Source organism: Podarcis liolepis (assembly GCF_965112155.1).
Source record: "Podarcis liolepis genome assembly, chromosome: 13".
In the NCBI taxonomy this organism is placed as follows: domain Eukaryota; kingdom Metazoa; phylum Chordata; class Lepidosauria; order Squamata; family Lacertidae; genus Podarcis; species Podarcis liolepis.
In genome coordinates, this window is record NC_139573.1 from 12,335,689 (window position 1) to 12,396,636 (window position 60,948).

Consider the following 60,948-nt stretch of genomic DNA (forward strand, 5'->3'; position numbering starts at 1 on the left):
TATAGCTGAAATGGAAAAAAAGTGAAAGGGCACAAAATTAAGCAGCCAATATATTTGATATCTTCTGTATATAACATCTCGTACCCTTCTGGTTGGAAATCTTGCCCTCTGGACAGCGGAGACAATCATAGCAGCAAAATGGCTTCCCTTCCTTCTTTGACTTACTATAACCTGAGCGACAGTTGTCATTACACTGAGAAAGTGGCTTTGCCTGTCCATGAATGAGAGAGTAGAAAGTTTTACCAGTCAAAAAACAAGCAAACAAACAAACAAAAACACTGCATTGTTTTCAGTTGCTGGTCTATATGTAAACACCAAGTTGGCGATGGCATAGCACAGTAACATTGCTTCTAGATAGCGTTTGATATGGAATGGGCATTTGGAATCTCCACTGCTAATTAACTCCCCACCCACACATTTGAGTAATGTTTTGTGCAAATCTGCCCATGACCTTGAGGTTTCCTTCACTCTTATCCCTGAGAATAAATTAAAGTTGTGCCTTTTCATAACAAAAGGGTTGGACCATCAGAAGTTCTGAAATTGCTTGAGTTTTGCTTCGCATTGTAAAGCAATAAATGCAGATACAGCTCACTTTGTTTCTTTTTAAACTTTGATCCAAAATGAAATCTAGCAAGCTGTATATGACTATTAAACCCATTAATTATGCTTTCTTAGGTAAAGGACTTAGTTCTATCTTAGGGTAAATAAATGGCAGTACATCGCTTATTATATGGAAACTAATGGTGGAGGGAGAACTCCAACAGCTGAGGATTGGGATGCAGTGTATATGGTGAAACAAATATGGAAAGGATCAGAAAGTGTAGGCAACAGAGTAACATTAAAAAAAATAGTATGTTTGGTATATAAAGGGGTAATAAAGCTCACTAAATCACATTACCTTATATATTGTTGGGTTCGCTGTAATGTGTGCATACTCAAATATTTTACTTCATTATACATTTTTTAGTTTGCAACATAAAATTAAAATAAATAATAAGAGGGAGGGGGGATAAAGTGCACACAGGTGAACTAATGTCAAACTAAAGAGGGAAGCTTCCCATTTTCCACCCTCCTGATTAAAAGAAACCCAGTTGAACTCCACCGCAACAAGCAGGAGAGGGGAAAGAAGATATCCTGGCCAAGCCAGGAGACTGGGGAGTGGAGGCCCCAAACCTCTTCACCCTACCCTCCCTGTCCAAAATTCAGCTGAGCACATAGAAGAAGCACCAAGACAGGTGTAAGGAACCTTTTTAGTACTGTGGGTCAGATCTGTCTCTGCTCCCACCCCCCACAATGAAGTGGAAAGAAGTCTCTGGGGCAACACCAACCTTATAAAGCAAACTACCATCCCCATCTTGACTGGCCTCTGCAGGCTTGGGACCTCCTCCTTAAGCAGAGGGTGAAGCAATTCTGTCCCAGTCTTAAGATAGGCATGGCATTCTTGACATAATTGAGACTGCATTGCTAAGTTTTCTAGGTTATATAATAGGCGTGTTGTTGTTTTTCTACCTGATGGTCAAACTCCTTCATGGATAAGCTTCTGGAAGCTACATGCTAATGCTGGGCAGATCCAGAGGCCAAAGTGGGCAGAGCATTAGATGTGTCTGTACACAATATCATGCCCTCCAACATTTCTCTGAGGAAAATAGGGACGTCCATTCCATTATACCCCACAGATCTTACTGGGTTGTCCCAGCCACTCTGGGCAGCTTCCAACATATATAAAAACATATTAAAACATTAAACATTAAAAAGACTTCCCTATACAAGGTTGCCTTCAGATGACTCGGGGGTCGGATAACTCCATACCCACCAATATTTCTCCAATGAAAATAGGGACATCCTAAAGAAAAGTGGGACATTCTGGGATCAAATCAGAAACCAGGATGGCTTCTCTAAATCAGGGACGTCCCTGGAAAATAGGGACACTTGGAGGGTCTGCAATATGCTACATTCTAGCCATGAAAATGTCTGAGGTCTCTAAACACATACACATGTCTGTCCCTCCTCCACCCATACTCACAAGAGTCATGATTACAGTTCAAGGGCACATTCCAGCCAGCAAATATACTCAGGAAGGGCAAGTGAGGGGTGTGGGAAAGTCTTAAGTGGAGGAAAGATAGGAATGCATTCCTCTGTTCCTATGCTGAACTGTGCAGCTGTGGACAAACACTGAAAGTTCAGCTAGGACTGAACGATGTACCCTATGCTGAAACCAAATGTAACATTGTGACTGCTTCTAGTCACAGAGGAAATTTGTAGAAGGTATTCTGTTGCAGAGTGTGTCTGTGTTTGAGGTTCACCACCATAAAACTTTCAGTTTGCCATAAGCTTTTTTTCAAAAAAAATATATTTTTGAACATTGGGGAAGCTATTTGTTTATCGCCAAATGTACCTGGTTAAATCTATTGGGCCATTGGATGGCATCTTCACAAATGAATAATTTGTCCAGGGAAGCCTGTGATGCTCTCTGTCCAACCTTGACTCTAAGAAAGGAGTGATTTGGGAATGTGATCCAGTTGATAATATCAAATCCAGCAATTAAATTCCCCTTTTGGTCAAAGGAAACCTTTTCCCCAGCACTGTTGTTAAATGATAAACTTTTTAGATAATGGTGAAGCTAAATTAGAAGAGAGAGAGAGAGAGAGAGAGAGAGAGAGAGAGAGAGAAGTAGATCAAAAGTATCTATCATAAGTAACAGAGATGCATGAGGATAATGATCCTTTACTACAGAAAGAAGAACTACCAAAGTTCTGATTCTTATAAGGACTGTCCTGATCTGATCTGGAGGGATCAGTGTATACAGTGGTCCCTCGGGTTACATACACTTCAGGTTACAGACTCTGCTAACCCAGAAATATTACCTCGGGTTAAGACCTTTGCTTCAGGATGAGAACAGAAATTGTGCTCCGGCGGCGCGGCAGCAGCGGGAGGCCCCATTAGCTAAAGTGGTGCTTCAGGTTAAGAACGGACCTCCAGAACGAATTAAGTACTTAACCCGAGGTACCACTGTGCTTTGTGTCTCATTTATTGTTATTTTCATAAAATTGATATACCACTTGAATTTAAAAGAAACCCTTAAGGTGGTTTACAAAAAACAACAACCCCAAAACAGATTACTTTGTATCAGAGGTGCACTCCAGATCCTACACATTTCTGGATTCTCATTCACTTGCATGTTCCTAAACAACAGGGTGTGAAGGCTGTCTCTATGTTGTCTTGGTTGTCATAGCCACAGGCCCATGGCTAGATAGCTTGTGGAGCTTCTGCTACCACACTTCTTGACACCAAAGCAAGTCACCCTGGCACTGATGCATCTTGATCACATGTCACCTCTCTCAGGGGAAATTGTGTGTGTGTGTGTGTGTGTCCAACCACTTTGAAAAAGTATGTTAAATATGTAAAAAAAAAAACCCTGTAAGTAATATAATCAAGAACAATTGGTGTTTATGAGTACGGATGCATGAATTATCCCAAACTCATTAGGAATTGATGAGAGACAGAAGTAAGGAAGCTATGTTACTGCCACTGCTAATGGTGAAGTCCGTCATCACCAACTGATGGAGAATTTCTTCCTCTCCTGGAGAAACATGGCTTGGAGGAGAATAGAGTAGGATGGAGAATTTCAAGAGGCCATTTTACCTGAAACATCCTTACAGATGAATATAAAGTTAATACTAATATTACTTTTCTCTAATTATCACTCATGGCCAACTTAACCATCTCTAGTAATAAAATCTATGTATAGATTGTAAGTGATATGCTGAACTGAAACTTGCTGTTAAATGTCAACTATGATTAACCTACTGCTTGGATACCTAAAATCTACATATTGCAGGGACCGCTGTTGCACCCATAGATATAATGAGTTCTCCTGCTTGAGGAATACCTGCCATGGCTGTTGATTAATAAGGTTCCATGTTCTTTCACTGACTTTTTTGAATTTAAATGAATACATAGCATGTAAACCTTCTGCCACTGCATGTACAGCATTGTAGATACTATAGCTGTGACCAGTCATTCTCATTTCAAAAACTGACTGAGGAAGCGTCTCCAGTTTTTCTTCTCCGGTGCAGATTTCACCAGCATCCTCTTCTAAGGTGGAACTATGGAAAGTACAGCTAAAAGCGTTTTCCCAGAAGACCCTAATAAAATCGTCTTTTTCTGCTCTGGTAGGGTTTCTTGTTTGAAGAAATGTGTTGAATCCTGGAAGATCCTTTGAGTGAATTGCCAAGGATATGCTGCCATGGATAAAGTGGATGTCCCAACCTTTTTGAGCACTAAGTGCTGTAAAATCCATCTCGGCTGTCATAATCCAGATCTTTGTTTTTATGGGTATTTCCTCAAATTCTTGAAGATGCAACAGTGTTCTTAAAACAAGAATGGTGTGGATTTCACCATTTACAACAACTGCATTGGCAGTGCTTTTCATAATAACATTGATTGTGTGAATCCCCTCCAGCACCAAATCATAAATTCCAGTAGAAAATACTGCTTGTGGAAATCTTTCGACAAAATCAAAGCAGATGCCTTTCTGGGAGAAAGTGCGAAGCATGCTTGCTTTCAATCTCTCTCCACTGTCATCATTTATGAAAAGCACCCCAATCCATGTCCACTGAAAATGCAGCAGTAGCTGGGCAATAGCCATATACTGTTTGTCTCCATTTGGGAACATCTGGTGCAAAGAAACTCCATGGGTTTCATCATTTATCACTGGAGCAGAGCCATACGTAAGCTAAAGAAAATAACAGTGAAAGTTAGAGAGACAATAAGGATAGCTCTAAATTAAAATGTGTTGCTGCAATTCCTAAATTGTAAGGCTTGTCCTCCAAAACTGTCCAATCCAGCATTCAGTGTGCATTAGGAGCCAATGAGATTCATTTAAAGTACAGCTTTTTATTTCAATCACAATCTCCAAGACTCCTGGCAAAACTATATATAACAGGCAAATATAAATCTCTAAGGTACATTATACCTGAAGGATCTTATAAATGCACAGGATGGTTGCAATGTAGAGACATATATCAGAATTGGGTCCCCCAATGACCGCAACTGGACTATTCTGAATGTCACACTTGTAGTTTGGGATAAACCCGCCCGGTGTAGACAGAAGTTCCATTGAGGCAAGGTAGGTCCATCTTGCATGGAAATTGCTGTTGTAGATGTGGAAACCCATGGTGACATTGGGTAATATCTGGGGGTTTTCATTTATCTCTTTCACAGCAAATTGCAAGGCCAGGATTTGCTGGTAGCTCTGAGTTAGTACCCTACAATGAGAAATAAATGATGCACCATTGGATTTCACCATTAGAAGTGATGAGTGTGAAAAAAATTAATATGAGGGGGAGGTGGATAACATATGGAGAATTAGTAACAAGAGAGGGGGGGAATGGAAAATGAAAACTTATGAAGAGGTGAAAGAATTTGTTTACGACTGGTTACACTACTTTCAGATTAATGAAATGTTTAAAAAAGATTGTAAAATGTGTGGTATGAAGGTAAAGAATCAAAATTCCAAGTGGAGGTATTGAATAAAGAGTATAAAAACCTGTCTAAAATGTATAAAGTGTTGCTGGAGTGGCATACAAAAGATGAAGAGGTAAAAGTAGTAATGATACATTGGGCAAGAGACTTTGGTTACAATATACAGTATGATGATTGGATGAAATTATGGAATGAAAGGCTAAAATTTACGGCATGTACTGCGTTGAAAGAAAATGTAATGAAAATGTTTTACAGATGGTATATAACGCCAGTTAAACTGGCCAAAATGTATAAAGCATGCAATAAGTGTTGGAAATGTAAAGAAAAAGAAGGTACTTTCTATCATATGTGGTGGGAGTGTAAAAAGGCGAAAGACTTCTGGGAAATGATATACAATGAATTGAAAAAGATGTTGAAATATACGTTCGTTAAAAAACCAGAAGCCTTTCTATTAGGAATGGTAGGAAACGAAATCAATAAGAGAGACTGTAAACTGTTTCAATATGCAGTGACTGCCGCAAGGATACTTCTGGCCCAAAGATGGAAACAGGAAGAAATTCCAACAGTGGAAGAATGGAGAAGGAAATTGACCGAATATGCAGAATTGGACAAATTGACTGGGAAGATTCGATACTAGAAAGACCAAAAGTTTATCGAGGACTGGGGGAAATTTACAGAATATCTGAAAAATATATGATGTACAGACAATGCTTGTTGGTTTTGAAGAGACTCTGTGAAATAGTAAGAAATACTGCAAAAAAGAGAGTAAGAGGAAAAGGAGTGGGGAAAGGCAATATCATGTTTAGAAATGCGTCAATAAATAGAAATTTTTCGAAAGATTGACAGAGAAACTGAGGGAAGTGAAAAATTGAAGCATGCGTGTAAAACAATTTGTTGATTGTATAAAACTTGTTTGGAAAATGAATAAAAATTTTTTTTTAAAAAAAAAGAGAAATAAATGATTCACTATAGTTTATTTTCTTTAAAATTTGGTATTTGCTACATTTCAGTCCTATCTATACACTAAAAACTTTGCTCTAAGATAGATCATTTGGACATATTCTAGGAAGTGGGGGAAAACTTTTCAGCACATAGCCAGATGGCAAATAAAAGCTTGGATCCTAACCACTCCCATCCCCCAAATATGTCACTCTAAAGGATTAGGTTAAGATCCAAAGCAGGATGAGAAGTGGCATTAGGAAGATGCTGCAGGAAGAAATGGATTTACTAATAACATTCTGCTTTCTGCCAGGAGTTTTAGACTCCACTCACAATCTGGTATCATCTTACATTAAGTGAAAACTATTATTCTAGGTAAAGAGGTGCCAGAACTCACCATGAACATGTTGTACCCCACTCAGTATTGGTTGTAAGATTTCTTATAAATATTCCAATGCAAAAAAATGTATAGTCTTCTTGAAAGTAAATCTCACTGAAATCAGCAGGCCTTCCATTGTAGTGTGATTTGGATTACAGCTTGAGAGCTAAACAGCCTGAGAGCTATTCATGCAGTTAGTAATGGTTTCTCACCTTGTTTGACGTTTTGGTAGTTTACCTGGTCTATTATTATTCCTATTCAGTACAATGAAGAAAGTTGCCACTCTATAGCAGAATTCCCAACCCTGCGTGAAACAGATGCTTTGAACTAGAACACCCATAGCTCCCGCCATTGGCTGTGATGGTGTATAATGATGGAAGTTATAGGCCAAAAGGCTAGTTAGGTGGAGTAGAAGGATAGGGAAGGCTGCTCTTGAAAAAATCCTTAAATATATTATACAGGAAGAGGATTAGGAGATGGACTCTCTCCCTGAATTTGCACGGCTGAAAATCACCGTCTACATAGAAACAGGGCAGGGTAGTATGATACAAATCTATACAATGATGTAGAGACAATAAACCATTTGTAATGCACTGAAAATAAAGTTGATTGCATTGGCTTGCCTGAGAATGTACATTTTGCAAAACAGCAGAACAGAACGAAAACAACACAACAATAATATGATTCCTTACATAATATTGTCAAATGCTTCATGAGAAGGATGTTCTTCAAATTTGATTGGATTAGGCAGTATGTATATCTGAGAAATAATGCCAGCAATGATGAAATCTCCTACATGATAGCACTTGTGATGAGTAAGAATAGGGCGAGTGATGGTGTGTTTAACCACTGGAGAAATAGACATCATTTGGGTTAGCAACACTAACACCAGTATCACAAATATCACCATCTTGCATGAAAACTCTGCCTTTTACATATCAGCTCATTGGCTTCTACGTATATTGCCATCTGAGTGTCTTTGACTTGGACAACTTGACTTGAGTTTGCATGCAGTTGAAGCCAAAAACAACAACAACACACACAACGGAAGGTATCAGAAAACAGACATGAAACCATCTCTATTCACAGCTCTGTGTGACAGATGGGATTTTAACAGCATCCTTAGTCTCGGTTCACAATTGTGGGAATGGTCATTGAATTGTCTGGGGACTAGCAGAATAACTAGATGTAATAATGGCTCATTGAAAATCACAAGGGAATTGCTGGATCTGTGGGACATAGCAGCAGAAAACATGTTTATCACAACTTGAGAGAAGTCCCCCCCCCGCCCCTGTCCTGTTCAGTGGAACCAGCTCAGTTTGGTTCTGTGAGATATTGCAGAAGAAAAATTATTTAACACAACTGGAGAGGAGTCTCCTTTGGACATGCTCAGTGGGACCCAGCTGGTTTGTAATGACCCATAGTAAGGAATAACCAACTTGAAGTAATGTATTCAAAAATGAATACTAACAGAAAAGTAGTTTGCAAGGTCTGCCTTTTCAAAAGCGGCATGAAGTCTTGCATAAGTTATGAACTTCTGCTATCAAAACTCAGTTGTGACGGCCAATAGGACTGTAATGAAAACAGGGCCACTGATAAACAAGAGAGAGGTACAGTGGCGTAGCGTGGGTTGTCAGCACCCGGGGCAAGGCAAGTAATTTGCGCCCCCTAACCCATGGATTTGCGCCCCCTAACCCATGGATTTGCGCCCCCTAACCCGTGGATTTGCGCACCCTAACCCTAACCCCCAGATGTTGCGCCCGGTGCTGCCGGCACCCCCTGCACCCCCCACGCTACGCCACTGGAGAGGTATCATGCTCAAAGCCACCCCAGGGTTTGTAAAAGTATGCAATCAATGTTTTAAATATTTGGCCTAAAGAGGCCAAAGCCCCTCCTCAAAAACATACAAAGCATACCTTGAATTTTTTTTCAGTTACTGACAGAGATTAATACCCAAATAATATTTGCAATACAGAAGACAATTGACTCTGTTGTTAGTGTTGATTTATAGTTATTGTTGTTGTAAGTTATTGTCAGAGCTGCTTGAAGATCCTAGCTCACAGAGGATCACGCTAGCCAGCGGTCATTAAGTAAAAGTCTTTATTGAATTACAGTTTCCATTCTCACGCTGCTGCGCGCAACTCTACGCCTAGTAGCTAGGTCGGCGAAGCTCCGTCTGAGTCTCCGCCCTGTGTGCACCAACTTAATATCCTAGCCTTGCTCCACCTTTTCCTCCTGACTGTCCTCCTCTGGGTCCCTCTACCCCCTGGGGCTTCTTCCTTCCGGGATTCTTCTGACGCTGACCCAGACCCTCCTGCCTCCTTGCGCCGGGCTTTAGGACCTGGCTCTCTTTCGGGGCTGCTTACTGCGCCGCCTTCCTCTGCATTTGAACTTGGCGCGCGCGCCCAACCTTCCACTTTCCTCTCAACCGTTTCTTCGCTCCCCGATGGAGGTGTGGCCATCCCCGACTCATGTCCTCCCTCCTGTGGAGGTGTGGCCACTCCTGACTCATGTCCTCCCTCCTGTGGTGAGCTGCCAGCGCTTCCCCCCTGGCTCCCTTCCTCTTCCCTGCTTCCTGGCGGTGACGCTGGTCCCGATTTCCAGCTGCTCCCCCCTGAGTCCTCTCTGGCTCTGTCTTCCTGGGGTGCCCCCCTAGACTCCCCCCTTGCCCTCGCCACTGGTGCTCCTTTCTGTGAATCCTCTGATTCACTGGAAAGACTAGGAGATCTCGGGTCGTCGTCGTCACTCATCTTTTCTTCTGCCTCCTCCCCTTCGCTCTCTGTTTCCTCCCTTGCCCGTGCTTCTGCTCCTAAACCCCTGACATCCATCCCCCCCTCGAAGCCCCCCATTCCCCCCTCCCCTCCTTCCGGTGCTGGAGCTGGGGGCTGCTGTTGCAAAGGGACGAACGTCGGGTATCGGTCGCTTCCCGTGGCAGGCCTCCATCTGAAGTCTCCCGGGTCTTCCTCCCCGCTCTCGTCGACGACAGTCACCTCCGCTTCCATCTCTGTGCCGCCGTGCTCGAAACCAGGGTCGTCCCCGAAAACGTCCATGTCCGTCTCTCCCTCACTTCCTCCTGTCGGTGTTGCTCGTCCTGGGCCTTCCAGCCACCGTCTGCGCCACTGCTCCTCTGGCCTATCGTCCCACCAATACGAGGGTTCTGATGCAGATCCCGAGGGTGACCCCTCCGGGGAACGGACGTCTTGTGTCGGGTCCTCGTCCGAGTCGAACCCCCGGAAAGTGCTGGCCGAAAGTGTGGGCGTGAAAAGCCAGTCGTCAAAATATTCTGCTGGCATAGGTCTATGGGGAAAGAGGGCATGAAACTCGTCTTTGAGGAGAGGTTCGTCCAAGGCGTAGCCCGGCACCCAGCTGTTCGCACTGGCCGGGGTGCCCTCCTTGGCGAGAAAGTATTCTACCCCCTCTTCCCCCCATCTGGAGTCCAAAATCTCAGTGACTTCGTTGATGCGCTCCTTCAGTGCCACTTCCGCGTGCCCTGTTCTGTCTCTGACCGGACTCGGCGCTGTTCCGGGTTCCTGGAACCTGTGCGGTGCCTTGTAGGGAGTGAGCACCGATCTGTGGAATACCGGATGCATTCTGGAACCCTCCGGAAGTGCCAGTCTGAAAGCTACCGGGTTGACCTGCTCTTCGACTTGGTAGGGCCCCAGTTGCTTATGCCCTAGTTTCTTCTTGGCCAACGACCTGGCCGGCACTGCGTGGGCTGCTAACCAAACCCAGTCTCCCACGTGGAGCTCTTCTCCAACCCTTCTGTGCTTGTCTGCTTGTACCTTGTATGCATGCTTGGCCAGCTCCAGGTGGCGCCTCAGCTGATCGTGGACCTCCTGCAGCTCCGACGCGAACGCATCTGCTGTCTGCGGCTCCCCCTCCCCCATTCTTTCCAGTCCCGGGAAGGTTCTGGGGTGCCTCCCGTTGTTGGCGAAGAACGGCGTGACCCCCGTGGACACGTGCTTCGTGTTGTTGTAGGCGAACTCGGCAAGCGGTAGGTAATCCACCCACGTCGCAGGCTGTTGATTTGCATAACATCTCAGGTACTGCTGCATGATGGCATTGACCCGCTCCGCTTGCCCGTTGGTCTGCGGGTGTCTCGCCGACGCCAGGTTGATCTTGACGTTCAGGAAGCCCATCAGCTTCTGCCAGAAATTCGAGATGAACTGCCGCCCCCGGTCGGACAGAATAGACCGTGGCAGACCGTGAACCTTGAACACGTGGTCTATGAACAGTTTGGCGGTTTGCTCCGCCGTGGCCACCTTCGCACACGGAATGAAATGCGCCATCTTGGAAAACAGGTCCACCACCACCAGCACTGCCGTCTTGCCCCTTGAGCTGGGCAGATCCGTGACAAAGTCCAGGGCCACTCTCTCCCATGGTTCGAACGGTGTTTGCAGCGGTTCCAACAGTCCGGCCGGCGGTTTGTGCACTGGTTTGGCCCTCTGGCAGGTGTCGCACCTCGCCACGTAGTCTGCGACCTCCCCTCTCATTCCAGGCCACCAGAAATCCCTGGCTACTAATTCCACCGTCTTCTCCTTGCCAAAATGCCCGGCCGTGGGCGCGTCGTGCAGCTGCTGCAGCACCTTGGCTCGAAGTTCGTCTCCCGGCACGTAGATGGCCCCTTTTCGGATGAGCAATCCATCTCGTAGCCGGAAACCGTCGGCCGCTGCCTTGCCCCTTTGCACCTCTGCCATCTTTGCTTGTGCGAAGGAGTCCTCCTGCAACGCACGTCGCACCGCCTCTAGGTCCACGGTCGCCGCGGCGCACGCCCACACTGCTGGTGCGAAGATGTGCATGGCGGCCGCTGGTGTTGCGTCCTCCAGATACTGTGGCTTACGGGAGAGAGCGTCTGCCATGATGTTGGTGTCCCCCGGGACATACTCTATTCGGAAGTCGAAGTTTGCAAAGAACTCAGCCCAACGTATCTGCCTCTGGTTCAGGAACTGTGCCGTGCGCCAGTGCTCTAGATTCTTGTGGTCCGTGCAAACCTGCACCGTGTGCTTGGCGCCGATCAGAAAGTGCCTCCACGCCTTGAACGCTGCGTGAATGGCCAGCAACTCCCTGTCCCAGATGGTGTAGTTCTGTTCGGACTTGCTGAGCTTCCTGGAGTAAAACGCTCCCGGTCGCCACACCCCCTGCGGGTCTTTCTGCAACAGGACCGCCCCCACGGCTCTGTCCGAGGCGTCTGTCTCCACCCTCATCGGCTTGCTGGGGTTGACATGAAGCAGCTGCTCTTCCGACGCGAAGAGACGCTTGAGTGCCTGAAAGGACTGCTCCGCCTGCGCTGTCCAAACGAACTTCTTCTTCTTGGAGCTAAGCGTGTCAGTGATGGCCGCTGTCTGCATCGCGAAGCCCTTGATAAACTTGCGATAGAAGTTCGCAAAGCCGACAAACCGTTGGACCTCCTTCCGGTTGCGCGGACTCTTCCAATCCAACACCGCTCGAACCTTGGCGCTGTCCATGGCGAGCCCCTTGTCAGACAGCTTGTAGCCCAGAAAATCCACCTCCGGCACGTCAAATTGGCACTTCTCCAGCTTGGCGTAGAGCCTATGTTGCTTTAGCCTGCTCAGCACTTCCTTGACGTGTCCGTCATGCTCCTGCTGCGACTCCGAAAAGATCAGGATGTCATCTAAGAAACAGACGCACGTCTTGTAGAGAAGTCCCGCCAACACGTGATGCATAAACGCTTGAAAAACGTGGGAGCCATTTTGCAATCCAAAAGGCATAACTCTATATTCGTAGGTCCCCAGTGGCGTGAACATGGCTGTCTTCCACTCATCTCCCTCCCGCATGCGAATGAGGTTGTACGCCCCCCGCAGGTCTAACTTGGTGAACACTTTTCCCTTCCGTACCTTTGCGAGAAGGTCGTCAATACGGGGCATGGGGAAGTCCGATGGCCTAGTCAGACTGTTCAAAATCCTGTAATCCACTACCAGTCTTTTCTGGGGCGTGTCCCGCTTCTTAACAAAGAATACGGGACTGCCCCCCACTGCCCTGGACTCCCGGATGAAGCCGCGTTGCAAATTATGGTCAATGAACTCTTTGAGTTCCTGCAGTTCGTCTTCTGACATGGAATACAGTTTCCCTTTAGGCAGCGCCGCCCCCGGCAGCAGGTCAATTTTGCAGTCATATGGTCTGTGAGGGGGTAGCCTGTCTGCCTCCTTCTCGCAGAAAACTTCCAAAAATTCAGCGTACTTGTGTGGAATCGCTTGCAGCGTGCCTAGCAGCAGCTGTGACTCCTCTTCCTCTCCTTCCTGCCTGGGCACGATGCAGTGTTCAGCACAAAAGGAAGAGCCGAAGGTCAGCTGCCTCTGGTACCAAGCCATCGCTGGGCTGTGCTTGTCCAGCCAACTCATGCCCAATACAATGGGCGTGTCAGATAGTCGAGTGACGTTGAAGCTGATGATTTCTCTGTGATTCCCAAGTCGCATCACCATTGGTGGCGTCTGCTTCACCACTTGCCCCCCGAGCAGCTCCCTGCCATCCACCGTGACAACCTGCAGGGGCAGTGTGGCCGGCAGCAACTGCACAGCGTGCCTGTCGACAAAGTCCTGCCCTATAAAGTCCGCATTGCTGCCTGAGTCAATGGTGATTGGCACGTCCATGGTGATTCCATTGGGCAGTTGGAGAGACGCTGTGAGCCTCACTACTGGTTTGGGCGGGAGGGGGTTCACGGGCTGTAAAATCGCTGGGGACTGCGTCACTAACACGTCTGGCTGGGCCCCAGTGCCTCTTCCTCCAGCCAGACAGCCTCGTTTCCCTGCTGTGGTCCTCCTTGCTGTGTTGCTGCAGTCACCATTGCTGAGGCTGCAGTGAGCTTGTGGGGCCTCTGGGGACACTCTTTCGCCATATGCCCTGGCTCCTCACAGACGTAACACTTCCTGTTCCCTCTAGGAGGCTTCGCTTTCACTGCTGCTGGTGCTAGGGCTCTGGTTGCTGACTGAGCCCTTGCACCTCCCACCTCCATAGGTTCGGCTCCTCCTCCTGGCGGAGGCGTGGATTGCGCCCGCGCTGCTTCCCTGGGAAAGAAGGAGGGGCCCCCGGCTGGTTCGCGCCCTCCACGCCCTTCGTCCCTGTTCCACGGACGTCCTTCCAGCCTCACCCCCACTGCCAGTGCCCTCTGAACGACCTCCTGGGTGGTTCGGGGTCTCTCCCCCCTGGCGATCTCATCTTTAATCGAGTTATGCAGCCCCTCCCAAAAGAGGTCTCTTACAGGAGCCGAATCTCTGTCCCATTCCAGGGCACTGACCAAGGCGAAAAAGCGGGCATGGTACTGCCTGACGCTGGCCCTCCCTTGTCTCAGCCCATGCACCTCCTTCCGTGCAAGATCCACGTCAATACTTGATAAAAAACACCCATCCATCGCTTTAATAAAGGCATCTGCATTCTGTAGCGCCGGATCCTTATCTCTCCATAAATTGCGTAGCCATGCTCTCGCATCCCCATGCAGATGGGACATGATGAACCCCACTCTCTCTTGTTCATCTCTAAAGTCTTTATGCAGCAGTTGCAGTGCGCACAGTACGTCGGCTCTAAAGTTGGGATACTGTTGCAGGTTCCCATCGAAGTGAGAGACCAGCCCGCCTGTCCGTCTCGCCAACCCAATGCCCTCCTGCCGGGGTGTCTGCTTTGTCAGCACGTCTAACCTGACCTGGAGATCCCTGCAGGCTGCGGCTGCTTCCTCCTCCCTCTTCCTGGATGCTAGAGCCTCGGCGTTCAGTTGTGCCACCGCGTTTCTGAGTTCCTCTATCTGCTGCTCAGCCGTCATGTCGTCTGCCGTTCGTGAGCTTGCTAGTAGGCACCTGTGTCTCTCCCCTCCTCGAGGCTGTAGATGCCCACAAGTGGAGACGGAGCTTACTGTCAGAGCTGCTTGAAGATCCTAGCTCACAGAGGATCACGCTAGCCAGCGGTCATTAAGTAAAAGTCTTTATTGAATTACAGTTTCCATTCTCACGCTGCTGCGCGCAACTCTACGCCTAGTAGCTAGGTCGGCGAAGCTCCGTCTGAGTCTCCGCCCTGTGTGCACCAACTTAATATCCTAGCCTTGCTCCACCTTTTCCTCCTGACTGTCCTCCTCTGGGTCCCTCTACCCCCCGGGGCTTCTTCCTTCCGGGATTCTTCTGACGCTGACCCAGACCCTCCTGCCTCCTTGCGCCGGGCTTTAGGACCTGGCTCTCTTTCGGGGCTGCTTACTGCGCCGCCTTCCTCTGCATTTGAACTTGGCGCGCGCGCCCAACCTTCCACTTTCCTCTCAACCGTTTCTTCGCTCCCCGATGGAGGTGTGGCCATCCCCGACTCATGTCCTCCCTCCTGTGGAGGTGTGGCCACTCCTGACTCATGTCCTCCCTCCTGTGGTGAGCTGCCAGCGCTTCCCCCCTGGCTCCCTTCCTCTTCCCTGCTTCCTGGCGGTGACGCTGGTCCCGATTTCCAGCTGCTCCCCCCTGAGTCCTCTCTGGCTCTGTCTTCCTGGGGTGCCCCCCTAGACTCCCCCCTTGCCCTCGCCACTGGTGCTCCTTTCTGTGAATCCTCTGATTCACTGGAAAGACTAGGAGATCTCGGGTCGTCGTCGTCACTCATCTTTTCTTCTGCCTCCTCCCCTTCGCTCTCTGTTTCCTCCCTTGCCCGTGCTTCTGCTCCTAAACCCCTGACAGTTATATTTGAGCAGTGCACCAATTTACATGTATTACTGTATGATTTCATGCCTAAGTAATAAAGAGCTGAGTAATGGAATGGATAGGTTTGCTTTGGGAAATGGCCACAGAAGCCTTGTTCCATAGGTTTTATTTTGGTGAGAAGACATGAATGTAACTCTGCTGTGTTAAGTTGGGTTCTCTCCTAGCATCAGTGTGTTGTTTCATGGCATTTGAAAATATAAACCCACACCGTAAAGCAAGCTTCTGTTAGGCACAAGTGAGGCATGGCTCAATTCACTTAAAACCATGGAACAAGTTATGCTTAATAACGAACTCCCAACATTTACAATGGGATCTCCCACTCTATCTCTGTAGAGTCTAGTTTTCTCCTGGGGTTTATTGTGCTCTCTCTCTCTCTCTCTCTCACACACACACACACACCAGCAAAATGAAGACATGAGACAATGAATGGGTTGAACTATGAGTCATAATATTTATTTATTTATTTATTTACATCTGTAACATGCTTAACTAGCTGAAGTCAATCACCCAAACTCATGATAATATCTCCTGCTACTAATGTGTTGGTGACCTCACCTGTGACTTCATGCATCAGATCGGTGACATCAGTGGTGCTGGTAGACCCCCACTCAGCCAAATAAGCAGAACAGCCTTCAGATACAGTTGGTATTTCAAATGGGTAAAGTAGTATACAGTAGATTAACATCTAAAGGGGTGGGTGTGTTTAAGTTCAATACATAAAGTGCCTAAAATTAACTATGTGCACCATGTTTGCTCTCATGAACAGTGTATAGAGGGGCCCTATCAGTTCCATAAACTCTTCAGCTGTTAAATTTAACAGCCATTGAGACTGTTAAGGCTAAAGGAGTGGGAGACTCTCTGTTCTGCTTCAGAATGTGTGAACAATCTCCCTTCCAGTGGCAAATTTAGGAATGACAACAACAACAACCCTATTTGCACAGCTAGGGGAAAAATGGATGGGCAGAGTTTTGCAATCTTGAAATGCCAGATTAAGAGGAGGTGTGGCTGCATCATACCAATTCTCTACCAAGACATGTAACTAATATAAACATTACCAAATGCCCCATTATTTATAGGGGTTAGGGGACCCCCTTGCCAACAATATGGGGAACAACATAGTCACAGATAACTTTATCTAGATGAGGATCACGGACCTTTATGTTCCTTAATGCTTTATTCTAATGAGCTGTGCCTTGCTGTTCAGATCAGGCCTCACAACTATGATGTAGCATTTGGGGGAAAAGATGCAACCTAGTAATCCAGCACTAGAGGCCAATATGGAGAAGATCTCCACAGCCACCATGTATTTTCCTTTTGTGCTCAAGTAAGTTGGAACAAAGGACAACCAAACACTGCAGAAGACCAACATGCTGAAGGTGATAAATTTGGCTTCATTAAAACTGTCGGGTAACTTCTTGGCCAGGAAAGCCACTGTGAAGCTGACGAAGGCAAGTAAACCCATAAAACCAAGAACATAGTAAAACATGGTGGCTGAGCCTTCATTACATTCCAGTATAATTTCTTTAGCCATTGAGTGCATGTCTGAATCTGGAAATGGAGGAGAAGTTGCCAGCCACACAGTGCAGATAGTGGCTTGAATCATGAAGCAGCACAGAACAATGGAGATGGCCAATCCTTTCCCCACCCATTTCCTCATACTGGATCCCGGCTTTGTGGCCATGAAAGCCAGCACCACAATAATAGTTTTGGCCAAAATACAAGAAACAGCCATGGAGAAGATTATGCCAAAAGCAGGTTGTCGAAGAAGACAGGTCAGCTTCTCTGGCTGGCCAATGAATAGGAATACACAAAGGAAGGAGAACAGGAGAGAGATGAGGAGGGTGTAGGTGAGGTCTATGTTGTTGGCTTTGACTATAGGAGTGTCTTTGTGCTTTATGAAAATTCCAAGCACCGAGACTGTGATGGAAGAAAAGATAAGAGCAAAAATGGAGATGCTCATCCCTAATGGTTCTTCGTAAGACAAGAAGCTTATATCTTTTGGAAGGCATAAATCCCGGTCATTATTTGGGTATTGTCCACCATGGCACAGTATGCAGTCATCCATATCTGAAAAAACATTTCTCTACAGCCTTGTATATTGTACAATTCTTAAACAAGCATAATCAAGGATTCTTATTTGAAAGCCCTGAATTACTGTTCCCCCGGTTAAAATCTGAAATATGTTATTGAGTCATTCACATTCAGTTGTATTTCAAAGAAGCCATATTAATGGCCCAGGAGAAAACTGACATTTTAGACCACAGTGACTATAGGACACAGAATCCCATAACTGAAGAAATATGTTTTCCGCTCACTATCACTAACTGGGAATTCTAACGGGGCCATCTGGTTGGAATGTGTAGTTCCTGTTCCCCATCTTGTTGATTAGGTACGGGTGTGCAGGTAGCTGTGCATCTAGCCTGACAAAGAACAGGAAATTACGAGGGCAATATGAGTTGAGGCGTGTCCTGTTTGCCATCTGTTCGACCCCCTGGGAACCCTGCCAGTCTAAACTTGCTGTACTTTGAAAGAGGGTGTGTGCAGAGAAGCTGAATGGGATTCAGATGTGGATTCAGATGTGGGCATTCTGAGGGAGCTCCATCAACCCTGTTGCCTGTCACTGTGAACTCTGGGGATTATATCTGAATTTGTTTGGGCCCTGAGTGAAAGCCAGGTTCAATGGGAGGAGTCCTGGGTGAGAGCTGGGAGACTGAGAGGTGACCGAAGGAAGTTGTAGTACAAAATATATTGAGGACACCAGCTTGGGGAAAGTTGCAGTACAGCATGATGTGCAATACGCACATGTAGGATCACTGCCAACAAAGTTCAAAAGCTTTATACATGACTAATCTTACCCTTCTTGTTTGAGATCTTCCCTTCAGCGCATGGAATACAATCATAGCAGCAAAATTGTTTCCCTTCCTTCTTTTTTCTTCTGTAACCTGAACGACAATTGTCATTACACAAAGAAAGCGGCCACGTCTGTCCATAAAAGAGGAGAGAGTAATTTATAATCCAATACTTCTGTGGGGTTTGCATTGCAATATCTAAACCACTCCTCAAGAAATCATCGAAATCATCTTTGGATTCAGAAAATATAAGTACCGTATTTGCCCAAATATAAGCCGCACCCACCAATAAGCCGCACCTTTAAAATTTGGTGGCTTGGGGGAGGCTTGGGAGCCCTGGACGGGATGGGTGCTGTTGTCCCATGCTCCAGGGCTGTTTTCTGGGGGGAGCAGCACCACTTTGCCAGTGGCGTAAGGTTGCGAATATAAGCTACACTTTAACATTTCACAATCGGAATTTGGAAAAAAAAAGAGGGCGGCTTATATTCGGGCCAATATGGTAACTACAGGTCAGTTGCCGATCTCCCCTTCTTGGGCAGGGTTCTTGAGCAGGTGTTTGCAGACCAAAATCAGGCACTAGGAGGAAACTAATTTTCTACATCCATTTCAATCAGGGTTGTTTAAGGGTATTCCGTTAAAGGAATCTGGGGGTGTGGATCTCGTCAAGTCCGGGGAGGGGCTAGGGCCATGCCACAACCCCAGCAGGAACCCAGGGGAGCTCGAGTCGATCTGCATCGGCGGAGCTCCCCCTATTGGTATTTTGCCCTTACCAGACTTCCTGCAAGGCGGACAGGAGTCAGATATAGTCTGTTGATGCCAATGCCTAAGCCAATACCACTCACATTCTGTAACCAATAAAGTTGTGGCCTAAATTTTGCCCATTAGCATTTAACCTAAAATTATGTGTCCTTGTGTCTTTATTCTCCTGTGGTGGCTGGGGACCTTGACACACAAAGTGCTTTGACCATATTACACTGATCCTGACCTGACTGTATTGACTGCCAATTAGTTTCCAGGCCCCATTCATGCTGGTTTTGACCTATAAAGTCTTAAACATCTTAGGACTACAATACGTCTCCCCATATAAACCAACCTGGACCCTGCAATCATCACCTAAGGCCCTTATTTGTGTGTCTCTTCCACAAGAGGTCCAGAGAATAGCAACAGAGGAACAGGGCTTTTCTACAGTGGCCCCCCATTTGTGGAATGCTCTCACCAGGGATGCTCGCCTGGTGCCTTCATTACATATCTTTAGACACCAGTTGAGAACGTTCCTCTTTAACCAGGCCTTTGGCTGATTATCATTCAATGGACTTTTAAATGTTAGTGGTTAGTGGGGTTAATGGCTTATTTTGCTTGTGCTTTGTTTTATTATGTATTTTGACTTTTCGTTTTGTATTTTTCATGTTGTGAACCTCCCAATGATCTTTGGATGAAGTTCACAAAATTAATTGATTAATTGACTGATTGATTAAAAATAGGTGGGCGCTATGGATTGGGAACCTATCAGTGTCCAGATATTTCTGAATTTCAGCTACCAACAGCCCCAGGAAGTTGGAGGTTTATAGGTTCCTAATTCCTGTAATGGTATAATGCTTGAAAGCATTTAGCAGGCAATAGGCAGTTGAGCTCTATTACTGAAAACGTATTTTCAAGTTGAAATATGCACAGTCATTACCTGATTAAAGCTACTGGGCCATACAATGTCATCATCTTGAAGAAAGAGGACTTTGGCAGGGGGAGCCTTCGGGTCTATTATACCCACTTTCACTCTAAGGAAAGACCCATTTATGAAAGTGATCCAGTTTATAACATCAAATCCCACTACTAATTCCCCTTTTTGGTTGAAGGACACCGTTTCCCCTGCACTGTTGTTAAATGAGACACCTTTCAGAAAGCTGTGGAGCTAAAAAAGAAAAAGAGTATTACACAGTTCTCAATTTCATGACGTTCTATGATAAAAAATACATAAATACATAAAATACATTTCACTATACGATTGTGCTATTGCACCACATATTTTAGTCCTATCTGCTCCTTAGATAACATGTCAAATAAGTACTTATGATCACCTGATAGCCTACCAATTGGTAGTGGATAAACTTCAGTTCTGTTCAAATCTACTTAACCTGGAATTGACTCATCAGCTGGGACAGAGCTTCTACCTGCTTCCTGGCAGGTGAAGACACTTGCTCAGCAGGAGGTGGGGAGAGAAGGCAGCAGAGAGGTCATTATGGTACAAACTGTTCCTGCTGATGTGTTTGAACCACACCAACCTCCTCACCCTCTCACATGGTAAGCAGCAGTGACCTATTTGCTGGGAATCTAGAGTAGCAGCTCCACCCCACCTGACAAGCCACTTCTGTCCCTGGCACTGGTGATATAACAATATTTTGAAAATGTAATTCTGGAAATACTTAAGGAAAGTTTCCATAAGTTCTAATTTAGATAGTAGCTCACACTTTTTAAAATGAATCTACAGTATGTGTGTATATTGCCAGAAACCTTCCAACACATATCTTTTTGAATAATAAATGGAAGAGTTGAAGTTAGCAACAGCTCCTTTTCAGCTACTATTGTTACTGAAAATAAATGACTGAATATATTCCAATGGTATAATAGAGGCAGCCAAGGTGCTTTCCAGATATTGATGAGTACTACTCCCATTATTCATGAACACCATCATACTGACAGGGGCCGACGGAAGTTGAAGTTCAACAGTATCTGCAGGGCTTGACACTGGCTACCCTTAGCATAGCAGAATGAATGAGGGGAAATAGCTTTTCCAACTAAGCTCACTTCTTAAAGAACAGAAGTAGAAAAGGCAGAATACCGAACGGGTTTCTTGAAAGGAGAAGCCTGTGTGTGTGTGTGTGTGTGTGTGTGTGTGTGTGTAAACCATTGCCATAACAAGAAAATGCTCAGGCTTACACTCTTAGGTTTGCTTATGCAATATATTAGGTTTTTAAAAAGGTGCTTAACTCAATTCAGCAACTTTTCTCAACCAACCTTTTTTGGACTAGCACACATGTCTAATTTTGAGGAAGTACGATGAGTGCCAGTCACAAAATGGCTGCCATGGGAGCAGGACACAAAATTAGAGAGAATACATTTATTTCTGATCTCTTTAAAAGTTGTATGTAGGCTACTACTAGTAGTAATAGTTACATATTCAGCTCCAGTATACAACAATGGCATAACATACACACCTGCACACTCTTTAGCACACTAGAAGAACAATTTGATCTTTGAAGTAGTGGGGTTCCATTTTTGAATTAAAGGGCAACCATAGCATAAAAAAGGGCTTCCAAGGATAAAACATGGCACAGCTATTCTAAAAAAGCTGGCTTCTATACTTAAACACACGGAGAGAGTTCTTTTTTTAAAAAAATCAATAAATCCAGAGTCATAGTAAAGAGGCACAGAATTCTTTCATCAAAAAGAGGCAATATAGAAATGAATGGAGGCTCAGGAGCTGAGCATATAAGAACACAGGAAGCTGCCTGTGTCAGAGCATTGCTCCATCTAGTTCAGCATTTTTTACACTGACTGGCAATGGCTTTCAAAAGTTTCAGATTTGGGGGTCTCCCAACCCTACCTGGAGATGCTGGGCATTGAATCTTAAATCTTCATCAGCAGATGTTCTACCATTGAGACCATTCTTAGTGAGTTGTAAGAACAGTGTGATTCCCTTCATGCAATTCATATTCATTAACTAATCACATAATGTTATATCTCATACCAATATATAATGGGTGGGATTCAACTAATGAGTTCCATCATCAGAAGCTGACACAAGGACTTTTGCTTGCGTAACAGGGCTTTCCTCCTCCACGTCCCCAAATTAGCTCTAGAGGGGAGGAGAACCCTCAGAGCAGTGCAAGGGGAGACGAGATGGATGATAGTCCCATTTGGCAAGCCAAAGTGATTGCCCGGACAGAACAATCAACATAGAACAATGTTGAAATCTTCCCAAAATTGTGAGTTTTATAATATTGGCATATACTGATTAGGGATGTTAACCAAAACAACCATGATCATCACTGTCGTCTTACTGTGAAGAGGAATATCAATAAACTGATGAGAAAGGGATCTCATGACAAAAGTATATTTTCGTAGACAACATTGCAAGACAAAGGTAGCCAATGTTGTGTTGGACTCTAAAAAACATCTCTGGCTACTGGACATGCTGGCTGGGGCTGATGGAAGCTAGAGTTCCACTACACCTTCAGGGCACTACTTTGGCTTTGACTGTCCATGAACCCACAAACATTATGAGCTCTTTTGCATTCATCTGTCCATGATGTTACCTGCCACAGCTGTTGATTCAGAAGCTTTTGCTTTCCTTGTCTTCTATGTTTGAATTCGGATAACTGCATGGCATGAAAAGCATGAGCCAGAGCATAGGCAGCATTGTAGATACCATAGCTGTGGACAGTCATGCCTATTTCAAAAACAGATGCAGGAAGAGTTTCCAGCTGCTCCTCCCCAGTGCAATTTTCCTCAAACTGCTTATCTTCCATTGAGTCGGGGAACAAACATCTAAATGTCTGCTCCCAGAAGATTTGGATAAATCCATCTTGCTTTCTTGAGGTAGGGCTCTGGTTTTGAATAAATTTCTGGAAGCCCAACACCTCATTTGAGTGAACTGCAAAGGACATAGCACCATGGAGGAAGTCTATATTCCACAGTCTTTGTATGCTGACTGATGTGAAATCCATTGGGGCTGTCATGATCCAGACTTTGGTCTTTGTTGGCAGCCCTTCATATTCTGAAAACTGGAGCAACATCCTCAAAGTCATCATGCCCTGGATTTCACTATGTAAGACCAATACATTGGCTGTTGCTCCCATGATGACCTTAAGTGTTCCAACTGTTTCATTTACCAATTGATTAAAATCACAGTAAAAAGGTATTGCTGGGAATCTTTCTATAAAGTCAAAGCATATACCACTCTGAGAAAACACAGGAAGCACATTCTGTACAAACTTATTTCCATTGTCATCATCCTGAAAAAGCACTCCAACCCATGTCCATTGGAAATGCTGCAGTAACTGGAGAATGCCCCGATATTGATAGGACCCATCTGGAAACATCCAGTGAAAGAAAGCTCCTTGATTCTGGTCATTTATCGCAGGAGCAGAACCATATGTGAACTATAGAAAATAACAGAGGGTGGGAAAGATGACAAGCTTATTTCCATACTGAAGTTTCTCTGTGAATGCATACTAACCAATAAAATTGTCAAACAGTGTTTGTCCCCACACGCCAGCAAAGCTCCAATCCACATTTCAATGAACACAGAAGAGAAAAAATATAAGGTACAAGCACACACGTTGTGCCTTTTAAAATGGGATTATAACAAAATCCATGAACAACTATAGTTAAGAAGTGCATACTATTTTGATTCAGCACTCATACTGCCTTCAGTAATTGTTCCCTTGTTTTGATGGCCACAGCAAGGAACGTGGCTATATTTTCTTTGGGTTAATAACAACTTATGCAATAAGGAGAATTCAAACATTTCTTCATCTCTCTTGTTGTGATGAGATCCCAAAACTACACTTTTGGCAAATATGTCCTTTACTCCATAGAACAGTCACCCGCAAATCAGTGATCACCAGGTTTTGATTGACTATTTTATTTATCTTAAAACATTTCTGTACTGCCTTTCATAAAGTCTCCGTGTGGTTCTTACAAGTTTACAGTAGGAGATTCTGAGAATACTTGCATTCAGGGTCTGCTTGATGAGATGGTACAGACCCAAGGGGATTGAATCCTATATCATCATGGAACTTCTTCAGCCAGATTTCCACAGACACAAAGTCAAAATAATTTCCTAACACCACTGAGGGCTCATCCATACTGTCATTTGTTGTGGATAGCAAACTTCCTGTACGTCCAATAAACCTCTGCTGTCCATATGACTTTCTCATCACAACACATTCCCCTCCTTTAGTCCATATTTTCTCACACAAGGGATACTCCAAAAGGAGATGGCATGAGAAAATATGAATGTAGAGAAGGGAAACTGTAGGAAGTCAGTGATTTGGAGGAGAATGTGATATGGACAACAGGGAATTAATGAAGGTACAGAAAGCTTACTATCCACGTTAAATGACAGTATAGATAAAACCAGAGCTGCTTGCTTGGAATTAATTTACAACTCAGTGCCCAATAATGTAACACAGTCTACACTGTCTACACATTGTCTACACTGACTGACAGCAGCTCTCCAGGGTTTCAGGCATAAGTCCTTTTCCATCCCTACCTGAATATGGCTGAAACCTTCTGCCTGAAAACAGATACTAAGCTGGCATCCTTTCCCTAAGATTCAGTTGGCTTCTAATGAGATTGAACATGTAACATCACACTCTAACCAGCAAAGCTAACCAGCTCAGTGTTACAGAGCCATAACTAAAAGGAAAGAGAAGAGTCAATGGCTTGTTCAGCTCCCACATTTCATGTACACATCTTACCTGGGGGATCTTGTAGTTGCTCAGGATGGTTGCCATGTGGAAACCTATCTCAGCCTCAGGTCCACCAATGACTGCTATTGTATTGTCCTGACCATCACATTTATAGTTTGGGACTGACCTGTCTTGTGTGGAGAGCAGCTCCAGTGAGGCAAGATAGGTCCAGCTTGGACTGAAATGGCTATTGAAGATGTTCAAGCCTAATGTGACATTTGGTAAAATCAAGGGATTTTCATTGATCTCGTTTATAGCAAATAACAAGGCCAAGATGTGCTGGTAGTTCTGTGTCAAGATCCTAGAATGAAGAGTTGCAGGCTGCATCACTTTTAGAATATGCTACTTGCTGCATTTCAGTTCAATATATAAATAAATATTACTATCCAAGGCTAAGTGTGTGTGTGTGTGTGTGTGTGTTCGGCATGTTTTGGTGTGATAGTTAGAACTCAGTATATATCATTTATTATAGGAAACCTCATACCTGCACTGAGCAAGAAAACTGCCATGGAATGTAACTATGGACTGCAGGGTTTCAAGGGAATCAATGAGGTAAATTGATCTATGATTGCAGGATGCTAGCTAAATCTACTACTACTACCACTTCTACTGGTAGCACTAGTACTCCTGCAACTAGCAGCAATTGTAATAATAACAGTGATATAGCTTCAGGGTGGGTGGAATAGGTTAATAGCCAACATTAGTCATCATCAGAGTAGACTTCACTCTATTGGTTTCAGATGCTCTGATCTATGACTTAGTTGGCTATAATGCACTGTTTTTTTCTGGCAAGAGGGGACAATGAGCTGTAACATTCCATTTAAAGTGATTTTGCATCACATTGAAAGTAAAGCCAGTATTCACTTGCTAGATAATAGTATCTGGAAGGATGACATGGTGAAAGAATCAAAATAAGTGCTTACACAGTCTGATCAAGCAGTTCCTCAGAGGGATGCTTAGTGAAGCTTATTGGATTGGAGAAAATGTAGAACTGAGAAAGGATGCCGGCAATGAGGAACTCTCCTGGCAGATAATACTTGTGAAGTATAGGAAGGCTGCTGATGGTACAGTTAGCAAGACGGATATTGCATGATACCTGAGGCATCAGCACTAACGCAACCATCACAAGCCCCACCATCTTGCATGAAAATCTTGCCTCTAGGCATCAGTTCATTACTTATAGTTTGCTAGTTGCTAGTGGAATTATCTAAGGAGAAGATTAGGCACAATCCTAGTTGATTGAATAATTACAGGGAGGATAATCATCTCTTGACTATAGCATACTCTATGAGCCATTGCAGACAACACAGAACTCTCATATCTCAACAGGATGCTGATCTCGTCCCTGTGGTGGCAGGGTGTGGTTGGGTTGGAAGGTTCCTTGGCAAACAGCCCTCTGGCAGGGCCTACCGTTGGCCACCCTCCTACATTGTTACAACCCATCTCATGGGACACCATTTTAACCTACAAGGCCTCAGAGAAACACTGCGTAAGAGGACTGTAGGAAATGAAAAGGACAGCTAGACCCACCCAGTTGTCCAGACGTTGCCAAAGAAAACATGTTTTTCATAGTTCATTAAAATTCTCCTCTGATCTCCACCTAGAGGAACAGAAACAGTATGCAGAGAGACCAAAATAGAAAACAGTGTGCAAGAGCTATGTTTCTGGGGGTGGAGTAAAACATTTATTTATTAATTTACGAAATTTCTTGGCTGCCCTTGACCTTAAGTTCACAGGGCAGGTCACAACTATATAATCACGTAACATAAAAATCTAATAAAACTAGCAAATGAATGTACATTTTAAAAAACAACAACCCAGCAGTGGTCCCACATTCCAGATTGTCATTCAGCTTTTCAAATCTAGAATACTTCTGCATTCAGTCATCAATTTTACCATAATTGTCATGGGATATCTGGGGTAGCTCAGATGGTACAGCATCTCAGGGTTGTGGGTTCAAGCTCCAGGTTGGAAAAAGCTCCAGGTTGGGAAAAGATTCCATTACAGGTTGGAACAGATGGTCCTCCTTATCCCTTCCAACTCTAAAATTTGATGATTCTATGTCATACTGAAAGTTTTTCATACTGTACAGCCATTTCACTGCACAGTACTGCACAGTATTAAACTCTGTTACAGTAGTAGCAGTAGTAATAGTAGTAGTAGTAGTAGTACAACAACAGCAACAATTATCACCATCATCCTGGAAGAATCACTACTGGCCCCAAAATAGGAAAGCTCTGAAAATCAGTATATGGTGGGAAGGCGTCAATAGAATAGTAGAGATACAAGCTTTGTTAACCAAAACTGAAATACATATCTGGCCAGACTCTGGAGCACAATAAATAGTATATGCTTAAATCTGCATATCTATGGCATACTCTATTTTGATGACCTAGGTAAAAACCATCTTAGCTCTTATATGCTGCAAAGTTTAATAATAACAAATAAAGAAATACAGAATTAACTAGGATATATTTTCCCTACTTCTTAATTTATGATGGCAGCTTTCACCCAACTGCTAATAATAATAATAATAATAATAATAATAATAATAATAATAATAATAATAATAATTCCTCCCTCATCTGACTGGGTTTCCCCAGCCACTCTGGGCGGCTTCCAAAAGAATATTCAAAACACAATAAAGTATCAAACATTAAAAACTTCCCTAAACAGGGCTGCCTTCAGATGTCTTCTAAAAGTCAGATAGTTGTTTATTTCCTTGACATCTGATGGGAGGGCGTTCCACAGGGCAGGCGACACTACCAAGAAGGCCCTCTGCCTGGTTCCCTGTAACCTCACTTCTCACAGTGAGGGAACCACCAGAAGACCCTCGGAGCTGGACCTCAGTGTCAGGGTGGAGATGCTCTTTCAGATTGAGGCCATTTAGGGCTTTAAAGGCCAGCACCAACACTTTGAACTGTGCTCGGAAACATACTGGGAGCCGGTGTAGGTCTCAGGACCAGTGTTATATTAGGCTTGACCTAATCCCCAGATTTCCTAGGCACTTTATCCAAAACTGCAGGCAGAATCCCCATCCCCTGTGCTTTTTTAAAGGGTGCACACTGCCCAAGCCCAACACAGATACCCCACCCTGGGACCCAAATGCATGCTTAGTTTGCCTTTCTGGTTAACCATCCCTGCACAAGCTAATATAACAGACAGAGAAGCAAGCTTTCAAACACATCAAACTATCTTATTTTATTTTAATAAAGCCAGTGTGGTGTACAGTTGGATTCAGGCTATGAATGTCTAGATGACCTGTTCTGGCATTTTTTAAATAAAAAAAAACACACAAGAAAAAACATGTCAGGGATGTTCCCATTCTGACAAACAGTGAGGGCTCTGAAGAGGAGGAAGGGCAAGCTGAGGGGAGTAGAAACTTGAGCCTTTCACACAGCAAGAGCGAAATAAGCCTCTCTCGCTCTGAAATGTTGCTTGTCAGTTCTCAAAGCAACAGAGAGCTGACGAAGATAACAGAACTGGCTGGAGGAGAACAGGTGGGGGTAGACTCCACTCCAGGACTGGCCATCCTAAGACCAGGAGGAGGACAGACTGGAAGAAGGTGGAGTAGAAAGTGGAAAGTACCCTGCCTTGGCAGGAAACAATAGTTGAGTCAACTGACTCTGACAGTGATGGATGAGTTAAGGAAGGTCTGACTGCTGAATCCTGTAACTGCTGAATAAATCTGAAAGTAATAAAGCTGCCAATGTGCTGTGTCTTGTGTGAGAGAGACGTACTAAACCTGACAAAACACTATTAGGCAGAGGCAATGTGGCAGTCTCATAAATGGATCCACGGGGCTCTGATTTCTGAACTGGACTCAGGATCCAATTGAATCAGATGAATCCACTGTAGAATCCACCTTCTGTGGAATCCTCTTCCACCCCTTGACTTCTGGGAAACTTACAAAGAAACTGGGCAGGTTTTTATATCATAGGCAAAGTCAACTACTAGAATTTGTTTAGTGTGTGCTACTTTCTTCTTATTAACATATCTTTGTTGTTCAGCTCAGGCCTCAGAATAATGATATAACATTTGGGGGAAAAGATGCAACCCAGTAAGCCAGCACTGGAGGTCAAGATGGAGAAGATCTCAACTGCCACCATGTATTTTCCCTTTGTGCTCAAGTAGGTTGGAATGAAGGACAGCCAAACACTGCAGAAGACCAACATGCTGAAGGTGATGAACTTGGCTTCATTGAAACTGTCTGGCAATTTCCTGGCTAGGAAAGCCACAGTGAAGCTGACAAAGGCAAGTACACCCATGAAACCCAGGACGGAGTAAAACATGGTGACAGACCCTTCATTGCATTCCACTATAATTTCTTCAGGCATGGAGTTCATGTCAGATTCTGGGAATGGAGGAGAGGTTGCAAGCCATACACTGCACATTGTGGCTTGATTAAGAGTGCAGGAAAGAACAATGGAAAAAGCCAGTCTATTGCCCACCCACTTCCTCATCGTGGACCCAGGCTTGGTGGCCATGAAAGCCAGAAACACTGTGATGGTTTTGGCCAAAACAGAAGAGACAGCAACTGAGAAGATGACACCAAACATGGTTTGTCAAAGGAGACACATCACTGTCTGAGGTTGCCCAATGAAAAACAGAGGGCAAAGGAAACAGAGCAGGAGGGAGATGAGGAGAGTGTAGGTGAGGTCCCGGTTGTTGGCTTTGACTATGGGAGTGTCCTTATGCTGAATGAAGACCCAAAGCACCAAAGCTGTGATGGAAGAAAAGGAAAGCGCCAGAACGGCCAAACTGGTCCCCAAAGGTTCTTCATAAGACAAGAAGTTAATTCTTTTGGGAATGCAGGAATCTTTGTTGATATTTGGATATTGTCCTTCTGGACATAGAAAGCAGTCCGCCATGTCTGAAAAAGATAGAAATCTTTATTGTACATAGAATCCCACATTGTAGGTTACTGTACTAATCAACCTGGTTCGTCAAAATCTGTAAGAGACATGTACCATCTCAATAGGACTCTACAAGCAAGTATGTTCCAAAAGCAACCAATGGTGTAGATCTCCTTTAATCAAAGGAAATTCATCCAAGCACTGAAGCTGCCTCTCTTATTGGAGAGCAAATGCACTATAGATGTGTTAGACTAGAGGTGTTTAGAACTGTGTCTATCCTAAAAGAAATGTCCTATCAGCCTTGAAGCTCACTGAGTTATCTTACACCAACAACTATGTCTCAGACTAACCTTCTAGCAGTTCCCTCACTGCAAGAAGCAAAGTTACAGGGAACCAGGCAGAGGGCCTTCTCGGTAGTGGCGCCCGCCCTGTGGAACACCCTCCCTTCAAATGTCAAGGAAATAAACAACTATCTGATGTGTAGAAGCCATCTGAAGGCAGCCCTGTTTAGGGAAGTTTTTAATGACTGATGTTTTAATGTATTTTTAATCTCTTGTTGGAATCCGCCCAGAGTTTCTGGGGAAACCCAGCCAGATGGGTGGGGTATAAATAATAAATTATTATTATAATATTATTATTATTATTCAACCCAACCATCTCTCATTAATATGTTTCTGGTGTTTATACTGTTATTAATGTGTTGTATGTCGCACACTGATTTGTTATATTTTCTTTGAAAGTGTAGTTATAAATATGCAAATAAAATAAATAAAATTAACACGCAGAATCTATGCATAGTTGTTCATTACTTTGAAACCAGGTGTCAGATAATTTCATATAGGGATTTGAAGAGATAAATTTCCACTTAGTTTGGTTAGAGTATGATATTTTTCATTATTTCCTCCAAGCTGTTGAACTGGCCACTATTTGTTAAGCATGAACATATCACTAGCTGTATCCTACTCTAACCTTATGTCAGCACACACTACCCCTTTAGGATTCTGGACAACCTTTTTGATAGAAGGCAGGTGACTATAAGCTGATAAGTTTTGGGAAAGGCTTCTCTTACCCTTTTCATTGGAGATCTTTCCTTCTGGACATGGGAGGCAATCATAGCAGCAAACTTGTTCACCTTCTTTCTTGGTCTTACGATAGCCCAAATGGCAATTGTCATTACATGTGGAAAGGGGCACTGCCTGTTCATAGATGAAAGAGATAAATGTTTAAGGATTCAGAAAGTATGTATCTGCCTCTCTGTTTTGAAAATGCAACTACAAGAACAACAACAAGCAGATCCTATTGAATATTTAAATAATGGTCCAATGCACCCCCAAAGAAACATAGACCCTACCTGGTTGAAACTTTTAGACCACACAATAGAATCCTCACAAATGTTGAACACTTTATCGGGAGCAGCCTGTGGGTCTATCCTTCCAATTTTGACGTTACGAAAGGACTGGTTGGGGAATACAATCCAGTTTCTAATATCAAATCCAGCTCCTATTTCCCCATTTTGGTCAAAATAAACTTTTTCATTCACACTGTTATTAAATGAGACTCTCCTGAGATACTGGTGGACCTTAAAAAAACACATGCATAATTATGATCCAAGTGGTTTGAGTTTACCTTGACCACTAACTGTGTTGTCTTTTTATATTTTTATTATTATTTGTAATCAACCTTTATTGAGGATCTCGGACAACAGAAACAGTAGTAATATTTATTTTAAAAAAGATAGAGATACTTCCCCCCTTCCTCATTCATATTATTAAAAGCCCGAGTCAGCTAATAAAGTTGAATGCTGTGATATTCAGGACAGATAAGCACAAGTATTTCCTCTGCAAATACAAAAGAATTCATAATCATAATTTTTGGTTATTGACACCACTGGAAAAGCTTTAAAAGGGAACACGACAAATTTGCGGTGATTAAGGTTTCAAATAAGTCTTCTCATAATGGCTATATACTACTTTGGGGTTCAGAGTCACAGTGCCTCAGAATATCATGGGCAGCAGTAGCAGTGTACTGCTGATCTACTGGCAGGCTTTCAGTAGGTATCTGATTGGCTATTGTAGGATATTGGATGCTGAACTACATAACCAGCAAAGTTCATTTTATGCATTTAGAAGACAAGAAATACTTAGGAACAAATTTAGCATTAAGCCCACTCCACATGCTGCAACTCCCAACCTGATCCCAAGGTTTTGATAACTTGCTTAAAACAAACAAACAAACAAACAAATAAACACTAATTGTAAATGTTATCATGTGTTTGTAATAACATGCAATTTTGCCATTAAGTTATACCCTTCCAGAATGACCAGCTAATCAAATCCACAATGATACTAGCTGTAAAATGGGTGATAAATCAAAGGTAACAGTTTTCAGCCATCACATGCAGATTTAACAGAGATGAAGAGTGATATATATAAGACAGACATACTGAGGTCTATCAATATAATAGTGAGTGCTCTTGTTTTCACCTGTTCAAACAGTTACCTGCCATGGATGGTGATTCAGAAGCTTCCAGTTACTTCCACCCACCATTGGTCTGTGTTTAACTTGGGATGGATGCATGTCATGCAAAGCATGGGCCAAAGCATAGACAGCATTGTAGATGCTATAGCTGTTGCCACTTATGTTTGGGTCAAAAAGAGGCTCAGAAAGAGTCTCTGGCTTCTCATATCCAGTGCATAATTGCATATCTTCACCATCTGTCTCAGAGTTGGGGAAAAGGCATTTGAATGCATATTGCCAGATATCCCTGATAAAGCCATCTCCTGAATCTACAACTGGATTTCTCATCTGAAGGAATTTCTGGAATCCTAACAACTCTTGAGAATGAATTGCAAAGGATAAAGAGCCATCAATGAAGTTTGCTTTCCATCTACTTTGATGCCCAACTGATGAGAAGTCCATCTGGGCTAGCATAATCCAGACTTGACCACTTAACTTCACTGGTATATTCAATTCAAACATGTAAAGCAGTGTTGTCAACATGATAATATTCTTAACATCACCATGCAAGATAAACACGTTGGCAGTGCTTTCCATTATAACTTGATTACCCTTGTTCACCTCTTTTGACATATTTATAATGCCACTGGAAAAGGATAGGTTGGGGAATCTTACTATGAAGTCAAAGCAGATCCCATTCAAGGAAAAGAGGGGAAGTATGACATTTACAAATCTTTCTCCAGTCTCATCATCCTGAGAGCAAATCACTCCAATCCACGTCCAGCTAAAAAACAGCAGCAATTGGAGGATTCCCCTATATTGATGGTTTACATTTGGAAACATCCGGTGGAAGAAAACAGCTTCAGTTACATCATTTATTTCTGGAGTAGCACCATAGGTAAGCTAAGTAAAAGAAAAAGTGTGGCTGAGAAGGAGAGCATGTGCATTTATTTCCACATTAAATTATACAGATGTGGTTTCTTGATAACAGTGAAAGCAGGAAAAAATTATGGTTGGCTGCACATGTCCCATATTAATAATGATTCCATATCATACACTGTGTAAAAAGTCACCCGTATGTTTTTACCTTAATGAAATAGATTCTACAACAAAGGTTCTACTATGGAGAACATGAAGATAGACCATTGCAGAACATGTAGCCACCAAGAGGGGTTCCTCCAAATAAGTCAGTGAATGGGGAAGTTGTAGACAGAACTGTTTGACCATTGTTAAACAGTAGCATATGTATACAGGATATTTTTTAAATAAAAAATCATATGAATCAATAAACATTTCATGATTAACTGCAGCATGCAAGTTATGCCTTTCTGCAGAGCTTTCCAAACTGTGTGTCACAATAGGTTAGTGAGTTGGCTGCACTGCATAGGTGTCTTGTGTGATATATGTCCATATCTCTTATAAGGGGTTGGTTTTACCTCCGGTTTCCTCATAAAACTGAATTATTTTGTTGCAAAATGATGAACTTTCCAATGTGGAAAATTTGGAAAGCTCTGCCTTTATGTTTGTATAATACAATTTTATATCCAAAAAGAGATGTATTAATAAACTCCCATGAGCACATCTTACCTGGGGAATCTTGTAAATGCACAGATTAGCTGCCATGTGAACACCAACATCAAAACTGGGTCCCCCAATGACTGCTACGGGATTGTACTGGGTGTCACATTTGAAGTTAGGGATGCATTTTCCATGTGCAGAAAGAAGTTGCATTGAGGCATGATAAGTCCAGCTTGCACTGAAATAGCTATTGTAGATGTGGAATCCCAGGGTTATATTAGATAAGAGCTGTGGATTGTCATTAATCTCTTTTACAGCAAATACCAAGGCTACAATGTGCTGGTAGCTCTGAGGCAACATCCTGGAAAGAAAGGCAAAGTGTGTGTCATAGCTCATCTCCTCCAGAATAAGGCATTCAAAAGTATGTATCATATCTCTTTATTGTTACAAAAGCTGGGTGTCTCCCTCTTTCTCTGCCAAGCGGTAGGAAGATTAACGGGGGTTCCATGCCCTCACCCAGGGTCTGTGTTCCTTTGGAGAACTGAAATATGGAGGAGAATGCCATAGCTTTCATAAATATAGTTTATCCCCCCCCCTATTTAAACCTTCAGTGTGCATTGAGGGAGTCCAGATCTTACAGCATGGTCATTTGCAGAGGGGATAGTCCCCCACAACACTGCAGCCCTGGAGTCCAAGGCATCTTTCCCAGCCGGCCTTCAGCCAGCCTCCCCAAGATGGACTCCAGTCCTTTTTTCTGCCTTCTTCTTCACAGCACACCTTGCTAAAAGCTCTCTTTTCCTGTCACCTCACACCCAGTTACCTGGACAACCTTCCAACACACACACCCTGTCTTTGTTCACACCTCAGGGTGGGGGGATGGGGAAACAGTTCTCTTGTATTGCCAATGACCCTCAATGACCCTGTATTGTTCCTTAATGACCCTAACTTGGCCAGGTCATTTTGCATAGGCTGGTTTAGGAATTCCTCTGCAGCTTGTATTTCTTGCTTCACATCCCAAATAATAAAAATCCTACTATTTAATAATTTTGGGGTTTAGTGGGGGTCCCCCCTAAATCTATAACAATACATTTAATTAGTGTTCTGTACAAAAATATTATATGGCCACCGTTCAGAGGTGAAGAAACACTTATAAGGAAGGGGAATGAGTTCAATACTGTTCTTATTTATATGCCTAATCTGCAGTTTCCAAAACAGTATATGGACTGAAAACTTGACATAATTTGAATTTTGATAATACCCAAATTTTACAGTGTACTTCTGCATCCGAGTAATGTGCATAAAAATGCATATACTAGCATAAATATTTTTATAGTTTTAGGATGTTTTAAATATATCAATGCACACTGTTTTTATATTTTTATGAGTTGGCAGTTTATAAGTATTCTTACAAATATATAAATACAATTAAAATGCTTTTGTTGCTTTGCAAAGTATCAAAATTGGATGCTCCTGTTTGATTTTAATAGGAGGGGGTACAGTGACCATTCATAAGGGAGAATACAGAGCTGATATACTGGGAACATAGATTGCATCCGTGGAAAGTGGAATTGTAAAAAAATAAAAAAAATCCTTCCAGTAGCACCTTAAAGACCAACTAAGTTAGTTCTTGGTATGACCTTTCGTGTACTGGAAGGAATTTTTTTATTTTGACTATGGCAGACCAACACGGCTACCTATCTGTAACTGTAAAAAAATAATTATTTTTACAGTTGTATATCTTTTTTTTTAAGTTACAGATAGGTAGCCGTGTTGGTCTGCCATAGTCAAAATAAAAAAAATTCCTTCCAGTAGCACCTTAAAGACCAACTAACTTAGTTGGTCTTTAAGGTGCTACTGGAAGGAATTTTTTTATTTTGGTTTTTTTAAAAAGAAGAAGAAATGAAATTCTTACAAATAATCATTAAAGCGTTCATCAGAAGGATGTCGTTCAAAGGTTATTTCATCCGAAAAAATGTAGAACTGAGAAACGATGCCTGTAATGATGAGGTCTCCTGACTGATAATACTTGTGACGAACAGAGAGAGGGTTGTTGATGCTGCATTTATTAACAGGAGTATTGCATGACAACAGAGGCAGTAAAACTGATAGCCACACAAAGAAGAGTATCTTCACCCATGAAAATGTCTTAATGAGTGTCATTTTCTCTATTTCCATATCAACATTCACATGTCCTTGAGCAGCACAGTCTGATTTGAATGGAGATCCATTGGACTTATTGCAGTGAAGGCTTATTCAGTGAAAAGTATCAGGGATAGTCTGTCTTATAAACTGCTGATTCTCACTAGCCCTGGTTCATGGAAAAGTCTACATTAATGATTGTGTTATGTCCTGCTAGTTGTTTTCCTGTGGTTATCAGAGGTCCTCTGAGATTTGAAAATAAAGTGGAAAAAATTGTGGTTAACTTGATCATTACAGAGGAGATAACATCTTACTCAGAATTGCAGGTTCTCTGAGACATGGCAGAGGAAAACACGCTTATCACATCCCAGTGGACATTGCTTCCCGTTCTCCTCGTTGGGGCAGCAAGTGATACAGGAACTTGCACTGCTAACTTCTTTTTACCCAGACTGCATCAGAACCAGAATATTGTTTGCAATGCATTTTTGGAAAGTGGAGATTTTGGAGGCAAAAAACCCATTCAGCAAATAGGACTAGAGAAGGACACTCGGGCAATCGTCTCCTTCCTGCCACTGTATGTATCACAAGCAGCATAGACCCAGCATCCCATGTGATTGTTCCAGGCCCAGCAATTCCATATGTAGAACATAGCTATCAAAATGTTGAATGTGATCATCTGAATGTGGCTGTCTGTAGGCAATAAAAGAGCTTGAGAAAGAGAACTGTCGTTGTCTAGGAGAGGTTGTAAATCTCTGATGTTGTAAATCTCTGGTGTTAACTTGGGAGCTTTATATGATTACTAGTGGTGTTCTGTTATTTTTTCCTTTTGAGTCTGTCTTAACTTGCTGTAAGACAGACCCAAAAGAGAAAAAGCTCTGGGAAGAAGACCTGTCATTGCCTACAGTCAGCCACCCAATCTTAAACAACTCCTCACCCACAATATTACAGCAATCAGGCTTAACATGGACACTGGCCTGCAGTAAACCCAGATGCCAACTTTGCTACCACATACACCCATCACTGGACCATAAACATCACTGGACCCAAAAACATACCATCTCAGGCTTATTTAAACGCTCATCTTCTAACATTGTGTATGCCATCAAATGCCAGCAGTGCCCTCTATATTGGACAAACAGGCCAAACCCTACACCCAAGGATAAATGGACATAAATCTGACATCAGAAATCACAAGACAGAGAAGCCAGTAGGAGAAAACTTCAGTCTCCCAGGACATTCAATACAGGATCTCAAAGCAGCTGTCTTGTTACAAAAGAATTTCAGAAATAGACTTGGAAGAGAAGTTGCTGAATTACAACTTATTACTAAACTGAAAACTATGGAGAGACCTGGTCTGAATAGAGATATTAGATTCTTGTCTCATTACATATGCTAAAACTAATTTTGGTTCTCTGCATACTATCTCATGCTTTTTCCTGTAGGACTAATTACAGTCGTTAACAGTCGTCAACAGGTTTACCATACCCATTGAGTCAATCACCCATCTCCTACTACCCTTCTGAGAAACACCCCACCCCACCCTCCCACTATAGGCTATATAAGGGTCTGGTGACTTCTGTTTCAGTGTACCTGAAGAAGTGTGCATGCATATGAAAGCTTATACCCAGAACAAGCTTAGTTGGTCTCTAAGGTGCTACTGGACTTACTTTATTTATTTATTTATTTATTTCGACTGCATTGGACCAACACGGCTATCTACCTGAATCTAGAAACTTGCAACGTAAAACACGATTTTCCTGGTTTTAAAAAAGGTTGTGTGTGTGTTGCACCTACACCTCAGTGTCCTTGGCTGGAGTCCTCAAGGGTAGAGATAGTAGCCACTGAACACTCAGCCAATAGACTGTAAGCTTGCTCCAACTAGGAAAGAAAAAAAGGCTGCAGGAACAAAGCATGGGGGAGGATGTGTTGATGGATCCTGCATGCAAAGGTTGCTTCAGAACAGAAATCACAGAAACTTGCAATGTAAAACTCACATGATTTTCCTGGTTTTAAAAAAGTTTGTTTGTTTTCTGGGAGCAAATAGCACAGAACTTGTGCTTTATTCTGCTAGGTTTTGGGAAGTGGTTTTTACATTACACTGACTGTATTGCCTATGCCTGTTCCACAAGTTCTCCATTCATGTTCTAAGCATAAAACAATATATAATAATTATCAATAACACAAGTTGAACCAGCAACACTTAAAAGCCACTTGGCTTGCTGGGGGGGGGGGGAGAAAAGAGAGATCTCAGCAGGAATCTAAAGCAGCATAGTGAGTATACCTGCCTTATGTTACAAATGAAATTGATAGAATTTCATAATATATTAACTAACCCATTGTGGCAGATAACATCTGGTAGGGAGGGGACTGCCAGCTGAGCTCTGATGGTTCAGGACATCAGAAATTGGGAGTGAGGCTGCTGCTTTAAAAATCCTCCATGGACCCAGAAGTCTTGAAAACCTATAGGCCAGTTGCAAATGTCCATTTTTTGAGCGATGTTCTCCAGCAGATGATTGCTAATGAGCTAGAGGCAATAAAATTCAGGGCGCAGGCCTGATTTTGTCCTAAGACTATCTTGGCCACCCAGTATGGGGAAGGAGACAGTGGGAACATGTTCCTGTTTATTCTGCTTGACCTTTCAGTGACTTTTAATACCATCAATCATGGCATCCTTCTGGGGAGACTATCTGTGCTAGTAGTAGAGTGCATTGTTTCACAATGGTTCTACTCCTACTTGAATTTTCAACTCCAGAAAGTGGTGCCTGTGGGTTTTTACTTGGCCCAACTGAGACTCCAGTGTGGAGTTACTCAGAGTTTGATTTCATCTCCCCTGCTGTTAGCATCAAAATGAAACCACCAAGTGGGGGCCTCTGGAATTCTGGAGTGTGTTTCATCAGTATGCTGATGACCAGAGCCCATGAGGCAGACTGAAGCACTTGCCTTACCTCAGAGGGCAGAAGTACAAGAGTTGTCACTTTGCCCACCCCACCAAGGTGGAAAAAAAAATCAGATTGCTCCCACACATGCATAGAAGTCTGGACTACTGTGCACTAACTGTTTCAAGCTATGAGTGTTGGATTGACAAGTTCTAGCATTTTTCTAAAAGGCAAGAAAAGAAGAACTACCAGGCAAAGGCAATGTGGCAGTCCACAGATATCTCATAAATAGATCCACAGGGCTCTGATTTCTGAACTGGACTCAGGATCCAATTGAATCAGATGAATCCACTGTAGAATCCACCTTCTGTGGAATCCTCTTCCACCCCTCGGCTTCTGGGAAACTTACAAAGAAATTGGGCAGGTTTTTATATCATAGGCAAAGTCAACTACTAGAATTTGTTTAGTGTGTGCTACTTTCTTCTTATTAACATATCTTTGTTGTTCAGCTCAGGCCTCAGAAGAATGATATAACATTTGGGGGAAAAGATGCAGGCCAGTAAGCCAGCACTGGAGGTCAAGATGGAGAAGATCTCAACTGCCACCATGTATTTTCCCTTTGTGCTCAAGTAGGTTGGAATGAAGGACAGCCAAACACTGCAGAAGACCAACATGCTGAAGGTGATGAACTTGGCTTCATTGAAACTGTCTGGCAATTTCCTGGCTAGGAAAGCCACAGTGAAGCTGACAAAGGCAAGTACACCCATGAAACCCAGGACGGAGTAAAACATGGTGACAGACCCTTCATTGCATTCCACTATAATTTCTTCAGGCATGGAGTTCATGTCAGATTCTGGGAATGGAGGAGAGGTTGCAAGCCATACACTGCACATTGTGGCTTGATTAAGAGTGCAGGAAAGAACAATGGAAAAAGCCAGTCTATTGCCCACCCACTTCCTCATCGTGGACCCAGGCTTGGTGGCCATGAAAGCCAGAAACACTGTGATGGTTTTGGCCAAAACAGAAGAGACAGCAACTGAGAAGATGACACCAAACATGGTTTGTCGAAGGAGACACATCACCGTCTGAGGTTGCCCAATGAAAAACAGAGGGCAAAGGAAACAGAGCAGGAGGGAGATGAGGAGAGTGTAGGTGAGGTCCCGGTTGTTGGCTTTGACTATGGGAGTGTCCTTATGCTGAATGAAGACCCAAAGCACCAAAGTTGTAATGGAAGAGAAGGAAAGTGCCAGAATGGCCAAACTGGTCCCCAAAGGTTCTTCATAAGACAAGAAGCTAATACTTTTGGGAATGCAGGAATCTTTGTTGATATTTGGATATTGTCCTTCTGGACATAGAAAGCAGTCTGCCATGTCTGAAAAAGAAAGAAATCTTTATTGTACATAGAACAATAGGTAAAAAACAATGCTATCCAGGGTTGTAAATACTGCAGAGAGAATAATTGGGTGCACTCTTCCCACCTTAGATCAAATCTATGCTGCCAGGTGCCATAAGAAAGGGGCAGAGATAGCACAGGATAGTACGCACCCCGGAAATGATCTCTTTCAGCTTTTGCCTTCTGGAAGAAGGTATAGGGTTATAAAGGCCAGGACTAGCCACCTGAGAAACAGTTTCTACACAATGCAATTCTGGTTCTAAACGCAGCATAAGGGGTCTCTATAGTATAGTGTATTTTAAAATGGGGTTTCAGAGTTTTTAGGGGTTTTTGAATGTTTTATGTAGTTTTGTAGTAGTTTTATGTAGTTTTGTAGTAGTTTTTATGTAGTTTTTCAATTTCATTGTTCTGCATGGGACAATGACAATAAAGATATCTATCTATCAAAACCCCAAATTGTAGCTTACTATAATAATCAACCTGGTTGAACAAAATCTGCAAGAGACATGTGCCATCTCAATAGGGCTCTACAAGCGTGTTCCAAAAGCAACCAATGGTCTAGATCTCCTTTAATCAAAGGAAATTCAACCAAGCACTGAAGCTGCCTCTCTTAGTGGAGAGCAAATGTACTGTAGTTGTGCTAGACTAGAGGTGTTGAGACTAGAACTGTGGCTATCTTAAAAGAAATGTCCTATCAGCCTTGAAGCTCACTGAGTTATATTACACGCACAACTATGTTTCAGACTAAACTACCTCAAACACTGTAAAGATGTTGGACTTGAAGTGCGAGACTAGAACATCTGGTGCAGGTTCTTGGGTGGATCCAGTGCCTCTGAGGTTTGATCATCCTTTCCCTGGCACTGCCCCTTGAGTGTGACAGTCTCTGCCCCATAGATATCCTTGCCATCAGAAGCTTCGTAGGAATCATCCTTACTTTCTTTCAGATGTCTTTTAAAACTGTATTGTTCAGACAGACCTTTGGAATGTGATTTTTTAAACCCAACCAATTCTCATTTATATGCTTCTGGTGTTTATACTGCTATCAATGTAGTGTGTTTTATTAAGAATGTATTTATGCATTATGTTGCATACTGACTTCTTATATTTTCTTTGAAAGTGCAGTTATACATAAGCAAAAAAAATGAAATAAAATTAACCCCCCAAATCTATGCATTGTTGTACATCAGTTTGAAATCTGGGCTCAGATCATTTCATATAGGCATTTGAAGAGATAAATTTCCACTTAGTTTGGTTAGAGCATAATCAGGCATATTTTTTCAGGCAGAACTCTGGAACTGAATTCCAGCACCTCTCTGGTGGGCATCATTGCCATTCTAAGAGAACAAGGGAGGTATTCATGGTGAGTTCCGGCACATTTTTCTGGAAAAATATTACTGAGTATAATATTTTTCATTATTTCCATCAAGCTGTTGAATTGACCACTAATAGTTAAACATGAACATATCACTAGGGACTCATCTACACTGGTCAGTTAAAATGTTAAAAATGTATTATAAAAATGTGACACCAGAGGGTGCTGTAGAGCACCGATCCATCCTCAGTGGAAAATTGCATTCAGAGATATTACGGTGCTTTGCTTTTTTAAGCTTTTTTACAAATCAGTGTAGATCCAGCCTAGGTGTATCAAACTATAACCTTATATCAGTAAACAATACCCCTTTAGGATTCTAAACCACTTTTATGACAAAAGTTAAATGAATATAAGCTGATAATCTTAGTAAAGGCATCCCTTACCCTTTTCATTGGAGATCTTTCCTTCTGGACATGGGAGGCAATCATAGCAGCAAAATTGTTCACCTTCTTTCTTGGTCTTACGATAGCCCAAATGGCAATTGTCATTACATGTAGAAAGAGGTACTGCCTGGCCATAGAGGAAAGAGATAAATATGTAAGGATTCAGAAAATATATATTAGGAATTGGCATCTAACAGTCATTTCAAAAATGTTTGATCCTCGCATGAAATAACAGTGCTGCTATTGTCAAGGGTACCTGTAGGTATGCAATGGGCTATTGGCCCTCCCCTGTTGGTGAACTTTGTTGAGAATGTGACAAATGTCTTGCATACTTTCTGATGGATTAGCCCACTGTATTATGCACTGGATCTCAGCAAAATTGAGTTTGGCATAATCTTTATTGATAGTTGCTCTTTCACTAATTTTTGCTTATTTTTGGATAGTGTTATTGTGTTTTGCAACTCCTATACATGAAAACTAGAAAGTATGTTCTCCTGATAGCTATGTGACTCAGTTTTAGGTGATTGTACACAGAAGTGTAGCCTTAGCTTATTATGCCAAGTACAGTAATACCTCAGGTTACAGACGCTTCAGGTTACAGACTCTGCTAACCCAGAAATAGTACCTTGGGTTAAGAACTTTGCTTCAGGATGAGAACAGAAATTGTGCAGCGAAATCGTGCAGCGGCGGGAGGCCCCATTAGCTAAAGTAGTACTCCAGGTTAAGAAAAGTTTCAGGTTAAGAACGGACCTCCAGAACAAATTACGTTCTTAACCCGAGGTACCACTGTAAACGGATTCAATGTTTTGAGAGATGTAGATTTGAGTTGAAAACATTGTTTTGAATGGGCTGGACCTAGCCAACAGAATACAGATTCCCTATTCAGGTATCAAAGCTCCTCTTCCGGATGAATGAATAAACAGATATTAGGTCATGGTAGGTTCTGCCTCCAGTTGTGTTTGAAGAGAAACACCAAATTGCAACATGCTTCTGTGAATAGAAACATGCATATCGAAGACAGGAAACTTCTTTCTCAGGGTTCATGATTGTGTGGTACCCTAACAATATGTGGGTATTTATACAGATGAATTGGATGCTGCAGACATGCATTTCAATGTGTTGACAATAGGACAGAGAAGTCTGCCACTGCTCACCATCTTCAAGTTTGCTCTATGCATAGAGAGGAAAGTCAGTGCCTGACTAAGTCTTGACAAGTCTTAACATTCTTGGGTCTCAAGAATGTCTTGATGTATCTGAGTTGCAATCAACTCATAAATTTAACAGCCTCATTTGTTACCACCACTACCCTTCTAGTGATGCTCCATGTGTTGGGCAGAGTGTCTCTGATTGTATCAGTTGGTGGAAGGACATGTGTAGTAGCATTTTATCAGCCAGTGCAATGACACATCTTCCCTCTCCATGCTGTACTTCAGTCTTAAAAGAGGGAAAACACACAGCCTCTTTTTTGGTTGAAGCAATTTGGCAAATCACAACCATTTCCAGAAAAAAAGTAGGCTTGATCAAGTTTGCAGAATGACATAGCTTTCTATTGCATAGCCACAGGGTAATAAACAAGCTAGGACTGAAGGCAGAATAAATGTCTGTAGCTGGAAACAACCACGTGTTTCTCCTTTTCTCTGGGTGTATTATACAGGGAAAGAGAATTTTACATAATCTATTTACCCAATTTTGCAATGATTACTTTTGTGGGCGATATTTGGTAGCAGAGACATATTTTTTTGAATATTCAATGGTTCAATGCACCCCAAAAGACACATAGACCCTACCTGGTTGAAACTCTTAGACCACACAATAGAATCTTCACAAATGTTGAACACTTTATCAGGAGAAGCCTGTGGATCTATCCTTCCAATTTTGACTTTAAGAAAGGACTGGTTGGGGAATACAATCCAGTTTATAATATCAAATCCAGCTCCTATTTCCCCATTTTGGTCAAAATAAACTTCTTCATTCACACTGTTGTTAAATGAAATTCTCCTGAGATACTGGTGGACCTTTAAAAAAATTAAAAGAAAAAAAAACCCATGCGTAATTATGTACCAAGTGGTGTGAGTACACTTTGACTAGTCACAGTGCTGTCATTTTTTTTGTAATCAACTTCCTTGAGAATCTTGGACAACAGAAAAAGTAGTAATAAAATTTTAAAATTACACAGATGTGAAAACAATTAGAGATACCTTTTTCCTTTCCTCTCTAATATCATTAAAACCCTGGGTCAACTAATGATGTTGAATGTTGTTGTATTCAGGATAGATAAGCAGAAGTATTTCCTCCGTGAATACAAAAGAATTCATAATCATATGTTTTGGGAATTGACACAACTGAAAAAGCTTGAAAAGGGGACAAGACTACTTTGGGGTCCAGAGTCACAGTGACTCAGAATATCATAGGCAGCAATAGGAGTGAACTTCTGATCTACTTGTGGATTTTTAGTAGGCATCTGATTGGCTACTGTGGGATCTGGGATGCTGATTTCCATGTGCCTCTGTTCTGATGCAGCCCGGATCTTTTTATGCACAAGAAGGCAGGGAATACTTAGGAACAAATTTAGGATTAAGCCCACTCCACACGCTGCAAATCCCAACCTGATCCCAATCTTTTGATAATTTGCCAAAGCAAGATAGCTAATTGTAAATGTTTGAAATGACATACAACTTCGCCATTAGTTATGCCCTTCCGGAATGACAAGCTAATTAAATCCACAATGATACTAGCTGGAGAAAAGCTAAACTTGTAAAATGGATGATAAACCAAAGGCAACAGTTTTCCAACATAATATGCAAATTTCACAGAGAGAAACAATAATATAAGACAGACACAGTTATACCAATTGATAAAGTGAGTGCTCTTGTTTTCACCAGTTCAAATGGTTACCTGCCATGGGTGGTGATTCGGAAGCTTCCAGTTACCTTCACCCACCATTGGTCTGTGTTTAACCTGGGATGAATGCATGGCATGCAAAGCATGGGCCAAAGCATAGACAGCATTGTAGATGCTATAGCTGTTGCCACTCACATTTGGGTCAATAAGAGGCTCAGAAAGAGTCTCCTGCTTCTCGTTTCCAGTGCATGCTTCCATATCTTGATCACCTATATCAGAGTCGGGGAGAATGCATTTGAATGCATATTGCCAGATATCCCTGATAAAGCCATCTTCTGAGTCTACAAATGGATTTCTCATCTGAAGGAATTTCTGGAATCCTAGCAACTCTCGGGAATGAACCGCAAAGGATAAAGAGCCATCAATGAAGTTTACGTTCCATCTACTTTGATGTCCAACTGATGAGAAGTCCATCTGGGCTACCATAATAAAGACTTGACCACTTAACTTCACTGGTATATTCAATTCAAATATGTGAAGTAGTGTTGTCAACATGATAATATTCTTAACATCACCATGCAAGACAAACACATTGGCAGTGCTTTCTATTATGACTTTCTTAGCCTCGTTCATCTTATCCTTCATTTTTGGAATGCCACTGGAAAAGGATAGGTTGGGGAATCTTACTATGAAGTCAAAGCAGATCCCATTCAGGGAAAAGAGGGGAAGTATGCTGTTTACAAATCTTTCTCCAGTCTCATCATCCTGAGAGCAAATCACTCCAATCCACGCCCACCTAAAAAACAGCAGCAGTTGGAGGATTCCCCTATATTGATGGTTTACATTTGGAAACATCCGGTGGAAGAAAACAGCTTCAGTTACATCATTTATTTCTGGGGTTGAACCATAGGTAAGCTAAATAAAAGAAAAACGTGTTGGGGGGGACGGAGAGTATGTGCATTTATTTCCACATTAAATTATACAAATATGTTTGCTTGATATCAGGTGAAAGCAGACAAAATTGGCTGCATTTGTACCAGAATAACCATTACAATGATACCAGCTCATGCACTGAATAAAAAGTCACGCATATGATTTTACTTTAATGAAATAGATTCCACAACAAAAGTTCTACTATGGAGAACACAAAGATGGACCACTGCAGGACATGTAACCACCAGGAGTGGCTCCTCCAAATAGATTAGTGAATGGGAAAGTTCATATGACAGTAAGATGACCCAAGGTTGTAGAAAGAACCGTTTGACCATTGTTAAACAGTAACATATGTATGCAGGATATTTTTAAAATAAAAATATCATATGAATCAATAAACCTTTCCCCCATTTCATGATTAACTGCAGCATGCAAGTTATGCCTTTCTGCAGAGCTTTCCAAACTGTGTGTCACAACAGGTTAGTGAGTTGGCTGCACTGCGTAGGTGTGTTGCATGATATGTGTCCATACCTCCTTAAAGGGGTTAGCTTTACCTCCAGTTCGCTAGTAAAACTGAATTACTGTGTCACAAAATGATGACCTTTCCAATGTGGAAAGTGTGGAAAGCTCTGCCTTTCTGTTTCGATAATGCAATTTTATATCCACAAACCACAGAAAGGAGATGTATGATTCATGGGCATATCTTACCTGGGGAATCTTGTAAATGCACAGATTTGCTGCCATGTCAACACCAACATCAGAGCTAGGGCCCCCAATGACTGCTACTGGATTGTACTGGGTGTCACACTTGAAGTTAGGGGTGCATTTTCCATGTGCAGAAAGAAGTTGCATTGAGGCATGGTAAGTCCAGCTTGAACTGAAATAGCTATTGTAGATGTGGAATCCCAGGGTTATATTAGATAAGAGCTGTGGATTGTCATTAATCTCTGTTATTGCAAATACCAAGGCTACAATGTTCTGGTAGCTCTGAGGCAACATCCTGGAAAGAATTTACAGGGTGCATCATAGCTCATCTACTTCAAAAAAAGGTATACAAAAGTATAATACTAATAATTTTTTACTTATACCCCACCCATCTGGCTGGGTTTCCCCAGCCACTCTGGGCAGCTTCCAACAAAATATTAAAATACAATAGTAGGTCAAACATTAAAAGCTTCCCTAAACAGGGTTGCCTTCAGATGTCTTCTAAAAGTCTGGTAGTTGTTTATTTCCTTGACATTTGGCGTTCCACAGGGTGGGTGACACTACCGAGAAGGCCTTCTGCCTGGTTCCCTGTAACCTGGCTTCTCGCAGCGAGGGAACTTCCAGAAGTAGGTTTCATATGTATTTAATTTAAATAATGTACTGCACAAAATTATACTACCACATTTCAGAGAAGTGTGAAAACACAGTTATAAGGGTGGGGAATGATTTCTTATATATAGGCCTGATCTTCCATGTCCAAAACAGTATATTGACTGAAACAGATAATTTGAATTTTGAATTTTCCAGAATTTTACAACATACTCCTCCAGGCAATAATGTGCATAAAAATGCATAAATGATGTGCATAAAAATGCCCCTACCAGCATAAACTGTGCATACTAGTGCATTAAAATTGGGGGAGTATCCTCTGAATCTAATATACTAATGTTTAATTGAGAGCATAATGCACTACTAAATGAAAGATAATTTATAAAGATATATATCTTGTTTTTCAAAAATGAAAGAAAGAAAATGCAGTTCTTACAAATAATTATTAAAGAGTTCATCAAAAGGATGTTGTTCAAAGGTTATTTCAAAAGAAAACATGTAGAACTGAGAAATGATGCCTGTAATGATGAGGTCTCCTGACTGATAATACTTGTGACGAACAGAGAGAGGGTAGTTGATGTTGCACTTCTCAACAGGAGTATTGCATGAAATCAGAGGCAGCAAAACTGATAGCCACACAAAGAACAGTATCTTCACCCATGAAAATGTCTTAATGAATGTCATCTTCTCTATTTCTATTTCTATTTCTAGATCAACATTCAAATGTACTTGAGCAGCACAGTCTGATTTGAACGGAGATCCATTTTGACTTATTGCAGTGAAGGCTTATTCAGTGAAAATTATCAGGGATAGTCAGTCTTGCCAAATGCTGATTCTCACTAGCCCCGGTTCTTCATGGAAAAGTTATGTCCTGCTGGTTGTTTTCCTGTGGTTATCAGAGGTCCTCTGCGATTTGAAGATGAAGTAGAAATAATTGTGACCAATTTGATAATTACAGAGCAGATAATTATCGGAGATTTGCAGGTTCTCTGAGACATTGCAGAGGAAAACACCCAGGTGCAGGTTGCCTCAAGTTCTGCTCACTGGGGCATACACAACCTTGTGTGGCTAACTCCCTCCCCCCCCCCCCCCGATTGCACCAGAACCCGAACATTGTTTGCAATGTGTTTTGGGAAAGTTGAAGTTTTGGAGGCAAAAATCCCATTCAGAAGGAGGCTGAGGCAATGGTCTCCCTCTCCCCACTGCATGCATCTCAGGTAACACACGCTCAGAATTCCATGTGATTGTGCCAGGCCTACTGTTTGCATATGTAGAATACAGCTATCAAAATGTTGAATGCAATCATCCCATTCCTGTAACTTCCATCAGTGCCCATGCATACATAGCAGTGGCATAGCGTGGGGGGTGCAGGGGGGGCCGGCCGCACCGGGCGCAACATCTGGGGGTTAGGGTTAGGGGGCGCAAATCCATGGGTTAGGGGGCACAAATTACTTGCCTTGCCCCGGGCGCTGACAACCCACGCTACGCCACTGATACATAGGGTGGATTCACACATGAGGCTTGTTGCATTAGCTTACTAACTAATGACAGTACTGATTTATAACATCCCTTTAACAATGCACTACCTGGGTTTTGACTATTATAGCTCCATTTCCCCCCCCCCATGTCATTCACACAACAGACACCACATTTCTGGGTATTTGTTTTCTCTCTTTTCCTCGGTTTGACATTCTGACATTCAGGTTTTTCTTCTCCTCCCTGGAATTGCCTTCTCTTTAATGTTTCTAACTGCCCTTTTGCTGTGGCAGCACAGATTGGAAGTCCCTCATTGTCCCTTTTGCTCTAAACCCTTGATCTGCCCTCCAAACAGTCTCCCCACATCGTGTTTTCTACTGCTTGGATGTTCCCTCTCACTCACACCTATTTTCCACGCTGTCTCACTTGCTTCTCTTCTTTTTTCTTTTTTAAAAAGCTGTTTCACCTCTCCTGCTTATCTTGCCTTTCCCCTCTTGCTTTTTCAATGTCTTCTTAGCCACCCAGGTCCACTGGGCTGTGTTATTGGTTGTATGTGTTGCACCTACACCTCAGTGGCCTTGACTGGAATCCTCAAGGGTAGGGATGGTAGCCACTGAACACTTAGCCAATAGACTGTAAGCTTGCTCCAACTAGGAAAGAAGAAAAAAGGCTGCAGGAACAAAGCATGGGGGGAGGATGTGTTGATGGATCCTGCATCCAAAGGTTGCTTCAGAACAGAAATCACATAAACTTGCAGTGTAAAACTCACACGATTTCCCCAGTTTAAAAGAAGTTAGTTTGTATTCTGGGAGCAAATAGCACAGAAATGGGCACCAAACTTGTCCTTTATTCTGCTAGGTTTTGGGAAGTGGTTTTTACATTACACTGACCGTGTTGCCTATGGCTGTTCCACAAGTGCTCCATTCACATTCTAAGCATAAAACAATATATAATAATTATCAATAACACAAGTGGAACCAGCAACAATTAAAAGCCACTTGGCTTGCTGGGCGGGGGAAAGAAATGAGAGATCTCAGCAGGAATCTAACACAGCATAGTGAGTATCCTTGCCTTATGTTACTAATGAAATTGATAGAATTTCATAGTATATTAACTAACCCATTGTGGCAGATAACATCTGGCAGGGAGGGGACTGCCAGCTGAGTTCTGATGGTTCAGGACATCTGAAAGTGGCAGTGAGGATGTTGCTTTAAAAATCCACCATGGTGAACCTATAAGCCAGCTGCAAATGTTTGCTCCAACTAGGAAAGAAACAAAAGCCTGCATGAAAAAACTATGGGGAAAGGACCTGTGCAAATGTTGCTTCAGAGCAGCCATAACAGAAATTTGCAATTCAAAACACATGATTTTCTAGTATGGAAATATATATATATATTATTTTTTTCTGGAAGCAAATACCAAAGAATTGGGCACCAGAAATGGGCACTTGTGCTGTGTTAGATTTTTTGGAACGGGTTTTCACGTTATGTGAAAGCTCAAATATAACACAGAAATGAACAGTAAGGGAATCATTGGGGGGGAAAGTTCACTTTAGTTTTTTTATATTGCAGGATCCATGAACTCCTTGCTACAAAAGCTCACAGCTTTGGCTGCCATCTATTCCCTTTTAAAACTTACTTTAAAGCTTCCTAACAGTTCGCCATAATAGCTGTAGACACCAATATTGGGACAGAATGAACTAATAACTAAGATTCTTAAAGGGATATATTATACGTTAAGGGAATACTAATATTTCCTACATTCAGTGTTGTACATCTGATTTTTGAAATGTTGTTTTAAATAATAATAATAATAATAATAATAATAATAATAGTAATAATAATAATAATTTTTATTTATACCCCGCCCTCCCCAGCCAAGGCCGGGCTCAGGGCGGCTAACAAGCAAAAATAAAAATAAGTTGAATGACTGCAACTTAAAAACAAAATTAAAATACAACATTAAAATATTAAAATGTAGCCTCATCGCAGAAGGAGAAAGAAAAAGAAAAAATAAAGAGGGGGAGGGAATCAAATTGGCTCCAAGCCAAAGGCCAGGCACAACAACTCTGTCTTACAGGCCCTGCAGAAAGAAATCAGATCCTGCAGGGCCCTGGTCTCATGAGGCAGAGCGTTCCACCAGACTGGAGCCAGAGTTGAAAAGGCCCTGGCTCTGGTTGAAGCCAATCTAACTTCCTTAGGGCCCGGGACCACTAGGGTGTTGCTATTTATGGACCTTGAGGCTCTCCATGGGGCATACTGGGAGAGGCGGTCCCATAGGTACGAGGGTCCTAGGCCGCGAAGGGCTTTAAAGGTCAAAAGCAGCACCTTAAATCTGACCCTGTACTCCACTGGGAGCCAGTGCAGCTGCAAAAGCACTGGTTGAATATGCTCCCATGGCAGAGACCCCGTGAGGAGCCTGCACCCGCTGGAGTTTCTGGGACAGCTTCAAGGGCAGCCCCACAGAGAGCGAATTACAGTAGTCAAGTCTGGAGGTGACCGTCACATGGATCACTGTGGCCAGGTCAGGGCAGGAAAGGTAAGGGACCAACTCCTGTTTCCAAGAGCTGTGATGCTATTAATGTCATCTTGCTATATTTCTTACACTAAACCTTAAGGTCCAATGTGAAGCCAGACTCATCTTAAGTGAACTTGGAAGTTTCTGCAATACAGTTCTGGGCAGGGAAAGAATAGTCTCTGGCAGATATTATAAGATGGGCATCTATCCACGGACAACTTCCCACAGGCAACATCTGGCATGGGAAGAGGGGTGGGTCAGCTGGGATGACGAGATGCTCCTTGCTCTCTGGGTATCTCATTACAAATGAACAGAAGTCCAACAGAGAAGATGCAGGAGAAAAAAGTTAATAAAGGACCCACAACGGGGAGGAGAGAGGTTCATGGGGATTTATGGAATACCTCCCCCCTCTTTTGTTGTTTGAGGATTGTTTGTTAATTTAAATATTCTAAACATAAATAAATTTATTTTTTAAAAAACCCCACAACAACAAAAAATGAACACAAGTCAGGACTGTAGATAATACATACTTAGGGCTGGTTTTCAACAACATTTAACTCCCTCCACGCACATCATTTTTTCAAGGGGATTTCTGACATCATCCTATTAATCTGTCACTTTGTGAATACCAGTGAGACCTGCACAGAGCAAGCTGAGTAACTTCACTTTCAAGTGTAATGCACCTAGTATGGTATTTGCTCAAAGGTCCCTGCTTGTACAAAGTCGAGAATATGAATATCATCTGCTCCTAAGTACTATAGTTACATCCACCTAGTTTCCTGCTACAAATTGCACTATCTGGGACCATTAATTCCCATAACTCCATTAGACGACCACATGAGCTGGATGAATGCAGCAGTCACATCTAAGCGCCTGTAAATCTCAATGATATTATTATCCTCTCTGTAATTATGAAATTAAGCATGGGAGCTTCGTTTCCACATATCAAGGGATTTACAAATATGAGTTGCATTATTATCAATGAAGATAGGAGGGTGCTGTGAATATTGCCAGTACAATTCCAAGGTGTAACAAGAGATAGTCAGAGCTTGGTAGGGCTGATAACAGATGATTTACACTGCACAATCTGACTCACAAATCAATGTAGTGTGGACTTACGTTAAGCTGCCCAACACAGCAAAGGACTTACTGAGAGATAATGTGGGGACAGGCGAATTTAGGTAGAAGAGGAATTATTTCCTGCAAGATAGTTGGATTTGTATTATTGCCATCAGTGCTTCTACTTCAGGTGATGTGCAAGATTCCTAACACTAAGTGCAGCATCTGCAGTCCGCTTCCTTTTCTTCACAAGTATTACCAACCAGGAGACCTCATCGTTGCTGGTATTATGTCTCAGATCTCCATATTATTCAACTCAATAGACTTTGATAAATGTCCTTCTACTGACCTCTTTGACGATATTGTGTAAGATTCGTTTTGTAAAAACCTCTGGTACCATATATTTGTTATATCAATTTTCCCTAGGAGTGCCAGGCCCATAGATCAGTGCTAGATCCAGTGAATGAGAGAAGAAGGACAGCTTTCTCTGTCTTTGCCAAATAGTTGCATCATCCCCATATTAATCATCATCTGTTATCTTTTTAGTTGTGGCAGCCATGAATCTAATATCAGCAGCTTAAGGAACATTTCAAGCCCAGAATCTGCCAGAATGTGCAGAGTTTGGAACAGACAGGTCTTGAGCTAAGCCACATTATTATTTGTACCTCGTAACTCCGATTGGTGGGGTACAAATCACTCAAGTAAGCCTTAAATGCCATTGCACTGCAATACTTAAAAAACTGCCATGCCCCATATGAACTAACTGAGACCATGCAATCATCGTCTGAGGCCTTTCTTTGTGTGTCACCTTCACAAGAGTTTCAGGGCCTTTTTCTGCAGTGGCCCCTCTTTGTAGAATACTCTGCAAAGGGAGGCTCACCTCGTGTCTTTGTTACATTTCTTTAGCTGCCTTATGGATTTTTGTGTTTTTATGTTTTAAACAGGCCTATGATCCTTCGATGAACACCTGTGTAGAAATTTATTTTAAAATAACTAGAATTAAACACCATGGTTTAGAGCTGGAATCTGTGCATGTTAATATTCCTCCTGATTTACCTGAATTCAGATTGATCAGTAAGATAGTATTGGTGCAGCTGAGGTGTAGAAATTGTCCTATCCAGAAGGAAACGCACTGTGTTATAGCATGTAAGTCTCATTTCAGGGTTATGACACAGCTCTACCAACATATCCTGGCACTAGTATTTTCTGTAAAAGAGATCAATGCAAACCTCCAAATCTTACCCAACCTCACCCTGGGCTTCCACATCTATAACAGCCATTTCAGTGCCAGCTGGACCTATCGTTCCTCCTTGGAACTCCTCTCTACGTACAGCAGATTCATCCCCAACTACAAATGTGACACCCAGAATGAACTAGCAGCAGTCATTGGAGGTCCGAACTCTGATTTTTGTCTTCATATGGCAAGTATACTGAGCAACTACAAGATTCCACAGGTAACATTCTCTCAGAGCACCTCTCCTGTTAGAAAACTACCTTGACAATTAGATCTTCTTTTCAGCCAAAATGATGGTAGTTTGCAAGCACCAATGATTAGTTGCACCTTCGTAACTGTTAATGTGTTGATCCTTTGTCAGTTCTTTTTCATTTGCTTTTTCTCCTTGTTGCTTAATATAGAATGTTATTAACTGACTTGGAAATAAATGAGGAGGAGCTGGATAGATATCGTCATATAACTAATTGAAATAAGCTGCCTTAGGGACTACAGTAAGGTGTCCAGCAGATGTTATTGAAATCCAACTTTCACCAGCCCCAGGAAGCAAGGGCAACCTACTCATAGATGATGGGAGTTCTCATCCTACAATGGAATATGTTGGAAGTCCTGTTTCACCAGTGTAATGTAAGACATGGCACTACCATGAAAGGTAACTGAGCATTATTGCTTGAGCAGATTGCCACAACTCTCGACCAGCATATACTTTGTGCTACTAAAATTTCACTGGTGAGAACATTTTTCTACGTTTAGTGGATTGCTCATTCTTTAATGGTCTCTTAAGTTTGAGGAAAACCTGGACAAGATCCCATGTCAGCAGCACTCCCTCAAAACAAAATCTGAAATCTAGATTGTATTTTAACTGCAGTCAATACAAGTTAACATAGAAAACCACTGTACACTTAAACAAAATTTCTCATCTCCTCATTTCCTATCTTTGATTTAGCTCATCTATGGTCCTGCTCCAATGAGAACTATTAAAACTGAAGTTGCTTTCCTTAACCAAATGTTTCCAAGTATAGACCATCAATATGAAGGGATTCTCAAGTTACTGCTACACTTCAGATGGCTATGGACTGGTGTGTTGATTGTGAATGATGAGAATGGAGAGAGGTTTCTACAGAGCGTGGTTCCAAAATTTATTCTGAGAGGAATCTGCTTTGATTTCATAGGAAGATTTCCATCAATTTCTTATTCTACTGGTCTTATGGACTCTGTTGCAGATGGGCTCAAGACATTTAATGTTGCCATGAGAAGTACTGCTAATGTGTTGATCATTCATGGGGAAATTGATTCCATGACACTTTTGAGAATGCTTCCTGCTGTGTCAGAATATGAAGATATACCAATAAAGGCTAAAGGTAAAGTTTGGGTCATGACAGTACAGATGGATTTCACATCACTTCCCTTTCAGAGAGATCAGGACATAGACTTCCTCCATGGTACTCTATCCTTCACAATTCACTCAGAGGAGGTCTTGGGATTCCAGGAATTTGTTCAGATGAGAAATCCCATCTTAGAAAAAGAAGATGGCTTTATGGGGATATACTGGGAAAAGGCATTTCAGTGTCATTTCCCTGACTCTGAAGGAAATATGCAGGATGGAGATATATGCACTGGGGAGGAGAAGCTGGAGACTCTTCCTGGCTCTATTTTTCCAACAAGCATGACTGGCCACAGCTATAGCATCTACAATGCAGTCTATGCTGTGGCACACGCTGTGCATGCCATGCATTCATCTAAGTTGAAGCGCAGGGTGGATGAAGGGCAGCTGAAGCTTTGGAATCAACAGATGTGGAAGGTAATATCATGAGCACAATAATGCAGGAATGCTCACCATGTCAGGTTTGGCAAGGCTCTCCCTCACAAGACGAGTCTGGCTGGAAGCTGTTTTACTTTCTGATTTATTAAGCAATCACCGGGCCTTGCAGCTCCTCTTCTATAACACATCAGTCACTGTCTGAGTCAGTTGCTGCACTGAACTTCCGTCGTCTCCCAAGGCAGCCTAAATTCTACCTCTGGGTCCCTCTCTTTCTGGTCCTGCGCATTGCTCCTACCCTATTCTTTCTCCTAGTTTTGGGGGAGTCTGGTTCTGTCAACCCCCCTTCCTCTGGCATGGATCCTAATGGCTCCCCTCCTCCTGTAGCTTGCTCTGTGGTGTTTTGACATTCCACAGGCTGCATTCCAGAGCTCATCTCTTCCTGACTGTGCAAAGGATTTAAGCTCCTCCTTCCCCCAGGTTCCTCTCCTGTTCAGCTTCTTCACTTTCTGTCAGAGTGACAGCGTCCCTGACACACCATAACCCTGGAAATAATAATAGAAATAAAGAATCCAGAGTGTTTGGAAAGTTTCTGTTTTTATCAAGGGTGGTTAGCATCTAAAGACCAAATTACATGTGACATTGAAATCCTAGCTCACTGTTGTGTGAATATGTTGTAGGGACCACACTCAGGACTGTGACTGACTCATACTGAATGGGACTTTCATCTTACTAATAGAAGATTATACCAGAAGTTTCCATTTAATGCCAAATGGCAGCTGCTTCAGAAGGATCTCTCCCCCCTCCCCCTCCCCCCTCCCTCATTGCTCTTCATGAAAAGATCTTATTAAAAAAAAACACCTTACTGAAATTAAATACCCATATGTATGTAGAGAAAGAGAGTATATAGGAAGTAATTGTTCTGCATTCACTTACTTTGGGACATAAGAAGATATTGCTGGACCATGACATTGGACCATCTAGTCCAGCATCCGCTTTCGTCAAAAGAAGATGATGGTGATGAAGTGCTCAGTGACTTCTATTGCATACATTACTGGTCTTTATGAATCTTTTGAAGGGCCAATTGCTCATATCCCTCAAGAAGGAAAGTTCATCATCAACCTGTTATATATACTTATGAAATACCCTTCGTTTTCCATCTTTTCCCCTGCCCAATTTAGCTCAGCCGCTTGGTGAGAAATAGCTTCTTTAATAATAGTGCTGGGGAAAACGTTTATTTCAACCAACATGGAGAAGTAGAGGCTGCATTTGATATCATAAACTGGGTGACATTCCCAAACCGGTCCATTCTTAGAGTGAGAGTTGGAGGAGTAGACCCACGGGAACCCCTGGGCAAAGAGTTCACCATTCATGAGGATGCCATTGTATGGCCCAGCAGGTTTAACCAGGTTTGACTCATTTTTGCGGGCTTTATTTAAATGTCATTTTGCCAGTCTTCAAGAGGTGTCATGGAAATACTTTTGTCTCCAGTCCTTTCCCTGTTCATCTCTATTTATTCACTGTCAGGCAGGCTCACAGCCTCTTCAGCATACCCCCAGCCTAACTGTGCTATTGCTAATCATGCCTGCCATGTCTGCATGTTGGATGGCACATTTGAAAATGTTTAGTTACTTATGCATATAGTCATCTATTTATTGGGACTTAATGTAATGAAGATCCTGCTCATACAGCTTTCTTATTGCAGGGATCACACATGCATACAACTCTATGAGAACTAGTGCATGACGGCATTTAGGACTTTGTTGTTTATTTGTGTTTATCCTGTGTAGTTCTTTGTATTTATTTCCATTTATTGTCAGATGTCTTCTGACTGCTATGTATCAGGGTGATTAATGAAATAAATTACTATAATCATAATATGATTAGATGTTCTAGGACATTGCTTTTCTTGCCTTCCTTGCAACATGAATAGGAACAAAGGTAGCTCTCTTAGACCAAGTCAATCCATTGACCCATCTAGCTCATTACTGACACTGACTGGCAGCTGGTCTCTGGGCTTGAAGACCAAGGTCTTTCTGAACCCTAGCTGGAGACACCTGGGATTGAACTGCATGCAAAGCAGATTCTCTGCCGTTGATCTATGACCCTTCTCCTAAGGCAGGGATGGGGAACCTTCAGCCCTCCAGATGTTTCTGAACTGCAACACCCACATTCCCAGCAAGCTTAGCCAATACCTGAAGGTCTTCCAAACCTTCCCTAAGGAATGCAGATGTTGGAGTCACCAAGTCTTGCTTTATCTCACACTACATGTTCAGTGTATCCACTCTAATTTATGTTTACCAGGAAATTTTTTGAAATCATGTTAATTTAAATAGGTTTAACTTGTAATCCAATGTACAACTAAAGAAGTCCCAAGCAACCCCAAAGAGATTCATTGAAGAAAGGCAGAAAATTATAGCAAAATACCTGTCATTGCCTCTATTTATGCCAAACCCAAGGCAACTCTGCCAATTCTGGGGATGGGGATGAACAATCTGTGCTATACAAATTTGGAAACCAGGACCTGCTTTCCTCTATCTTTTATGTACAGGCACTACCCATTTCTCTTTGTAATGACCATTGCCATTTGGGTTACAGTAGAACCAAGAAGGAAGGGAGGCCATTTTGCTGCTATGATTGCCTTGCCTGTCCAGAAGGGAAGTTCTCAAACCAGAAGGGTAAGATGTGTTGTGGTAATCTTTCACAAATGGCTTAATCTTGGAATGTTTAATGTCCTTACTTACTTACTTACTTTGCATGAGTAGCAATCAATGCCAGCTAGCAGGACATGGCTGCATGGGCGAACTGAGGTGCAACCAATCAATGTTCTTAACAAAAACAACTCTGCATCTTTTCTATACAAACTACCTTGCATATTTCATAAACCTCCCCATCTCATCCAACCAACAGCTCAACCTGACATTATGGACTCGCAAATACAAAACAGCTATTTGTGTTTGTGGCCGGGGGGGGGGGGGGCGTGGTGTGAGTCATATCCCTCCCTATTTCTATCCAGAAGGCCAAGACCATGGGTAGGCAAACTAAGGCCCGGGGGCCGGATCTGGCCCAATCGCCTTCTAAATCCACCCCATGAACGGTCCGGGAATCAGTGTGTTTTTACATGAGTAGAATGTGTCCTTCTTTTTAAAATGCACCTCTGGGTTATTTGTGGGGCTTGCGTGGTGTTTTTACATAAGTAGAATGTATGCTTTTATTTAAAATGCATCTCTGGGTTATTTGTGGGGCATAGGAATTCGTTCATTCCCCCCCCCCACAAGGCCAAAATATAGTCTGGCCTCCCACAAGGTCTGACGGACAGTGGACAGGCCCCCTGCTGAAAAAGTTTGCTGACCCCTGGCCAACACAGTGTGTATGTGGTTCTTAGGCACCCCCATCCATGCTATAATCAGACCCAGAACCAGTGGCGGAGCAAGCCGATCAGGCACCTGGGGCAGTGCACGTACCCTGCACCCAGGGGCGGGGCCAGCCACCCACAGGGTGCGGCCAGCCAGGGCAGGACATTCTGCAGGGCCTCCAATGAGTCTGCCTGCCTCCTCCCACTCAGCCGCCCTACAGCTGAGGGGGAGGCGGTGGGCGGACCGTTTGGGGCAGCATGAAGCCTGCGGGCACGCAAGCCACTATGCCACTCCCAGGAGAGATGTATGACTTGGGCATGCTGCAGGACCTGCAGTGAGTGCTGCCTGCCATTTTGTCACCCCTTCCCACCTCAGTGGTGATACCCGGGGCGGCCTGCCCCCACCTTACCCCCCTTTCTCTGCCCCTGCCCAGAACTGCTTAGTTTCAGCAAGGTGGTTTTTGGGTTTGTTAAGAAATAGGATTTACAGGGTTTATCAGGAATATTCTAGATAAGAGAATATAGTTAGATACAGATTACATTTCGGTATAACTATTGATATGTAAGTATTAAGCAATCGGTGCCAAGAGCTTGGTAGAAATAATGAACCACTCTATGTAGAAGTAGTAAAAAGTTAGTACTGAAGAGCCTATCTGTCAGCTACGTTCTTTCACTGACAGGGAATGAGAACGCTGGCATAGAGAGAGAGCAGATAAGAATGGAATGCAGAGGGGAGGGAGAAGCAGCAGGGAGCAGCCGTAACTTGATCTCTGGGCACAGGGATAACGGAAGAGAGAACCAGAGTGAAAGAAGGCAGCTTGTCAGCCCAGACAGTGACTCAGACCCAGGAATACCGGCTGTGCCCTCTCCAAAATCTCGTAGCATCACAAGACTTTACGAGAAGCATGAAAAGGAAAGGAAGAGAAGGTGGGGGGGTTTCTGTTGGGAGAAAAGCTGGTGGAGCTTAGTTCCGGCAACTGTGCTATCTGAGGATGACAGAAATTAGCTGAGTTCCGACCTGGTTTGTTTGTTTGTTTGTTTGAACAATAAATCTGAAATAATTGCCTGCCTGAGTTGTCTCGTGTTTGTGGGAGAGAAACAAGCCATTACACTATCTGATTTAGCTCGGAGTCTAGGACTGAATTCTGATTCAGAAAAGAAGCTTTGCACCTCCTCTATTATTATGTGGAAATTACAAATGAACTATAACCCCCCCCCCATTTCCAGACAGATGAGTGAAATTCACAGGCAGGTGAGGTGGTTTCTTGTGTATGTGTCCTGGCACATTTGAAATTATAGGCTGAAAACTTGAGGTTCCACAACTACCATCTCTGAGTACAGTATCCTCAAAATATAATTGCATAAGAAAGATGGATATAATTTTTTCAATTATTTTTTCAATTATCTATCTAGCATCCATCTTCCTAGGTTTTGTAAAATTAATCTGGTTACCCCAAGTGTCCACTCATTGTGGTATTTTCTCTCTCCTTTTGCCTTGATTATTCTACTGCAAATAGGGTTTCCTCATGTTTTCTTTTTCAGACATGGATGACTGTTTGCAATGTCCAGAAGATCAGTATCCAAACAATGCCCGTAATGCATGCATTCCAAAATTCATAATCTTCCTCACTTTTGGTGAACCTTTGGGAATCTCTTTGGCAGTATTGGCTCTTTCCTTTTCATTTATTACAGCTTCAGTGCTTGGCATCTTTGTTAAGCTTAAGGACACTCCCATTGTCAAGGCCAACAACCGGAATCTCACCTACACTCTTCTCATTTTCCTCCTGCTCTCCTTCCTTTGTGCTTTGCTGTTCATTGGCCAACCCCAAAAGCTGACGTGTCATCTTCGACAAACTGCTTTCGGCATTATCTTCTCAGGAGCGATATCTTGTGTTCTGGCCAAAACCACCATTGTAGTCCTAGCTTTCATGGCCACCATGCCTGGATCCAAAATGAGGAAATGGTTGGGGAACAGACTGGCTGCTTCCATTGTTCTTTCCTGCTCCCTGATTCAAGCCACTATTTGTACTGTGTGGCTCTCAACCTCTCCCCCGTTCCCAGATTTCAACATGCACTCAGTTATGAAAGAAATTGTTCAAGAATGTAATGAGGGCTCAGTCACCATGTTCTACTGTGTTTTGAGCTACATGGGCTTCCTGGCCACTGTCAGCTTCACTGTGGCTTTCCTAGCCCGTAAGTTGCCTGATAGTTTCAATGAAGCCAAATTTATCACCTTTAGCATGTTGGTCTTTTGCAGTGTTTGGCTGACCTTTGTCCCAACCTACCTGAGCACCAAGGGTAAATATATGGTTGCTGTGGAGATTTTCTCCATCTTGGCCTCCAGTGCTGGCTTACTGCTTTGTGTCTTTTCTCCAAAGCTCTACATCATTGTGTTCAGACCAGAGTTGAACAACAAGGAACAGCTAAGAAGAAGAAACATTGAAATATTCTAAATCATTTGGCCCTGGCCCAATTTAAATTAGCAATGAGAATTAAGGAATTAAGTCAGTGAGATGCATCTCTTTCCTATGGCCTTTCAAACTGTATGGGGGAGTAATTGTTCCGATTTGTTATTATGTGACTTTATTTTGTAAAGCACCCTGTGATCTTTGGATGAAGGGCAGTATAGAACTTAATAAAGAAAAATAGTAAAGGTAAAGGTACCCCTGC

The 60,948-nt window shown here is 42.7% G+C and overlaps 2 protein-coding genes across 2 annotated transcripts; one reads left to right on the top strand and one right to left on the bottom strand.

Moving 5' to 3' along the window:
* Positions 1-19,720: 19,720 nt before the first annotated feature.
* LOC310691386 (vomeronasal type-2 receptor 26-like) lies at positions 19,721-33,878 on the bottom strand. The gene is made up of 5 exons (XM_083471164.1): positions 33,700-33,878; positions 30,725-30,851; positions 26,330-26,399; positions 24,809-25,100; positions 19,721-23,485 (listed from the first exon to the last, which is right to left on the bottom strand). The coding sequence occupies exons 1-5, from the start codon at positions 33,841-33,843 to the stop codon at positions 22,550-22,552; spliced, it is 1,569 nt and encodes a 522-aa protein (XP_083327290.1). The 5' UTR covers positions 33,844-33,878; the 3' UTR covers positions 19,721-22,549.
* Positions 33,879-53,099: 19,221 nt separating this feature from the next.
* On the top strand, positions 53,100-60,731 carry LOC310691542 (vomeronasal type-2 receptor 26-like; the record flags this gene model as incomplete). The annotated part of the gene is made up of 5 exons (XM_083471404.1): positions 53,100-53,387; positions 54,111-54,965; positions 56,105-56,332; positions 57,475-57,601; positions 59,821-60,731. The coding sequence occupies 5 exons, from the start codon at positions 53,100-53,102 to the stop codon at positions 60,729-60,731; spliced, it is 2,409 nt and encodes an 802-aa protein (XP_083327530.1).
* Between the last annotated feature and the right edge of the window lie 217 nt (positions 60,732-60,948).

What these genes read in the sequence shown, in the direction of transcription:
- LOC310691386 (XM_083471164.1), bottom strand. Translation starts at nt 33,843, where the DNA reads ATGCAACTTCTTTCTGCACATGGAAAATGCATCCCTAACTTCAAATGT. An exon ending in GCATTTACAAGATTCCCCAG is followed by an intron (nt 30,852 to 33,699) that starts GTAAGATGTGCT and finishes ATCTATGAACAG; the next exon opens with GCAGTGCCCCTTTCCACATG. An exon ending in GCAACTACAAGATCCCCCAG is followed by an intron (nt 23,486 to 24,808) that starts GTAAGATGTGTA and finishes TATTTTCTATAG; the next exon opens with TTCACATATGGTTCTGCTCC.